The sequence below is a fragment of the Eschrichtius robustus genome, chromosome 3 (assembly GCF_028021215.1).
Source record: "Eschrichtius robustus isolate mEscRob2 chromosome 3, mEscRob2.pri, whole genome shotgun sequence".
Classification (NCBI taxonomy): Eukaryota; Metazoa; Chordata; class Mammalia; order Artiodactyla; family Eschrichtiidae; genus Eschrichtius; species Eschrichtius robustus.
Window position 1 is genome coordinate 134,456,063 of NC_090826.1, and position 72,089 is coordinate 134,528,151.

A 72,089-nucleotide genomic window follows, 5' to 3' on the forward strand; every position below is an offset into this window, starting at 1 on the left:
GCATGTGGGATCTTCCCAGACCAGGGCTTGAACCCGTGTCCCCTGCATTGGCAGGCAGACTCTCAACCACTGTGCCACCAGGGAAGCCCAAATGCAGACTCTTACTTATTCCCCTTGTTTTAGCAATCACCTCACCACCTCTGCTGTTCATGGGACTGGAGTGAAATCTGGGGGTCTGAGTGTCCTTCATAAGACTTCCAGGCCGTTCTCTCATTTTCAGCTCATCCTCTCAGTGCTGCTGTGGTAAATGGACCTAATTCTTCACCCCTCCCTTCATCCATGGCCTTTGCCACATGACCTGGCAGTTCCTCTCACTAAAGAGTCAAAGTTTCTTCCTCATCCCTTAAATTTAGGCTGGGTTATGTGACTTGCTTTGGCCAATACAGTGAGATATTCCAGTTCTGAACCCCGTCCTTAGGAGGTCTAGAACTGTTCCCTTGTACTCCAGTGCCTCTGCCCTCACCAGGGAAAGGCATGACTGCTAGCAAACTGACCTCAGGAAGAGGATGTGGAGTACAGCTGCCCCAGCTGAGGAGACCCAGCTGAGCCCATCCTTGAGAAACGCCCCCAGCTGACCCACAAACGCATGAGCAATCCGGCTAATCTTCAGACATGTGAACAATAGAAGGTTCCTGTATGCCACTGAGGTTATATGATTGTTATACATTTTTACTGTGACTATACTTAATCCATGCACTTTGCTTCTCCAATACTTAAAGTTATCAGCGGGGCTGGAGGTTGGTGGGACTTTCATCTGTTTTGTCTTTGTCCTCTTCTTTTCAAACATTTACCACTTCTCCATCTAACTCATCTGATCTTCATGTCCACATTTTGTTAATAATTCTCTTTCATTGTTTGTCACCCATTCTTTGTCCTTCTCAACTTTTACCTTTTTTTCTTTTCTTTTTTTTTTTTACTCTTTATTGTCCCTTTAGAGGCTTATTTGAGGGTTGAAGAAATAGAGATAAATACATGTGTTTAATCAGAAGATCCTCTTTCCTAAAACACTCCGCTCCCTTAGTATGACAGAGACAATGCTATTGTTCATCAAACAATTTTTATTTTTCTACTGGGTACAGACCTCCCAGCTGCTTGCATCTGGGTTCCAGCCTAGGTGACTAGTTCTGGCCAACAGTATGTGAGCAGAAATGATTTATGCCACTTTCATAGCTTTCTTTTTTCCCCACTATCTTTTTTTTTTCGGCTGTGCCATGCGGATCGCAGAATCCTAGTTCCCCGACCAGGTATTGAACCCCAGCCCCTGGCATTGAGAGCACCATGTCCTGACCACTGGACCGCCAGGGAATTCCCTCCCACTATCTTATATACAGTATATTGGTAGTAATTATTGTTTAGTCTTTAGAGTACAGAATATCAAAGAGAATTTTGGCTGTGCTGAGAAAGGAATGAACATCCTCCATACATGGAAACATGGGATTTTATATCTCCCTATTTTGGGGAGAGGAAGAGTAACTTTTTATTCCTGCCATATCTAAATGCATGCTATTAGGTGGGTGCGTGATGCTGATATTGCTGTTGTTTAGGAGTTAAATATGGATAGAAGGGTGTGTTTGGACACTGAAAATCCAAAGGAGTACCAGGTATTATTTATTAAACTTTGTACCTTTGCTGCCATTTTCAGCTCTTCTTTCTACTTAAGTTTGTAAAGCCTAAAATATCATTTTCCAGACTTACTTAGAAGATAGTTTCCAGGACTCCCCGGGTGGTGCAATGGTTAAGAATCCTCCTGCCAATGCAGGGAACACAGGTTTGAGCCCTGGTCCGGGAAGATCCCACATGTCGAGGAGCAACTAAGCCCGTGTACCACAACTACTGAGCCCGCCGCGTGCCACAACTACTGAAGCCCGCGTGCCTAGAGCCCGTGCTCCACAGCAAGAGAAGCCACCACAATGAGAAGCCCGTGCACTGCAACAAAGAGTAGCCCCCGCTCGCCACAACTAGAGAAAGCCCGCGTGCAGCAATGAAGACCCAATGCAGCCAAAAATAAATAAAATAAATGAATTTATATTAAAAAAAAAAAAGATAGTTTCCAGTTAGAGTCTTCAAATTAGAGGCACTACTACGACTACCCTGAGTCTCACAGGAGGTTGTGAAGTCCAAACTACACTCTGTGCTAAGGAGTGGGCGGACACCACAGAGAGGCACTGCTTTCTCTGGACTGGTTATTGCTAGTCCAGCCAACCAAGTGACCCAAGGGGACCCACTTTTTCCTTATCCATGTGATATTGAACTTCTGGACCTAGATACCTTGCCATATGCTTTCCACATACACTATGCCAGGTTTTTCATCTTGAGTGCAAATGTATGAATTCAACAATCACAGCACCATGGTGCAGGAGCAGTATGGAGGTGATGGGATGACTCAAAGGTCCCTGCCGAGATGACTGGCCCTGAGTATGGGACAGACAGTAAGAATACTTCTAAAGAAGCCACTCACCTATTCAAAAGGAAACATCTGAAATCATGAGACACATGGTACTTCTAGAAGAACTGTCACCTAAGCCACTCTGAGTCCTTTGGTGTGTTTCTCACAGGTGGTGACCTCCTCAACTAACATGTCATGATGCTGGACTTGCTATCTTGTACTGGTTGTGCTGGGGAACAGTGGGTAGCGATTTAAGTGTATGCCAATAATACCAACCCTTTTGCCTACTTCTGGTGCCTTCTGGCCAACTCTACTGAATCACAACACTTAGTACCCTGCCAATGAAACTAACAACAATGAATCATAGAACAAGAGGCTGAGAAAGCTAGGTAAGATGTCTCTTCTCTCTTCAGGAGTCATTGGAGGAGGCTTGAGAGTAATGCTGTGAATTTTGTTAGCATTTTCTCATGCACTGGGCTACAGGTGCAGATGCTATTGACCCAGCTATACTTTTCAGACTGAAGAATATGCCCCTCCTGGAGGTTCTTAAGAATGAACTCCTTTGTCTGCCCTTAGGTGGAAGGGATCTGCCTCCTGAGGGTAGTCAACTGACCATTACTAACCATCTTCCAGTGTCTCTTAAAGCAATGCCAGTGACTAGTCTCATAGCTCTCAGGATTGAAATGGTATGTTTCTGACAGTGGGATATGGTGCATAGACACAAACTTTCAGAATCAGAAGATAGGTTGAGAGCATCTCCTGCAGGGCCCCAGCAAAGATCCACGGAAACTGGCTATAGCCCAGGGCTTCAACCAGTCAACGTTAGTCAACCAAAAGGCTTGGACCCCAGGAACCTTGTCAGATCATGGGAGGGTTTGATGCTTCTCCAACCCAGAATGCTAACATAGGAAATCCTGCCAGTAACTCACCATGTCATACAGTTGCAACCAAGTCTTAGATACCAGTTCCCTGCTCACATCAGGAGTGGGGTTATTGCTTCATCAACCATAAACATGGAGTTGGCAGAACTGGGCTAGAGCAAAATTCTAGCACTTACATTCTATTGAATAAATGCCACTATGCCAAGTGAAGGGGTGATGCTTTCTCAGTCACATAGTCTAAAAGTCCCATAGCCCAAGGGCTGGAGTCCAGTATTTGACTCTGCTAAATTTCTGAGCCTTGACCAAGAATGTAGCAAGCCATGGGGAACCTGAATACCTGCCACAATGCCTATGTCCAAGAGAGTTTTTTTCCCAAGATATGTTGTTCTGACAAGCGTAGTATGGTTGCTGGTTGCTGTTTGTCCTGTTTTGCATGGTACTCAGTATTCAACTTTGGTCCTTTTCTCTCCCCATGCTCTCTCTCTTGATGACATCATCAATTACTGTAGTTTCAAATGTCATCTATATGATGATGGTTCTCAACTATATGCTGTAATTGTACCTTAAACTTCTCTGAACTCAAGAATTAAATCCCCAGCTACTCAGATGGATACCTCCATCTGAATGTCTCACAGACATCTTAGATTTGTTATGTCCCAAACTAGAATACTATATCTCTTTTTCTCCACTGCTACTACCCTTTTCTGTGCCATTCTTCTACCTATCACGTGGATGTCATCATCACTCAAATGGAACACAGATTCCATCTTTTCCCTCCTCTACCTCATTCTTATGGCAAAGTGATCTTTCAAAATGTAAACCATGTCATCCAATCTCACTGTTTACTTGTTTAATGACTAAACAAATGCCAAATTCATATGATGTAAAAGGCCACCAACTACTTCCATGATGACATATCTCATCCTTCAAGACTCAGCTTGAAAATCACCTTTTCTAACCACCCATTTTGTTATGTTATCTAAAGCAAGTCCACATCCTTATTCTTTAACTGAGTACCTTTCACAATTGGTAGTCATTTAGCTTGTTTGCTTAATTGTGAGAAGTGTTTTATTGTTCCATTAGCTCCTTAAGGGCAAATATGGGCAAATTTTATTCATCATTTCCCCAGATTTGGGACAATAACCAGTACATAGTCAGTGCTCAATAACTACTTATAGAATAAAATAAGTGACATATCTAGCATGACTTTTACTGAGTACATCCTCACAGCATTACTTGCCTTGTTTTTTTTTGTTTTTGGGTTATTTTTTTCACATCTTTATTGGAGTGTAATTGCTTTACAATGTTGTGTTAGTTTCTGCTGTATAACAAAGCGAAGAAGCTATATGGATACATGTATCTCCACATCCCCTCCCTCTTGCGTTCACTCCCTATCCCACCCCTCTAGGTGGTCACAAAGCACAGAGCTGATCTCCCTGTGCTATGCAGCTGCTTCCCACTAGCTATCAGTTTTACATTTGATAGTGTATATATGTCAATGCTACTCTCTCATTTTGTCCCAGCTTACCCTTCCCCCTCCCCGTGTCCTCAAGTCCATTCTCTATGTCTGTGTCTTTATTCCTGTCCTGCCCCTAGGTTCACCAAAACAATTTTTTTATTTTTAGATTCCATATATGTGTGTTAGCATACGGTATTTCTTTTTCACTTTCTGACTTAACTTCACTCTGTATGACAGACTCTAGGTCCATCCACCTCACTACAAATAATTCAGTTTTGTTTCTATTTATGGCTAATATTCCATTGTATATATGTGCCACATCTTCTTTACCCATTCATCTCTCAATGGACACTTAGGTTGCTTCCATGTCTTGGCTATTGTAAACAGTGCTGCAATGAACATTGTGGTACATGACTCTTTTTAAATTATGGTTTTCTCAGGCTGTATGCCCAGTAGTGGGATTGCTGGGTCATATGGTAGTTCTATCTTTAGTTTTTTAAGGAACCTCCATACAGTTCTCCATAGTGGCTGTATCAATTTACATTCCCACCAACAGTGCAAGAGTGTTCCCTTTTCTCCACACCCTCTCCAGCATTTATTGTTTCTAGATTTTTTGATGATGGTCATTCTGATCAGTGTGAGGTGATACATCATTGTGGTTTTAATTTGCATTTCTCTAATGATTAGTGATATTGAGCATCCTTTCATGTGTTTGTTGGCGATCTGTATATCTTCTTTGTAGAAATGTCTATTTAGGTCTTCTGCCCATTTTTGGATTGGGTTGTTTGTTTTTTTGATATTGAGGTGCATGAACTGCTTGTATATTTTGGAGATGAATCCTTTGTCAGTTGCTGCGTTTTCAAATATTTTCTCCCATTCTGAGGGCTGTTTTTTGTCTTGTTAATAGTTTCCTTTGCTGTGCGAAAGCTTTTAAGTTTCATTAGGTCTCATTTCGTTACTTTTGTTTTTATTTCCTTATTTCCATTTGTCTAGGAGGTGGGTCAAATAGGATCTTGCTGTGATTTATGTCATAGAGTGTTCTGCCTATGTTTTCCTCTAAGATTTTATAGTGTATGGCCTTACGTTTAGGGCTTTAATCCATTTTGAGTTTATTTTTGTGTATGGTGTTAGGAAGTGTGCTAATTTCATTCTTTTACATGTAGCTGTCTAGTTTTCCCAGCACCACTTATCGAAGAGGCTGTCTTTTCTCCATTGTATATTCTTGTGTCCTTTAACAAAGATAAGGTGACCATATGAGCGTGGGTTTCTCTCTGGGCTTTCTATCCTGTTCCACTGATCTATATTTCTGTTTTTGTGCCAGTAGCATACTGTCTTGATTACTGTAGCTTTATAGTATAGTCTGAAGTCAGGGAGCCTGATTCCTCCAGCTCCGTTTTTCTTTCTCAAGATTGCTTTGGCTATTCAGGGTCTTTTGTGTTTCCATACAAATTGTGAATTTTTTTGTTCTAGTTCTGTGAAAAAAACCATTGGTAGTTTGATAGGGATTGCATTGAATCTGTAGATTGCTTTGGGTAGTATAGTCATTGTCACAATGTTGATTCTTCCAATCCAGGAATATGGTATGTCTCTCCATGTGTTTTTTGCATCTTTAATTTCCTTCATCAGTGTCTCATAGTTTTCTGCATACAGGTATTTTGTCTCCTTAGGTAGGTTTATTCCTAGGTATTTTATTCTTTTTGTTGCAATGGTAAATGGGAGTGTTTTCTTAATTTCGCTTTCAGATTTTTCATCATTAGTGTATAGGAATGCAAGAGATTTCTGTGCATTAATTTTGTATCCTGCTACTTTACCAAATTCATTGATTAGCTCTAGCAGTTTTCTGGTAGCATCTTTAGGATTTTGTGTATATAGTATCATGTCTTCTGCAAACAGTGACAGTTTTACTTCTGTTCTGATTTGGATACCTTTTATTTCTTTTTCTTTTCTGACTGCTGTGGCTAATTTCCAAAAGTATGTTGAATAATAGTGGTGAGAGTGGGCAACGTTGTCTTGTTCCTGATCTTAGTGGAAATGGTTTCAGTTTACCACCATTGAGAACGATGTTGACTGTGGGTTTGTCATATATGGCCTTTATTAAGTTGAGGTAAGTTCCCTGTGTGCCTGCTTTCTGGAGGGTTTTTATAATAAATCAGTGTTGAATTTCGTCAAAAGCTTTTTCTGCATCTATTGAGATTATCATATGGTTTTTATTCTTCAGTTTGTTAATATGGTCTATCACATTCATCGATTGCATATATTGAAGGATCCTTGCATTCCTGGGATAAACCCCACTTGATCATGGTGTATGATCCTTTTAATGCGCTGTTGAATTCGGTTTGCTAGTAGTTTGTTGAGAATTTTTGCTTCTATGTTCATCCGTGATATTGGCCTGTAGTTTTCTTTCTTTGTGACATCTTTGTCTGGTTTTGGTATCAGGGTGATTGTGGCCTCGTAGAATGAGTTGGGGAGTGTTTCTCCCTCTGCTATTTTGGAATAGTTTGAGAAGGATAGGTTTTAGCTCTTCTCTAAATGTTTGATAGAATTCTCCTGTGAAGCCATCTGGTCCTGGGCTCTTGTTTGTTGGAAGATTTTTAATCACAGTTTCAATTTCATTACTTGTGATTGGTCTGTTCATATTTTCTATTTCTTCCTGGTTCAGTCTTGGAAGGTTGTGCATTTCTAAGAATTTGTCCATTTCTTCCAGGTTGTCCATTTTTTGGGTATATAGTTGCTTGTAGTAATCTCTCATGATCCTTTGCATTTCTGCAGTGTTAGTTGTGATTTCTCCTTTTTCATTTCTAATTCTGTTGATTTGAGTCTTCTCCCTTTTTTTCCTCATGAGTCTGGCCAGTGGTTTATCAATTTTGTTTGTCTTCTCAAATAACAAGCTTTTAGTCTTATTGATCTTTGCTATTGTTTCCTTCATTTCTTTTTTTTTTTTTAATTTATTATTATTATTTTTTTTATTTTTGGCTGTGTTGGGTCTTCGTTTCTGTGCGAGGGCTTTCTCTAGTTGTGGCGAGCGGGGGCCACTCTTCATTGCGGTGCGCAGGCCTCTCACTGTCGTGGCCTCTCTTGTTGCAGAGCACAGGCTCCAGACACGCAGGCTCAGTAATTGTGGCTCACGGGCCCAGTTGCTCCGCGGCATGTGGGATCTTCCCAGACCAGGGCTCGAACCCGTGTCCCCTGCATTGGCAGGCAGATTCTCAACCACTGTACCACCAGGGAAGCCCTCCTTCATTTCTTTTTCATTTATTTCTGATCTGATCTGTATGATTTCTTTCCTTCTGCTAACTTTGGGGTATTTTTGTTCTTCTTTCTCAAATTGCTTTAGGTGTAAGGTTAGGTTGTTTATTTGCAGTGTTTCTTGTGTCTTGAGGTAGGATTGTATTGCTATAAACTTCCGTCTTAGAACTGGTTTTGCTGCGTCCCATAGGTTTTGAGTCATCGTGTTTTCATTGTTATTTGTTTCTAGGTATTTTTAAATTTCCTCTTTGATTTCTTCAGTGATCTCGGTTATTTAGTAGCGTATTGTTTAGCCTCCATGTGTTTGTATTTTTTACAGTTTCTTTTCCTGTAATTGATATCTAGTCTCATAGCGTTGTGGTCAGAAAAGATACTTGATATGATTTCAATTTTCTTAAATTTACCGAGGCTTGATTTGTGACCCAAGATATGATCTGTCCTGAAGAATGTTCCATGAGCACTTGAGAAGAAAGTGTATTCTGTTGTTTTTGGATGGAATGTCCAATAAATGTTAAGTCCATCTTGTTTATTGTGTCATTTAAGGCTTGTGTTTCCTTATTTATTTTCATTTTGGATGGTCTGTCCATGGTGAAAGTGGGTGTTAAAGTCCCCTTCTATTATTGTGTTACTGTCAATTTCCCCTTTTATGGCTGTTAGCATTTGCCTTATGTATTGAGGTGCTTCTATGTTGGGTGCATAAATACTTACAATTGTTATATCTTCTTCTTGGATTCATCTCTTGATCATTAAGTAGTGTCCTTCTCTGTCTCTTGTAATAGTCTTAATGTTAATGTCTGTTTTATCTGATATGAGAATTGCTACTCCAGCTTTGTTTTTATTTCCATTTGCATGGAATATCATTTTCCATACCCTCACCTTTAGTCTGTATGTGTCCCTGCGTCTGAAGTGGGTCTCTTGCAGACAGCATATATACAGGTCGTGTTTTTGTATCCATTCTGCCAGTCTATATCTTTTGGTTGGAGCATTTAATGCATTTACATTTAAGGTAATTATCGATATGTATGTTCATATTTACATTTTCTTAATTGTTCTGGCTTTGTTATGTAGGTCTTTTCTTTCTCTTGTGTTTCCTGCCTAGAGAAATTCCTTTAGCATTTGTTGTAAAGCTGGTTTGGAGGTGCTGAACTCTCTTAACTTTTGCTTCCCTGTAAAGGTTTTAATTTTTCCGTCGAATCTGAATGAGATCCTTGCTGGGTAGAGCAATCTTGTTTATAGGTTTTTCCCTTTCATCACTTTAAATATGTCCTGCCACTCCCTTCTGGCTTGCACAGTTTCTGCTGGAAGATCAGCTGTTAACCTTATGAGGATTCCCTTTTATGTTATTTGTTGCTTTTCCCTTGCTGCTTTTAGTATTTTTTCTTTGTATTAATTTTTGATAGTTTGATTAATATGTGTCTTGGCATGTTTGTCTTTGGATTTATCCTGTATGGGACTCTCTGCACGTCCTGGACTTGATTAACTATTTCCTTTCCCATGTTAGGGAAGTTTTCGAATATAATCTCTTCAAATATTTCCTCAGACCGTTTCTTTTTCTCTTCTTCTGGGACCCCTATAATTCAGATGTTGGTGTGTTTAATGTTGTCCCAGAAGTCTCTGAGACTGTCTTCAATTCTTTTCATTCTTAATTCTTTATTTTGCTCTTTGGTAGTTATTTCCACTATTTTATCTTCCATTTCACTTTCCATTCTTCTGTCTCAGTTATTCTGCTATTTTTTTTTAAACATCTTTATTGGAGTATAATTGCTTTACAATGGTGTGTTAGTTTCTGCTTTATAACAAAGTGAATCAGTTATACATATACATATGTTCCCATATCGCTTCCCTCTTGCATCTCCCTCCCTCCCACCCTCCCTATCCCACCCCTCTAGGTCGTCACAAAGCACAGAGCTGATCTCCCTGTGCTATGCGGCTGCTTCCCACTAGCTATCTATTTTACGTTTGGTAGTGTATATATGTCCATGCCACTCTCTCACTTTGTCACAGCTTACCCTTCCCCCTCCCCATATCCTCAAGTCCATTCTCTACTAGGTCTGTGTCTTTATTCCTGTCTTGCCACTAGGTGCTTCATGACCTTTTTTTTTTTTTCCTTTGATTCCATATATATGTGTTAGCATACTGTATTTGTTTTTCTCTTTCTGACTTATTTCACTCTGTATGACAGACTCTAACTCCATCCACCTCACTACAAATAACTCAATTTCGTTTCTTTCTATGGCTGAGTAATATTCCATTGTATATATGTGCCACATCTTTATCCATTCATCCAATGATGGACACTTAGGTTGCTTCCATGTCCTGGCTATTGTAAATAGAATTGCAATGAACATTTTGGTACATGACTGTTTTTTTTTTTTTTTTTTTTTTTTTAGTTGTTTTGTTTGTTTTTTTATACTGCAGGTTCTTATTAGGCATCAATTTTATACACATCAGTGTATACATGTCAATCCCAATCGCCCAATTCAGCACACCATCATCCCCACCTCACCGCAGTTTTCCCCCCTTGGTGTCCATATGTCCATTCTCTACATCTGTGTCTCAACTTCTGCCCTGCAAACTGGCTCATCTGTACCATTTTTCTAGGTTCCAGATACATGCATTAATATACGATATTTGTTTTTCTCTTTCTGACTTACTACACTCTGTATGACAGTCTCTAGATCCATGCACGTCTCAACAAATGACTCAGTTTTGTTCCTTTTTATGGCTGAGTAATATTCCATTGTATATATGTACCACAACTTCTTTATCCATTCGTCTGCTGATGGGCATTTAGGTTGCTTCCATGACCTGGCTATTGTAAATAGTGCTGCAATGAACATTCGGGTGCATGTGTCTTTTTGAATTACGGTTTTCTCTGGGTATATGCCCAGTAGTGGGATTGCTGGGTCATATGGTAATTCTATTTTTAGTTTTTTAAGGAACCTCCATATTGTTCTCCATAGTGGCTGTATCAATTTACATTCCCACCAACAGTGCAAGAGGTTTCCCTTTTCTCCACACCCTCTCCAGCATTTGTTGTTTGTAGATTTTCTGATGATACCCATTCTAACAGGAGTGAGGTGATAGCTCATTGTAGTTTTGATTTGCATTTCTCTAATAATTAGTGATGTTGAGCATGTTTTCATGTGCTTCATGGCTGTCTGTATGTCTTCTTTGGAGAAATGTCTATTTAGGTCTTCTGCCCATTTTTGGATTGGGGTGTTTGTTTCTTTGATATTGAGCTGAATGAGCTGTTTATATATTTTGGAGATTAATCCTTTGTCCGTTGATTCATTTGCAAATATTTTCTCCCATTCTGAGGGTTGTCTTTTCGTCTTGTTTATGGTTTCCTTTGCTGTGCAAAAGCTTTGAAGTTTCATTAGGTCCCACTTGTTTATTTTTGTTTTTATTTCCATTACTCTAGGAGGTGGATCAAAAAAGATCTTGCTGTGATTTATGTCAAAGAGTGTTCTTCCTATGTTTTCCTCTAAGAGTTTTATAGTGTCCAGTCTTATATTTAGGTCTCTAATCCATTTTGAGTTTATTTTTGTGTATGGTGTTAGGGAGTATTCTAATTTCATTCTTTTACATGTAGCTGTCCAGTTTTCCCAGCACCACTTATTGAAGAGACTGTCTTTTCTCCATTGTATATCTTTGCCTCCTTTGTCATAGATTAGTTGACCATAGGTGTGTGGGTTAATCTCTGGGCTTTCTATCTTGTTCCATTGATCAATGTTTCTGTTTTTGTGCCAGTACCATATTGTCTTGATTACTGTAGCTTTGTAGTATAGTCTGAAGTCAGGGAGTCTGATTCCTCCAGCTCCATTTTTTTGCCTCAAGACTGCTTTGGCTATTCGGGGTCTTTTGTGTCTCCATACAAATTTTAAGATGATTTGTTCTAGCTCCGTAAAAAATGCCATTGGTAATTTGATAGGGATTGCATTGACTCTGTAGATTGCTTTGGGTAGTATAGTCATTTTCACAATGTTGATTCTTCCAATCCAAGAACATGGTATATCTCTCCATCTGTTGGTATCATCTTTAATTTCTTTCATCAGTGTCTTATAGTTTTCTGCATACAGGTCTTTTGTCTCCCTAGGTAGGTTTATTCCTAGGTATTTTATTCTTTTTGTTGCAATGGTAAATGGGAGTGTTTCCATAATTTCTCTTTCAGATTTTTCATCATTAGTGTATAGGAATGCAAGAGATTTCTGTGCATTAATTTTGTATCCTGCTACTTTACCATATTCATTAATTAGCTCTAGCAGTTTTCTGGTGGCAGTTTTAGGATTCTCTATGTATAGGATCATGTCATCCGCAAACAGTGACAGTTTTACTTCTTCTTTTCCAATTTGTATTCCTTTTATTTCTTTTTTTTCTCTGATTGCCGTGGCTAGGACTTCCAGAACTATGTTGAATAATAGTGGTGAGAGTGGACATCCTTGTCTCGTTCCTGATCTTAGAAATGCTTTCAGTTTTTCACCATTGAGAGTGATGTTGGCTGTGGGTTTGTCATATATGGCCTTTATTATGTTGAGGTAGGTTCCCTCTATGCCCACTTTCTGGAGAGTTTTTATCAGAAATGGGTGTTGAATTTTGTCAAAAGCTTTTTCTGCCTCTATTGAGATGATCATATGGTTTTTATTCTTCAATTTGTTAATATGGTGTATCACATTGATTGATTTGCGTATATTGAAGAATCCTTGCATCCCTGGGATAAATCCCACTTGATCGTGGTGTATGATCCTTTTAATGTGATGTTGGATTCTGTTTGCTAGTATTTTGTTGAGGATTTTTGCATCTATATTCATCAGTGATATTGGTCTGTAATTTTCTTTTTTTGTAGTGTCTTTGTCTGGTTTTGGTATCAGGGTGATGGTGGCCTCATAGAATGAGTTTGGGAGTGTTCCTTCCTCTGCAATTTTTTGGAAGACTTTGAGAAGGATGGGTGTTAGCTCTTCTCTAAATGTTTGATAGAATTCACCTGTGAAGCCATCTGGTCCTGGACTTTTGTTGGAAGATTTTAAATCACAGTTTCAATTTCATTACTTGTGATTGGTCTGTTCATATTTTCTATTTCTTCCTGATTCAGTCTTGGAAGGTTATACCTTTCTAAGAATTTGTCCATTTCTTCCAGGTTGTCCATTTTATTGGCATAAATTTGCTTGTAGTAGTCTCTTAGGATGCTTTGTATTTCTGCAGTGTCGTAACTTCTCCTTTTTCATTTCTGATTTTATTGATTTGAGTCCTCTCCCTCTTTTTCTTGATGAGTCTGGCTAATGGCTTATCAATTTTGTTTATCTTCTCAAAGAACCAACTTTTTGTTTTATTGATCTTTGCTATTGTTTCCTTTGTTTCTATTTCATTTATTTCTGCTCTGATCTTTATGATTTCTTTCCTTCTGCTAACTTTGGGTTTTGTTTGTTCTTCTTTCTCTAGTTTCTTTAGGTGTAAGGTTAGATTGTTTACTTGAGATTTTTCTTGTTTCTTGAGGTAGGCTTGTATAGCTATAAACTTCCCTCTTAGAACCGCTTTTGCTGCATCCCATAGGTTTTGGGTCGTCGTGTTTTCATTGTCATTTGTCTCTAGGTATTTTTTGATTTCCTCTTTGATTTCTTCAGTGATCTCTTGGTTATTTAGTAACGTATTGTTTAGCCTCCATGTGTTTGTCTTTTTTACGTTTTTTTCCGTGTAATTCATTTCTAATCTCATAGCGTTGTGGTCAGAAAAGATGCTTGATATGATTTCAATTTTCTTAAATTTACTGAGGCTTGATTTGTGACCCAAGATGTGATCTATCCTGGAGAATGTTCCGTGCGCACTTGAGAAGAACGTGTAATCTGCTGTTTTTGGATGGAATGTCCTATATATATCAATTAAATCTATCTGGTCTATTGTGTCATTTAAAGCTTCTGTTTCCTTATTTATTTTCATTTTGGATGATCTGTCCATTGGTGTAAGTGAGGTGTTAAAGTCCCCCACTATTATTGTGTTACTCTCGATTTTCTCTTTTATAGCTGTTAGCAGTTGCCTTATGTATTGAGGTGCTCCTATGTTGGGTGCATATATATTTATAATTGTTATATCTTCTTCTTGGATTGATCCCTGGATCATTATGTAGTGTCCTTCCTTGTCTCTTGTAACATTCTTTATTTTAAAGTCTATTTTATCTGATATGAGTATAGCTACTCCAGCTTTCTTTTGATTTCCATTTGCATGGAATATCTTTTTCCATCCCCTCACTTTCAGTCTGTATGTGTCCCTAGGTCTAAAGTGGGTCTCTTGTAGACAGCATATATATGGGTCTTGTTTTTGTATCCATTCAGCCAGTCTATGTCTTTTGGTTGGGGCATTTAATCCATTCATGTTTAAGGTAATTATCGATATGTATGTTCCTATGACCATTTTCTTAATTGTTTTGGGTTTGTTTTTGTAGGTCCTTTTCTTCTCTTGTGTTTCCCACTTAGAGAAGTTCCTTTAGCATTTGTTGTAGAGCTGGTTTGGTGGTGCTGAATTCTCTTAGCTTTTGCTTGTCTGTAAAGCTTTTGATTTCTCCATCAAATCTAAATGAGATCCTTGCCGGGTAGAGTAATCTTGGTTGTAGGTTCTTCCCTTTCATCACTTTAAGTATATCATGGCACTCCCTTCTGGCTTGCAGAGTTTCTGCTGAGAAATCAGCTGTTAACCTTATGGGAGTTCCCTTGTATGTTATTTGTCGTTTTTCCCTTGCTGCTTTCAATAATTTTTCTTTGTCTTTAATTTTTGCCACTTTGATTACTATGTGTCTCGGCGTGTTTCTCCTTGGGTTTATTCTGTATGGGACTCTCTGCGCTTCCTGGACTTGGGTGGCTATTTCCTTTCCCATGTTAGGGAAGTTTTCGACTATAATCTCTTCAAATATTTTCTCTGGTCCTTTCTCTCTCTCTTCTCCTTCTGGGACCCCTATAATGCGAATGTTGTTGCGTTTAATGTTGTCCCAGAGGTCTCCTGGGCTGTCTTCATTTCTTTTCATTCTTTTTTCTTTAGTCTGTTCCGCAGCAGTGAATGCCACCATTCTGTCTTCCAGGTCACTTATCCGTTCTTCTGCCTCAGTTATTCTGCTATTGATTCCTTCTAGTGTAGTTTTCATTTCAGTTATTGTATTGGTCATCTCTGTTTGTTTGTTCTTTAATTTTTCTAGGTCTTTGTTAATCATTTCTTGCATCTTCTCAATCTTTGCCTCCATTCTTATTCCGAGGTCCTGGATCATCTTCACTATCATTATTCTGAATTCTTTTTCTGGAAGGTTGCCTATCTCCACTTCATTTAGTTGTTTTTCTGGGGTTTTTTTCTTGTTCCTTCATCTGGTACATAGCCCTCTGCCTTTTCATCTTCTCTATCTTTCTGTAACTGTGGTTTTTGGTCCACAGGCTGCAGGACTGTAGTTTTTCTTGCTTCTGTTTTCTGCCCTCTGGTGGTTGAGGCTATCTAAGAGGCTTGATGGGAGCTACATGACTGTTTTTGAATTATGGTTTTCTCAGGGTATATGCCCAGTAGTGGTATTGCTGGGTCGTATGGTAGTTCTATTTGTAGTTTTTTAAGGAACTGCCATACTGTTCTCCATAGTGGCTGTATCAATTTACATTCCCACCAACAGTGCAAGAGTGTTCCCTTTTCTCCACACCCTCTCCAGCATTTATTGTTTGTAGATTTTTTGATGATGGCCATTCTGACCAGTGTGAGATGATATCTCATTGTAGTTTTGATTTGCATTTCTCTGATGATTAATGATGTTGTGCATTCTTTCATGTGTTTGTTGGCAATCTGTATATCTTCTTTGTAGAAATGTCTATTTAGGCCTTCTGCCCATTTTTGGATTGGGTTGTTTGTTTTTTTGTTATTGAGCTGCATGAGCTGCTTGTAAATTTTGGAGGTTAATCCTTTGTCAGTTGCTTCATTTGCAAATATTTTCTCCCATTCTGAGGGTTGTCTTTTCATCTTGTTTATGGTTTCCTTTGCTTTGCAAAAGCTTTTAAGTTTCAGTTGGTCCCATTTGTTTATTTTTGTTTTTATTTCCATTTCTCTAGGAGCTGGGTCAAAAAGGATCTTGCTGTGATTTATGTCATAGAGTGTTCTGTCTATGTTTTTCTCTAAGAATTTGATAGTGTCTGGCCGTATATTTAGGTCTTTAATGCATTTTGAGTCTATTTTTGTGTATGGTGTTAGGGAGTGTTCTAATTTCATCTTTTACATGTAGCTGTCTAGTTTTCCCAGCACCACTTATCGAAGAGGCTGTCCTTTCTCCATTGTATATTCTTGCATCCTTTTACAAAGATAAGGTGACCATATGTGCGTGGGTTTATCTCTGGGTTTTCTATCTTGTTCCATTGATCTATATTTCTGTTTCTGTGCCAGTACCATACTGTCTTGATTACTGTAGCTTTGTAGTATAGTCTGAAGTCAGGGTGCTTGATTCCTCCAGCTGCATTTTTCCTTCTCAAGATTGCTTTGGCTATTCGGGGTCTTTTGTGTTTCCATACAAATTGTGAAATTTTTTGTTCTAGTTCTGTGAAAAATGCCAGTGGTAGTTTGATAGGGATTGCATTGGATCTGTAGATTGATTTGGGTAGTAGAGTCATTTTCACAATGTTGATTCTTCCCATCCAAGAACATGGTATATCTCTCCATCTATTTGTATCATCTTTAAGTTCTTTCATCAGTGGCTTATAATTTTCTGCATACAGGTCTTTTGTCTCCTTAGATAGGTTTATTCCTTAGATATTTTATTCTTTTTGTTGCAATGGTAAATGAGGAGTGTTTTCTTAATTTCACTTTCAGATTTTTCATAGTTAGTATATAGGAATGCAAGAGATTTCTGTGCATTAATTTTGTATCCTGCTACTTTACCAAATTCATTGATTAGCTCTAGTAGTTTTCTGGTAGCATCTTTAGGATTCTCTATGTATAGTATCATGTCATCTGCAAACAGTGACGGCTTTACTTGTTCTTTTCCAATTTGGATTCCTTTTATTTCTTTTTCTTCGCTGATTGCTGTGGTTAAAGCTTCCAAAACTATGTTGAATAATAGTGGTGAGAGTGGGCAACCTTGTCTTGTTCCTGATGTTAGTAGAAATGGTTACAGTTTTTCACCATTGAGGACGATGTTGGCTGTGGGTTTGTCATATATGGCCTTTATTATGTTGAGGTAAGTTCCCTGTATGCCTACTTTCTGGAGGGTTTTTATCATAAATGGGTGTTGAATTTTGTCGAAAGCTTTCTCTGCATCTATTGAGATGATCATATGGTTTTGATCCTTCAATTTGTTAATATGGTGTATCACGTTGATTGACTTGCGTATATTGAAGAATCCTTGCATTCCTGGGATAAACCCCACTTGATCATGGTGTATGATCCTTTTAATGTGCTGTTGGATTCTGTTTGCTAGTATTTTGTTGAGGATTTTTGCATCTATGTTCATCAGTGATATTGGCCTCTAGTTTTCTTTCTTTGTGAGATCTTTGTCTGGTTTTGGTATCAGGGTGATGGTGGCCTCGTAGAATGAGTTGGGGAGTGTCCTTCCTCTGCAATATTTTGGAAGAATTTGAGAACGATAGGTGTTAGCTCTTCTCTAAATGTTTGATAGAATTCTCCTGTGAAGCCATCTGGTCCTGGGCTTTTGTTTGTTGGAAGATTTTAAATCACAGTTTCAATTTCAGTGCTTGTGATTGGTCTGTTCATATTTTCTATTTCTTCCTGGTTCAGTCTCAGCAGGTTGTGCATTTCCAAGAATTTGTCCATTTGTTCCAGGTTGTCCATTTTATTGGCGTAGAGTTGCTTGTAGTAATCTCTCACGATCATTTGTATTTCTGCAGTGTCAGTTGTTACTTCTCCTTTTTCATTTCTTATTCTATTGATTTGAGTCTTCTCCCTTATTTTCTTGATGAGTCTGTCTAATGGTTTATCAATTTTGTTTATCTTCTCAAAGAACCAGCTTTTAGTTTTATTGATCTTCGCTATTGTTTCGTCATTTCTTTTTCATTTATTTCTGATCTGATCATTATGATTTCTTTTCCTCTGCTAACTTTGGGGTTTTTTTTGTTTTTCTTTCTCTAATTGCTTTAGGTGCAAGGTTAGGTTGTTTATTTGAGATGTTTCCTGTTTCTTAAGGTAGGATTGTATTGCTATAAACTTCCCTCTTAGAACTGCTTTTGCTGCATCCCGTAGGTTTCGGGTCGTTGTGTCTCCATTGTAATTTGTTTCTAGGTATTTTTTGATTTCCCCATCCAAGAAGAAGATATAACAATTGTAAATATTTATGCACCCAACATAGGAGCATCTCAGTACATAAGGCAAATGCTAACAGCCATAAAAGGGGAAATCGACAGTAACACAATCATCGTAGGAAACTTTAACACCCCACTTTCACCAATGGACATGTCATCCAAAATGAAAATAAATAAGGAAACACAAGCTTTTAAGGATACATTAAACAAGATGGACTTAATTGATATTTATAGGACATTCCACCCAAAAACAATAGAATACACATTTTTCTCAAGTGCTCAGGGAACATTCTCCAGGATAGATCATATCTTGGGTCACAAATCAAGCCTTGGTAAATTTAAGAAAATTGAAATCGTATCAAGTATCTTTTCCGACCACAATGCTATGAGACTAGATATCAATTACAGGAAAAGATCTGTAAAAAATACAAACACATGGAGGCTAAACAATACACTACTTAATAGCGAAGTTATCACTGAAGAAATCAAAGTTATTCTGCTATTGATTCCTTGTAGACAATTTTCAATTTCGTTTATTGTGCTGTTCATCATTATTTGTTTGCTCTTTAGTTCTTCTAGGTGCTTGTTAAACGTTTCTTTTATTTTCTCCGTTCTGTTTCCAAGATTTTGGGTCATCTTTACTATCATTACCCTGAATTCTTTTTCAGGTAAACTGCCTATATCCTCTTCATTTGTTTGGTGTGGTGGATTTTTACCTTGCTCCTTCATCTGCTGCATATTTCTTGTCTTCTCATTTTGCTTATCTTACCGTGTTTGGGCTCTTCTTTTCTCAGGCTGCAGGATTGTAGTTCCCGTTGTTTTTGGTGTTTTCCCCCACTGGCTAAGGTTGGTTCAGTGGGTTGTGTAGGCTTCCTAGTGCAGGGGACTGGTGACTGTTCTGGTGGATGTGGCTTGATCATGTCATTTTGGTGGGCAGGCCACATCCGGTGGTTTGTTTTGGGTTGTCTTTGATTACTATGATTGTAGGCATCCTCTACTAATGTGTGTGGTTGTGTTTCTGTCTTGCTCGTTGTTTGGCATGGGCCATCCAGAACTGGAGCTTGCTGGCCATTGCTTGGAGCTGGGTCTTTGCATTGAGATGGGGGTCTTCGCATTGAGATGGGGGTCTTCGCATTGAGACGGAGGTCTCTGGCAGAGCTTTTGACGCTTGATATTACGTGGGGCTGGGGGGTCTCTTGTGGTCCAATGTCCTGAACTCGGCTCTCCCACCTCAGAGGCTCAGGCCAACACCAGGGCAGAGCACCAAGACCCTGTCAGCCACATGGCTCATAAGGGGGAAAACAAGAAAGAAAAAAATAATAAATAAAAAAATTAAAATAAGATAAAATTATTAAAATAAAAAGAAATAATAATCATAAAAAAAGAGAGCAATGAAACCAATAAACCAATCCACCAATGATAACAAGCACTAAAAACTATACTAAGATAAACATAAAAATCAGAAACATGTGAGGCGCACACAGCAAACCAAAGTCTATAGTTGCTCCCAAAGTCCGCTGCCTCTATTTTGGGATGATTCACTGTCTATTCAGGTATTCCACAGATGCAGCGTACATCAGGTTGATTGTGGGGATTTAATCCACTGCTCCTGAGGCTGCACAGAGAAATTTCCCTTTCTCTGTTCGCACAGCTCTTGGTGTTCCACTTTGATTTTGGCCCCACCTCTGTGTGTAGGTCACCCTCAGGCATCTGTTCCCCACCCAGACAGGACAGGGTTAAAACAGTGGCTGATTAGGGGGCTCTGGCTCACTCAGGCCGGGGGGAGAGGGGGTCAGCAATGCAGGTCGAGCCTGTGGTGGCAGAGGCCGGCATGACTTTGCAACAGCCAAGGCACACTGTGTGTTCTCTCGGGGAACTTGTCCCTGCATCACGGGACCCTGGCAGTGGCGTGCTTCACTGGTTCCTGGGGGTGTGTGGATAGTGACCTGTGCTTGCACACAGGGTTCTTAGTGGCTGCAGCAGCAGCATTAGCATTTCATACTCGTCTCTGTGGTCCCAGCTGATAGCTGCGGCTTGGGCCCATCTCTGGAGCTCGTTTAGGCAGTGCTCTGCCTCCTGTGGGCAGATAGGGAAGGAATCCCCTCTCCTCGTGCACCCCGAAACAATGGACTCTTGTATCTTAGGCAGTTCCAGACCTTTTCCTGACTGCCTCCTGACTAGCTGTGGTGCACTAGTCCCATTCAGTCTGTGTTCATGCAGCCAACCCCAGTCCTCTCCCTGGGATCTGACCTTTGAAGCCAGAGCCTCAGCTCCCAGCCCCCACCTGCCCAGGCGGGTGAGCAGACAAGCCTCTCAGGCTGGTGAGTGCTGGTTGGCACCGATCCTCTGTGTGGGAATCTCTCTGCTTTGCCCTCTGCACCCCTGTTGCTGTGCTCTCCTCCGTGGCTCTGTACCTCCCCCCCCCGCCCATCCCCCCACTGTCTCTGCCAGTGAAGGGGCTTCCTAGTGTGTGGAAACTTTTCCTCCTTCACAGCTCCCTCCTAGAGGTGCTGGTCCCGTCCCTATTCTTTTATCTCTGTTTTTCTTCTTTCTTTTGCCCTACCCAGGTACGTGGGGTTTTTCTTGCCTTTTGGGAAGTCTGAGGTCTTCTGCCAGCATTCAGTAGGTGTTCTGTAGGAGTTGTTCCACCCATAGATGTATTTTTGATATATTTGTGGGGAGGATGGTGATCTCCACGTTTTACTCCTCCGCCATCTTGAAGGTCCCCCCTTACTTGCCTTATTGACTTTTGCTATTGTTTTTCTCTCAGTTGATGGCCATTTTTAAAACAAAGAAATAACATATTTTAATCTAGGAGAGTTTAATATTTACTCAGTTAAGGAAAACACTGCACATATGAAGATACTGATGCTGCATTACTGATGAGATTAGCTCCCTAGCTCTGCGATTCACTCTTCATCTTTCAACTTCACACAATTAAAAACTGCTACATATCATAGGCCTTTGGGATTGCTTGAAAACAGTTAAAACCATAAATATGAACCCTACCAATGCCAAAGGGTTCTATTTGCAGTTTTGTATTAAGATTTGTATTTTAATAATGACTTCTCATGTAATTATTACAAATTCATTCGCCAGTTGGAGAATGTCTTCAAGTAACTTTTTCAAAAAATTATTAGTTACAGCAGAAACTAACGTAACATTGTAAAGCAATTATGGTCCAATAAAGAAGTATTAAAAAAAAAGATTAGTGGGAAGTATCTTTACTAGTCCTATAGGAAAATGTTTTGAATAACTGTTTGATTGGGTATAAAATTTGGGCTAACAATCTTTATTCTCATAGTACCAAAATTCTAAATGTTGCTCCATTGTGTTCTAGTATTTATTGTTGAAGGAAATTAGTTGTCACCAGTCTAATATTAATGCCTCTGTGGATAAGCTTTGCATTTGTTTTCTTCCTCTTGTCAGAGGTACTCATAGGATATTTTCCCCTCTTTATAGTTCATAAATTTTGCCTGACTATATCTAGGTGTAGAGATCATTTTATTAATTTTACCTATATAAGTAAGAATTTTTGGTCATTGGAATGTGAGATCTTTTCTTAAATCCAGAAACATTTTCAATAATATTTTCAATAATATTTTTTCTAATTTAATCTGGCTCCCATAGTTTGGGTTCCCTTTTCAGAAGCACTTCTAAGTATCTTGTAAAGCTGCTGCCTTCTATTATGTACATTCATAGTCTTCTTTCTCATTTTCCCCTATTTCCTCTGCATATCTGAAGAGCTTCTCATGTTACACTTGCAAACTGTGATTCACTTTTTTTTCCCCTCAGCATCAATTCTTTTCCTAGGTGCCTCTGATGCAAACTCAAATTCTTCTTCAGGAGATCTTGATTTATAGTTGCTAGACTTGTACTTCCCGGTTACCACAATTTTTATGATATTGCTTTTAATGATCACAGTAATGATCTAAACTAGTATTAAAGATCATCTAATGACTGTGAATGACACCATCACTGATGCTGTTGCCATGCCAACTCAATTATCACACTTGGTTAGCTAGTGAGGTATATCCTGCAAACACACTTGAGCTGTGAGAATCTCATTCACATAAGCTCTATAGTGAGACTCTTATTGAAATAAAAGAGCAAAGAATGAGCAGAGGAGAGGTAGAATATGGGCATCTCCTCTGAGGGAATCAATTAGAGGAATGCACTGCCTCTGAGAAGACCTAGCCCTGAAGATGAGCAGAAGGTACCTTTGGTTGGACATAAACTCATGCCAAAGAGCATAGCTTGGGGAATGGAGCAAGGGCTGGATACCAGCTCCTACTTGACCCTTTGGCTGGGTACCTGTGCTGTGTACATAATGCACAAATGCACATAACAGCTCTGGTTCCAGTTTCTCCTAAGGCCAGCGCTATCATTTCATGATATGGTTGTATGAGTAAATAGATCCATTGTTTGTTTGCTTAAAAGAATTCTATCACTTGCAACTAAATAAAATTGATTTGTCTGTACATATGATATATTTATTCCTTCAAAGGCTAACAAATAAGGTGCAAAAAGTTTTGGAGTCAGCGATTGGATGAGGCAGAATAGGAAGTGTGAGAATAGCCATTGTTGGTGCAGCCTTAGGTAGTTTACTAATGGGCACAGAAGATGTTGAGGTGTAACCTGTGAGCTGAGGTTACACACATCAGTCAAGGGACCTGCTGTCAAGACAGTGAGTCCCTGAGATACCATCTCACAGTATCTTAAGTTTGAGAATGAGGGCTACTTCCTTGATTATAGGGGCCAAGTTGATAACACAGAGTACAGTGTATTTATACCACCTTGAACATTAAGAAGGGAAAGGACTTAAAAACAGATCTTCCAGTTCACAATGAAGACCTTCCTGGTGACTACCTAGACCCAGTGAATCAGTCTAGTCACTGGGCCCCCCTGCCTTTCCCCAGTGTGTGTGGGGGGTGGGCATCCTGAAACAATCCAATCTGACCCTTTCTGTCAAAAATTGAAAGGAAGGAAAGGAGGAAGGAAGGAACTGAAACACAATAAGGTTTAATTATTGATAGCAGATTAAAGTGCAACTTCTCTCAGAGATAACTATGTATTAAATAAGGTGGGGAGGAATGCTAAGCTACTGGAATTAAGCTAAAAAGACAAACTCCTTGAAGGAACCGAGTATGTCATGCCTAGCAAAGCGCATAGCATAGAGTACGTTTCCTGAGTAGGAAAATCCATGTTGAATGCACCAGCATGAGCTCAGGAATAACTGTGGCAGTGCCTATTCGATACTCCTGAGTCCACACCTCTTCAGTGAAGCTACCCATGCCTATGTCTCAGAGGTTTGTGATTTACCCTTTGTGTTCTCAACAGAGGCACACATCTCTATTAGCACTTATATCTACTGTAATATTTTCCTCTATGTATGTCCTCAAGAGTTTGAGTTTTTCTCTTTGCTCAGTACCTGTCCACTAAAAGTGAGTTATTTTAATTTTTTTTAATAAAACAATTTAAATTTTAATTTAAATTTAATTAGTGTATATATGTCAAGCCCAATCTCCCGATTTCATAACACCACCACCACCACCCCTGCTGCTTTCCCCCCTTGGTGTCCATACGTTTGTTCTCTACATCTGTGTCTCTATTTCTGCCCTGCAAACCGGTTCATCTGTACCATTTTTCTGGGTTCCACATTTATGCATTAATATACTATATTTTTCTCTTTCTGACTTACTTCACTCTGTATGACAGTTTCTAGATCCATCCACGTCTCTACAAATGACCCAATTTTGTTCCTCTTTATGGCTGGGTAATATTCCATTGTACACGTGTACCACATCTTCTTTATCTACTCATCTGTCGATGAGCATTTAGGTTGCTTCCATGACCTGGCTTCTGTAAATAGTGCTGCAATGAACATTGGGGTGCATGTGTCTCTTTGAATTATGATTTTCTCTGGGTATATACCCAGTAGTGGGATTGCTGGGTCATATGGTAATTCTATTTTTAGTTTTTTAAGGAACCTGCATACTGTTCTCCATAGTGGCTGTATCAATTTACATTCCCACCAACAGTGCAAGAGGGTTCCCTTTTCTCCACACCCTCTCCAGCATTTGTTGTTTGTAGATTTTCTGATGATGCCCATTCTAACTGGTGTGAGATGATACCTCATTGTAGTTTTGATTTGCATTTCTCTAATAATTAGTGATGTTGAACAGCTTTTCATGTGCTTCTTGGCCATCTGTATGTCTTCTTTGTAGAAATGTCTATTTAGGTCTTCTGCCCATTTTTTAATTGGGTAGTTTGTTTTTTTAATATTGAGCTGCATGAGCTGTTTATATATTTTGGAGATTAATCCTTTGTCCGTTGATTCGTTTGCAAATATTTTCTCCCATTCTGAGGGTTGTCTTTTTGTCTTGTTTGTAGTTTCCTTTGCTTTGCAAAAGCTTTTAAGTTTCATTAGATCCCATTTGTTTATTTTTGTTTTTATTTCCATTACTCTAGGAGGTGGATCAAAAAAGATCCTGCTGTGATTTGTGTCAAAGAGTGTTCTTCCTGTGTTCTCCTCGAAGAGTTTTGTAGTGTCCAGTCTTACATTTAGGTCTCTAATCCATTTTGAGTTTATTTTTGTGTATGGTGTTAGAGAATGTTCTAATTTCATTCTTTTACATGTAGCTGTCCAGTTTTCCCAGCACCACTTATTGAAGAGACTGTCTTTTCTCCATTGTATATCCTTGTTTCCTTTGCCATAGATTAGTTGACCATAGGTGCGTGGGTTTATCTCTGGGCTTTCTGAGTTTGTTAATCTTTAATAAATTAACCGACAAAGAAGGTAGGGAAGGAAGGAAGGAAGGAAACCTCCTAGTCTGTCCATATAAAACATATAAACAGTAGAGTTCATGTAGCTCTGAGAGTTGAGGTGTGCAGTTTGGAGCTCCAGCAGCTAACTCTGAACACCCTTCTCCCAAGTCTGTGAAAATAAAAAAATAAAAGAATCTATTCAATTGGGAAGCTGTGACAATTAGTTTTTTTTTTGTGTGTAATAAACTGCCACCAAAATTAATGACTTAAGACAACAAAACAGCCATTTACTTAGCTGTCAAGTTTGATTGATCTAGATGGGCCTTAGCAGAGATGTTTGGCCTAGTCTTGGCTTGTACCTTCACATGCCTTTGGCTAGCTAGGGGTCAGCTGGCCTAGGCTATCTAAGGCTGGGACAGTGTCTACTCCATGTGCCTCTAATTATCATTCTAGAATTAACAGGCTTGCTCATCTCATGGTAATGGCAGAGTACAAGGGGAAGCCTAATCATGCAAGCATTTTTAAGGCTCTGCTTGAGTTACACCTGCTAATATATCACCGACCAAAGGGTTGAAGAACTGTGGCCATTAATGCAATCCACCTAATTGCATTAATCTAGTTGACCAATGAAGAGGCTCCTCATTGTTGTGAGAGCAAATAATTATTTTAAAAGCACATTGTAGACATACCATTGTTTGGCACAGACATAAATACTTGCTTCTGGGGGGAAAAAAACAACTTCTAAAACTTTCCTAGAAAGTCAAATTACCAATCACGAAGTTAAATCTCCTTTCATAAATCCAGAAGTGGTAATATATTGGTTAATAGCTTGACAGGTCTAAGATTTTACTCTACTTGCATGCTAACAAGTAACAAGTTAGCCTGCCATAGTTTCATGGATACTGGCAGAAGACGTGAGACTGCTGGCTCAGAAACAAAGGATGTTTTATTACTCACAGCAACAGCAGCGACCAGAGTATCAACTTTTTTTGCATCAGTTCCCTGAGCCCAATTCCCATAAGGCAATGCTGAGAGGGCCAAGTGACATCTGTGTACTCAGTATTTTGCATTTCTGGAGAGGAAAACTGAGCTTACGAAATCCAAAATTTGTATGATAGATAATAAGCATGCCTTCCCCTGCTAGGAGGGAAAGCAACACTATATCCATTCTCCAAGGCTTTGACTATACAACATCACTAAAAAGATAGGTAGGAATAAAGGCAGTCGATGCTTCTTCTCACAATGCTTATGGGAATGCAAGAGGTCCATGGAGAATTGCATCCTGACCAACTAAAATAATCCTGGCTCTTCTGTATGGACGTCGGCCACAGCCAGGATTCCATGCATTCCATTCCATGCTTTAATTTCTGTTTTTGGTTCATACCCTAGCTGTGGACCCAGGAACACATGTATAGACAGAATAGTAGAGGCAAATACCAGTCAACCTCTATCCTATGATCTATGTTCATTAACTCCATTTAAGTCTGTGCTCTGCCACTGACTGGTGGGATAGCTGAAAGCAGAAGCTTCACTTTGAGTCTCAAGTTTCCCCTTCTGAAAATAGAGGGTAGGGTCAACACCTCTATTTACCTGCTAGATCCTCTATCCTGGGTTATAATACTCTTTCCCGGCAGCTGTGAGTGTTGACTGGTGATCTTCTCTGGGTAATTGTCCACAGCCAGACCGAAGCTGCTTCACCCAAGATGTTAAGCCTTGCCCACCCCTGCCCTAAGGGAAGTCAAAGACTGTTTGAAGGGAGAGCAATGTACAAAAAAGCAACCCCTTCACTTCAAGGTAGAACAACTCCATGGTGTAATTTATGTTCCAGAGCTCCCATGGGATCAAATTGAGACCAAATGCTTGCTTCTTTTCCCTGCTCTATCTGACTTCCCTCACTCGCTTTCTCCTAAGAACATCCCCTCTATAAATCATGTGCACTCAGATCCCTGATTTGGGCTCTGATTTTAGGAGACCTAACCTAAGACAGAGAATAATAGCTGCCCCAGAGCACCATGATGAAGTATAACTTGGTATAGTTCAGAGGTAAAAGAGTTGTAGTAATTTTCCTACCATTTCTGATCCTAGCCCACAAAATTATTTTGTACCCTAACTGTCCTGGTTTATGCAGCTGATCTTGCCATTTAAGTTGACTTTTCTTGGTCCACCAGGCTCAAAAGTGTCTCAGACCCCTGCCTCCTATTTAGATGGTCATGATCTATTCTAAAATAGACCATATCGTGTTCTGTGGTGTCCTGTATCAGCAAAATTCTGGGTCATCAGATAAGTTTTATAGCCTCCAAACAAAGCCATGTGACCTGCAGGGGTCTGTATGTGTGTACGACAGAGAGAGAGAGAGAGAGAGAGAGAGAACCTGAAACCTGTTCTGCCACAGCAGTGCATATAACCGCAGTAAATAAACTAAAGTAAAATATAATTTACCAGGTTGAACCTGGGAATAATGTCAGGAAAGAGTAGTTCATTGAGACTGCTCCTAGCTTTCCGGTCACTGCCCTTATCTGCTGCTACTACAGCTTATACAAAAATCTATGCAGATACGTACTAACAATGCCCCTGGCAATGGCAATTCCCAGAAAGCTCCGTTTATCTTCATTGGCACCAGTGCCACCATTAATGCTAGGCTGCTGCTTCTGGATGAATCAGCTTCTGCTTCGGTTGCGGAGTCAGTCATTTCTTAACCTATGTAGTTAAATGCTTGGATGTAAGTACCAAACCAGATACATTCTACCCAACTTTGAGTCATTTTTAATGGTTTTTAAATTTCTATTTCCAGCACCATTCTGAACTCCAAAATAAGTTCATATGACCTTCTTTTTGCCATGATAAATGGCTGGTCCATCCCCAGAACTCATCTTGACTGCCACATTTCTGCCTAAAACCTGCTCTTTGCCCTGTCTCTACCTGCTTCCAGTTAGCTACCTCTCTCTTGAGTTCAGTCAGCCCATCAGACTCATTAGAATTTTTTTCTGACACTTTTGCCATCTAAATAAAGACTATTCTGGGCACAATGTACTGAAACTTTCAATGTGACACTCCAACTGGCAGCATTTTTTATTAGTACAGAAGCCGTGTCCCCAAAGCCAAACTAGCCAGTGGTGAGCCATGAGAATCCAGCTCACATCAGCAACTTCCTCCCACCCCCACATCCCCCACATCTGCAAGGACTGTGTTCAGTCTTCACTAGTCAAAGAAGGCAGAGAACTGGCATAATCATCTAGATATTTGGGGCAAGGCGCATCTCTCATATACAGCCATATATTTCCAATAGGGTCTCAACTCAAGCACAAGTAAAATAGAAAAATGGGCATGGAGTCACACCCCTTCCATCCTAATAGATTCAGGAAGCATATCTGACTCTTCAGTAGAGTCCAATTTTAGAAGTGCAGAAGCTAGTCACGAAAATGCAAATGCTTCTACTTAGAATGTTCTTTGACTCAACAAGGCAGCATGTGCATATTAGGAGACTTGCTAGCACAAATTTATTTCAGAAGAGAAGAAGAAATTTGTGAGCAATTGGTGCTCAGAGTCATCTTACTTCCCAGGGCCTCAAATGGAATCAGAGCTGTGGCAAGGAGACAAGTACAGATGCCGCTCTAGTGCTTCCTCATTTAGAACGTTCAGATCATCAGAACACTGAGATGCATTTAGTTGCTGCTCTGAATTGTTGGCTTTTTTTTTTTTAATCTAAAAATATTTACTCTTTTGTCAGGCCTCAGAGAATCAAGTTTTGAAAGCCCCTTCTTTCCCCCACCCCCATTTCTATAAACATTCACAACAATTCACAAACAGTCAGGGGAAGAGACATATGGACTATTCTGTGGAAAACAACGCAGTGACAAAGGTTTCAGATTCTAGTTCTTGTAGTCAAGGAACAGAATTAAATGTAAAACAACCGCCTGCACATCTAGTAACAAGGCAAGGAATTGTCACCAGGGAAGCTGCCTCAGAGGCATCAACATAAAGCAGAAGGGCTTTTCTTTAATCTCATTTTACTTTGGTGTATGAGCATGGCTAATACCCAAATTAAGACATCATTTTATGCCTTCGAGAAGAAGACATTTGTCCATATCATCCTGAAAACTAGAATGGATCATGAAATATTGATGAGATTGTAATATTAGAAGGTGAGAGTCTGTAGAGTTCAGAAAGCAGAAACAGTTGAAGAGTTTGTCCACCACTGTCCAAGAAAAAAATGATACTGTAAATGTTGAACACCATACTCAGTTCCTGGAGAGCTGTGATCTAGAGGAAAGCAAGAGCAGTGTACAATCCTTGCACATTTCCTTTGTAATTTCACCCACTCTTGTGACTTCATTTCAGATATATGCTGATGACTCTCAAAGCAAGCTCCAGACCTGCTGGACATTGCCACTTGGATAGCCCATAGACGTTATACAATTCATAAATCTAAAACTAAATTCAGTGCCTTCTCTTCCATGACCAAAATTTGGAGTTTCTTCTCCCTCAACACCACAGTCAATCAATCAAATTCTATTAGTTCTTCCTCTGTTATTAATATAGTTCAAACTCCATCTCCAATATAAATCTTTCCATCATAAATGCTACTACCTTCAAGTCTATCTCATGAATTATTTCAACAATTTTCTAAATGGTTTCCCTGCCTCCAACTTTGTTTCCATCAGTTTATTCTTCTTCAAACCTCTCTCTTCCCACCCACCCAAATGATGATGCCTTTGCCGGCAATGATTCATTATTTCCTTCAGGCTAACTCCCAGATGCTTTATAAACTGTCTCCCCATCATGCCTGTCCAAACTGACATCTTATCGTTCCCCTCCTTGTAGTATATATTCCACCATGCTGGACAATTTGTGGTTCCCTGGAGAAACTACTCATTCTTTTTCTCACCACCTGCTCTGGCCCCTCCTCTTCTCTTTTACCTAACTGGATCTCACTCATCTTTTAAGACTCAACTCAGGCACACCTGATTTGCAACATCTAGCATTATTTAATATTAAATAACACATATTGTAAAGGTCCTCTCTGACTAGGCTAAGCTCTTGAAAATAGGTATCATGTCTTGGGTGGTGCATAACAATTGCTCAATAGCAATATGCAAAAATTCTGTCTTTTGTAGAGTACGTGACTTCTCTTCTAAAATTTTTCCACTCCTTTTTAGTCTGTGCTCTCTGAGAAACTTCAAATTACTATTCCTGTACCCCATTACCTTGATATTGGGAAGAAATCTACAGGGCAAAAACATCCCTAATACTATTAATGCATATTTTCAGTATGAAAAATAATCTGAGTTATCAACAAAAATCTATGCTTAATCTCTCACCCTATATCAATTCTAGAATTGCTTCCCTGAGAAGAACGGATGAAGGTGAGAGGCTGAAACATCAAAGGAAAAGTCACACTCTATACCATGGTATACATCCCCAGGATGTAGGCCATGTGACCCTGCCAGACTGTTTTACTGGTTTGACCTGTGTCCTATGGCTAACTAGCTTTAGGTGGCTGGTTTCACAAAAGGTGAGACAACAGAGCAAGCTCTGCTTAAAGTCAAGCAGTGAGGGAAATGGTGGCTGGAAGGGGGAATGAGGCAACAGACTTGCAAAGCCTTCTACCTTTACCTCTGGAAACCATTCAAAGGTTTACATTTGATTTCCTACTGCTACAAATGGGATCTCAAAGTAAACAACTTCCATTCCTCTCACAGATGTTCAGTCAGTGGGAATCTGTCAGATACAAAGGAAGCCATCTGTCTTTTCCACACATGCCTATTGTTAGGAAATCTTGAGGGTCCTCTTAGCATTTGGCCCACTATGCCCGCAACAACATGACAGGGGTAGCTTTTCTGGATCTGACCCTGAGCTCTTGGAGAAAGCATTGAAGAAAACCACCCAAATAATAAAGACACAAGCTTACATGTGTCAAAAAAGATAATGTCTTCAAAAGTAGCAAATTACCTCACCTACCAATGCCAAGTCTCAGCCAGGGAGTGTAGGTATATACAGACAAGAAACCAAGAGTTTCCAAATCTACCTCTTAGAGAGGCTAAAAGAGAAACATCTTATATTGAGGATTATTAAATTTTAGAATGATTCATCCAGTATAAGAAATACACTCTCTTATTCTGAAAAGCTATAAAAAGAGAAGAGAGCCAGTCTACTTGGGATGCCAATTTTTGACCTGCCTGAGTCATGGGAATGGACTTTATGAGCTCTTAGGTTCCCTCCTGGCCCCATGAGTCTCTAAAACCTTCTAATAGAAGATTTTCAGATATACCAAATGATTTGTTTTTACATTATCCTCTAAGGAAAAAAATGCTAAAAATCACTGGCAGGTGGTTCATCTGAGAGCCAAGCTTTCAGGAGAAAGGAGGCTTTTCCTTATCTATATAATATCCAATGACCATCCTGAAGACTTGACTGACACCTGCAAATGAGAGCCTAGAATAGAATTATAAATCAGGAGAACATATATGGAGCAGCCATTCTTCCTAACAGTGACTAGGAACACACTCATGCCATCAGGCAACCTGGGTTGGTGCATGATAATAACAATAATGTATTTGTTGCTAAAAATTTAACACTAAGACTTCGGAAGTTGAACAGAACCAAATATGAAAGACAATGGGAAAATCAGTAAAAATGCCCAGACTCATAGAAGGAGAAAGGATTATGCCAGATTCTTCTACTCTTAGGGGAAAACAAAAAAGAGATATTTCCAAGAGAAATCCATTGTGTGAAAGTGTGACTTTCTCATTCTAAAGCTTCACGAGGTAGGCTGTAAAAGGCCAATAAAACATAAAATTCCTAGGGAGAGAGTTCATGATGACAGTGTAGGAAGATCCTGAATTTACCTCCTCCCACAGACACAACAAATCTACAACTACATATGGAATAGTTCCCTCAGAAAGGGAATGAAAACTGGATGAACAGAGCCTCCGCAGCAAAGGGTAAAAAGATAGCATCAAGATGGGTAGGAGAGGCAGAGATATGGGCTTCCCAAGGAAAAGCCCACACCCCAGCTGCAGGGATCCACAAAGGTACAGATCTTTTCCCTGAAGAGTAAGAGGTGCGTCCCACATCAAACATCGCAACCTTTTGATCCTTTATTGGATAGACGAGCCCCTAGAACATCTGACTCCGAAAACCAACAGAGAATATGCCCAGGAAAACTGCAGAACTTCAGGGAAGAGAAAACCTGCTCTTAAAGGGTTCACATGCAGACTGAACCCCAAAACCAGTGCAAAACACCAGATTAAAAAGCACACAGACCATAGATGAAGGGGACACACTTATAATTTTGAAGTGTGTGCCAAAGAGGCAGGAGCCATGTGGGTCACTCCCCAGGGAATGAGTCATTGGTGGGAGCCACTTACGCACTCTCAGGCTACTTGTTAATACTGGCACTAACAGGAGCCATTTTGGAATTCTCCATCTAAACTACTGTGCCAGTGGAGGCACCCAGCTGAGAGCGCTGCCCACCAGCACTCTGTGGCAGCTGCTGCTGGACCCCACAGCTGGTCTGGGCCAGCCCCATCCACCAGTGCTCCATGACAGCTGCAGCTCCAGCTCCCCTATGTGGCACATGAAGCCCACTTAGGGGACAGACCTTGAGTGCCTGGCTGTGGTGGATAAGCAGCATTGAGCTTCTGAGCCCCACAGGTCATCTCCTAAATAAGGCTACTCTTTCAAGATTGGAAGATAGTTGATATACCTAACAGAAAAAAAAAACCTTGAGAATTAAGCAAAATGAGGAGACAGAGGAATATGTTCCAATCAAAAGAACAAGGCAAAACTTGTCTCCAAAATGGAGACAAGCAGTCCCTCTGATACAGAGTTCAAAGTAATGGTCATAAAGATGCTCACTGAACTCAGGAGAAGAATGGATGAATACAGTGAGCACTTCAACAAAGAGAAAATATGAGAAAGTACCAAACATAAGTTGTGACAAAACTGAAAAACACACTAGAGGGGTTCAACAGCAGACTGGATGAGGTAGAAGAATAAGTCAGTGAGCCGGAAGACAAAACAATGGAACCCATCCATGCAGAGCAGCAAATTTTTTTTCAATTTTTAAAAAGTGAAGAAAGGGCTTCCCTGGTGGCACAGTGGTTAAGAATCTGCCTGCTAATGCAGGGGACACGGTTTTGAGCCCTGGTCTGGGAAGATCCCACATGCCGTGGAGCAACTAGGCCCATGAGCCACAACTACTGAGCCTGCGCGTCTGGAGCCTGTGCTCCGCAACAAGAGAGGCCATGATAGTGAGAGGCCCGTGCACTACGATGAAGAGTGGCCCCCGCTTGCCGCAATTAGAGGAAGCCCTCACACAGAAACGAAGACCCAACACAGCCAAAATAAGTAAGTAAGTAAATAAATAAATAAACTTATTTAAAAAAAAGGTGAGGAAAACTTAAGGGACCTTTGGGACAACATCAGGTAGAATAACATTCACATTATAGGAGTCCCAGAAGGAGAAGAAGGGAATGGCCATAAAAATTATTTGAAATGATAATGGCTGAAAACTTACCTAATCTGGGGAAAGAAACAAACATTCAGGTCCAGGAAGCCAAGAGAGTTCCAATAAAAAGAACCCAAAGAAACAGACACCAAGACATATTATAATTAAAATGGTAAAAGTTAAGGATAAAGAGAGAATCCTAAAAGAAGCAAGAGAAAAACAACTTGTTATGTACAAAGGAAATGTCATAAGGCTACCAGCAGATTTTCAGTGACATGACGTATTCAAAGTGCCAAAAGAAAAAAAAAAACTTCCAACCAAGACTTCTCTACCAAGCAAGGTTATCATTCAGAATTGAAGGAGAGAGCAAGAGTTTCCCAAATAGCAAAAGCTAGAGGAGTTCATCAGCACTAAACCAGCCCTACATGAAATATTACAGACTTTTTTAAGCTGAAAAGAAATGTCACTAATTAATAGGAAGAAAACACAAAAGCAAAAATCTTACTGGAAAAGGTAAATATATAATAATGGTAGTTGATCAGTCATTTATAAGTCAAGCAGGATGGTTAAAAGACAAAAGTAATAAAGATAACAACATTTACAATAATCAGTTAAGAGATGTATAAAATAAAAAGATGTAAAATGTGTCATCAAAAGCATAAAACATGGTGGTAAGTATAGAGCTTTAGAATGTGTTCATATTTAAGTTGCAAGAAACTTAAAACAGGCTACTACTTACATAGGATATCATATGTGAACCTCACAGTAACCACAAGGAAAAAATTTATAGTAAATACACAAAAGAAAATAAGAAAGGAATCTAAACATAACACTAAAGAAAACCACCAAAACACAAGGAAAGTGAGAAAAAGAAGAAGAAAGAAACAGAGAGGAACTACAAAAATATTTAACAAAATGTCAATAAGTACATACCTACTAATAATTACTTTAAGAGTGAATGGACTAAATTCACCAATTAAAAGACATAGAGTGGCCAAATAGAGTTAAAAAAATTAAGATCCATCTATATGCTGCTTATAAGAGACTTCAGAAAAAAAAAACACAGACTGAAAGTGAAGGGATGGAAAAAGATATTCCATAAGCAAATGGAATGAAAAGAAAGTTGGAGTAGCAATACTTACATCAGACTTAATAGACTTTAAAAAGAAGACTGTAATAAAAGACAAAGGAGAGCTTTACATAATGAGAAAGGGGTCAATCCAGCAAAAGATACAACATTTATATATATATATGTGTATGCACCCAAGAGATGATCATCAGGATATATAAAGCAAATATTAATAGACTTAAAATAGAAAGCAATACAATAACAGTAGGGGACTTTAACATCCCACACATCAATGGACAGTTCATTCTAGATAGAAAATCAATAAGGAAACATTGGCTGTAAATGACACATTAGATCAGATAGACTTAGTAGATCTATACAGAACATTTCATCCAAAAGCAGCATAACATGTTCTTCTCCAGTGCACATGGAACATTCTCCAGGATAGATCATGTTAGGTTGAAAAGTCTCAATAAATCCAAGAAAACTGAAATCATATCAAGAATTTTCTCCCACCACAATGGTATGAAATCAGAAATCAATCACAAGGAAAAAAAAAAACCAGGAAAACCCACAAAAAACATAGAGATTAAACAACATGCTACTGAACAACAATGGATCATCTAAAAAATCACAGGAGAAATCAGAAAATGCCTACAGGAACTTCCCTGGTGGCACAGTGGTTAAGAATCCACCTGCCAGTGCAGGGGACATGGGTTCGATCGCTGGCCCGGGAAGATTCCACATGCCGTGGAGCAGCTAAGCCAATGTGCCACAGCTACTGAGCCTGCACTCTAGAGCCCATGAGCCACAACTCCTGAAGCCTGTGTGCCCTAGAGCCTACACGCCACAACTACTGAGCCCACGTGGTGCAACTACCAAAGCCTGCGTGCTCCAGGGCCCGAGTGCTGCAGCTACTGAGCCCGTGGGCTTTGCTTGCATGCCTAGAGCCTGAGCTCCACAACAAGAGAAGCCACTGAAATGAGAAGCCTGTGCACCGCACTGCAACGAAGAGTAGCCCCTACTTGCTGCAACTGGAGAAAGCCTGCACACAGCAATGAAGACCCAACACAGCCAAAAACAAACAAAAAAACCCCCAAAATACCTACAGACAAATGAAAACAGAAATACTACATACCAAAATCTAAGTAGGAAGTTTATAGCAATACAGGCCTACCTCAAGAAATAAAAATTCTAAATAAACAATCTAACTTTACATCTAAAGAACCTAGAAATAAAAGCTAAAAATTAGTAGAAGAAAATAACAAAGATCAGAGCATAAATAAATGAAAGACTTACAAAAGATCAGTGAAACTAAGAATTGTTTTTCTTTGAAAAGAAAAACAAAATTGATAAATCTTTAGCCAGACTCATCAAGAAAAAAAGAAGACTCAAATAAATAAAATCAGAGATGAAAGAGAAGTTCAGCTGATACCACAAAAAATACAAATGATCTTGAGACTACTACAAATTATATGCCAATATATTGGACACTAAAGAAATGGATAAATTCCTGGAAACATATAATCTTCTAAGACTGAATCATGAAGAAATAGAAAATCTGAATAGACTTGTTACTAGTAAGGACATTGAAACAGTAATAAAAATCCCCCCAAAAAGAAAAGCCCAGGACCAGATGGCTTCATTGGTGAATTCTACAAAACACTCAAAAGAAGATTTACTTCCTATCCTTCAAAAACTCTTTTTAAAAACTGAAGAGAAGAGAGACGTACCAAACTTTTATGAAGCCAGTATTACCCTGATACCAAAACCAGATGAGGATACCACAAAAAAGAAAATGGCAGGCCAATATTCTTGATTAACGTAGATGCAAAAATCCTCAATAAAATATTAGCAAACCAAATCCAATAATACATTAAAAGGATCATATACCACAACAAAGTAGGATTTATTCCCAGGATGCAAGTATGGTTCAACATCCACAAATCAATCAACATAATACATCACATTAACAAAATGAAGGAAAAAATCATATGATCATCTTAATAGAAGCAGAAAAAGCATTTGACAAAATTCAACCTCCATTTATGATAAAAACTCTCAACAAAGTGGGTATAGATGAAACCTACCTCAACATAATAAAGGCCATGTATAAAAACCCCACAGAGATTTACTACAAAAATTAACTCAAAATGTATTAAAGACTCGAATGTAAGACCTGAAACAATAAAATTTCTATGAGAAAACATAAATGATGACTTCTTTGACTTTGGTCTTAGTGATGCTTTTGTGGAACTGACTCCAACCTACTAAATGGGAGAAGATATTTACAAATTGTATATCCAATAAGGGGTTAATATCTAAAATATATAAAGAACTCCTACAACTCAACAACAACAAAAAGACAAAAAATGATTAAAAATGGGCAGAGGATCTAAAAAGACATGCCAAGTGATATAAGTCAGATAAAAAAACAGATTATTTCACTCATATGTGGAATCTAAAAAAACAAGACAAAACAAACAAAATAAAACAGAAATAAACTCAGAGAACAGATTAGTGGTTACTAATCTGTTAGTTGGAAGGGGGTTAGAGGACGGGTGAAATGAATGAAGGGGGTCAACTGTATGGTGATGGATGGCAACTAGACTTGTGGTGTATACAGATGCCAATTTATAATGCTGTACCACCTGGAATCTATATTTAAAAATTCTTAGAATTAGGAGGAGGAGCTCACCAAATTTTAAGATATATTTATAGATGTTTGACCATGATGACTGAAGTCCTACAAAATGTGAAATCATTAATGTATTCTGTACTAAGCATTTTTAATATGTATTTTTAATATTGCATGTAGTTATTTGGATACCCTTACATCTATTCAGTAATTACTGGCAATGAGGCAAAGCATCACCAGAAAAATATTCTGCTGTTATGAAGATGTATTACTTTAAAAACATAAATTAGAGGTTAAAATATATTTATCTGACAAATGTACATAAAATATTATATCTAACTGGTAAGGGAATTTGTTTTAATAAATCCTTGAGGGACTTCCCTGGTGGCGCAGTGGTTAAGAATCCACCTGCCAATGCAGGGGACACAGGTTCGAGCCCTGGTCCGGGAAGATCCCACATGCTGTGGAGCAACTAAGCCCGTGCACCACAACTACTGACCCTGCGCTCTAGAGCCCGCGAGCCACAACTGCTGAGCTCATGTGCCACAACTACGGAAGCCTGTGTGCCTAGAGCCCGTGCTCCGCAACAAGAGAAGCCACTGCAATGAGAAGCCCGCGCACAGCAATGAAGAGAAGCCCCTGCTTGCCGCAACTAGAGAAAGCCTGCACAGCAACGAAGACCCAACGCAGCCAAAAATAAGTAAATTTAAAATAAATCCTTGAGTTTGTAGTAAATCTCCATTTCAAGATTTTTAAAGTACTTTTCTAACATTACTGGTTAATTGCCACAAAACCAAAATTTGGAAGAAGGAAAGAATTCACTTCAGTTTTTAGGTGAGAAAACAGTGTTGATCTGAATTCACTGACTTTGTTCTACCTCAGTAAAATGGGGCTTTGAAGAAAAATAACTGGAGGTTGAAGAAGACAACGCTCCCCCTAGGGGACCTGTTCTGCCACTCTCCCCAGTCTCCGTGTACTTACAACCCAGTCTTGGAGTGCACCAGGGGTTCAGAAATTCTGGATAAGTTCTTAATTGGTCCAGAAGGCATAACCCTATTTTAGAGAACTGTGCCAAACCTTGCCATCTCTCACAGTCTAACTGAGCCCAATCATCATGCTATTCCATGGCCGCTGAAAACCCGTCAGCCACAGAATGGCTAAACAAATTCTAGGAACGTTGGAATGTGGAAGTCTATGCAGCAGTTATAAATAAACAACAAATCCAAGTGGTTTGACATACAAAGATCTCTTGAGACATTGCAGGGTGAGAAAAAGCAAGTTACAGTATGATGTATATATTATGACATTATTAATTTTAAAAACACAACACAAGATCCTTCTGCACATACCTGGTTTATTGAAAAATCCAATTCATTAGGATACAAATATGGGATTGCTTTATTTTTTTCAATAACTATCTTTAATGATGTTGAATCTCTGTGTTCAAACCTTTAATGATATGCAGGATAGAACCCATAGCTTTCTGATCGTTTTCACATATTAATACTCCAGTTTAGTCCTATACCTGTATCCCAGTTTATTGTTTTTACTTTTTATTTTTTTTAAGATTCAAACAATTTAATTAGCAATTTTGAACCCCCCAAATAGAGATTATTTCTTGTACTAGTTTGTAAACCTTTGAAGTTGAGTGTATCTTATTAAGATTTATATTCCTGAGTGTACCTAGCATGTTTATTTTAATGGGTGGGAGACCTAAATAAACATTTCTCCAAAGAAGACATACAGATGGACAAGAGACACATGAAAAGATGTTCAACATTGCTAATTATTAGAGAAATGCAAATCAAAATTACAGTGAGATATCACCTCACACCAGTCAGAATGGCTATCATCAAAAAATCCACAAACAATAAATGCTGGAGAGGGTGTGGAGAGAAGGGAACCCTCCTACACTGTTAGTGGGAGTGTAAATTGGTGCAGCCACTATGGAGAACAGTATGGAGGTTCCTTAAGAAATTAAAAATAGAGCTACCATATGATCCTGCAATCCCACTCCTGGACATATACCCAGAGAAAAACATGGTCCAAAAGGATACATGCACCCCAGTGTTCAACGCAGTACTGTTTACAATAGCCATCCTGTCCATTGACAGATGAATGTATAAAGAAAATGTGGTACTAATATACAGTGGAATATTACTCAGCCACTAAACAGAATGAAATAATGCCATTTGCAACAACATGGATGGTCCTAGAGATTGTCATACTGAGTGAAATGAGAAAGAGAAGTATCGTACGATATTGCTTATATGCGGAATCTAAAAAAAAGATACAAATGAACTTATTTACAAAACAGAAACAGACTTACTGAGTTAGAGAATGAACTTATGTATCCCAGTTTAAATCATCAATCTCACACCTTTCCTTCTACCTCATTTAGCTTGACCCTGGCTGGGGAACTTAGAGTGGGGAGGATGCCTGGTCTGTTATTTTGCTTCTTCCCCTCCTCCTCCCTCTTCTAGGTCTCTATTTCAGCTCCAGTATACAGGAGTAGAGAGGTGGAATTAGAGTTTCTGTGCCTTTGAAATCTTCTCTTGGTTGACACAGTCTGGCCTCTGAGGCCATTGAGCTGACAGGCATCTTTCTTGAGAAACATGAATGACTTTTTCCTGAAAGAGATGAAAGGCTCTGATTTGACCCCTACTGACCCACCTTCCAAGTGGTCCAGACCACCTTCTCTTGTTGACAGGGTCTCCTCTTGTGGAAGTCAGCACCTCGGTCAGAGTAACAACAAGAGTGTTCCAGTCGCCTTCCTCCATGTCCACTTGAGGCATAGAAAACTCCTTTATCCTTGCCAAACCAAACAACACGAACTGCTTCATTTTGCCCTCTCTAGCCAATTTTCTTTTCACCTGGCCCAAATAAGTGCTGAGTGAATATCAAGTCCATTCCCTGAGATGTCCAGTCAGGGAATTAGAAGTTAGACTCCTCTGCTTGTAGATGCCCTCAAGATATAAAAGTGGTTTTCTTGGAGCCTTCCTCCTTTGACTTGAGGATTAGGCTAAAACACCTCCTCTGATTCCCCATAGAGATGAAAGGGAAAACCCACAGTACTCTCTCTAAACCAGCAAATCACAACTCCACTTCCATTCTTAAACATCTTGAGGAGGGACTTACAGGGTGACGGTAGCAGGGTCAGTTCTGCTTCTTAAAAAAGCCTGCAGGGAGGTTCGCAGTAACACCTCAGCTGCACGCCCGTTTATCATCCTGTAACATAGCAGCTATATGTTTGTAAAAACTAATTGATTGACAGTGTTCTCCTCTGGGTAGGAACATGGGATGATAAGCTGTGGTAAATTGGCTTTAGTTTGTCCATATTATTTGGGTTTTTGCGAAGAAGAATGTTTTTATGCATTTCATTCAATCATTCAAAAGAAAATTGGCTTGCCTCTAACCATGCCATGGATGGTTTAACCAAGGAAGCTGAGGCTGGAGTCTCAAACCTGACTACCATATTATGCCAAGTACTATTGACTCTGCACTGATAAGATTTTCTCAAAGTTTGATGGAGGAGTTGCACTTTCCCCAAGAGTATAAACTGGCAAGTAGAGCCATGGAACACAGCACAGACTCTCTTCACCCACGTTGCTAAAGGGACACAGACTACAAGTCAATGTTCCCCTCCATGTTCCACCTGCTACAATTCTGTGTGATCATCTGCTAGACTCTGACTAACGAGAGCAGCAGAAACCCTGCAGGATGGAAAGGGCAGTCTGGCAAGAGCATACAGAGGGAGAAGACAGTCTTGTTCTGCCATGCTGAGTGCCACATGGAGTTACCACTTGTTAGGGCTTCCTGACAAGCATTTAGAGGAGGGCTGGGGGGGGGATTTAGTTAGCATGCAAGAGGCCTGGGATGCTCTCCTGTGTGGTATTCTGCACATCCAAAGTGAGAGAAGGTCCCCAAGGCACCTCTATTGGCAAGGAGAGGAAGTAATACAGCCAGCTTCTACCAGGGTGGCAATGGTCACATGAAAACATAGTTTTTACATCTTTGCCAAGACTTAAGAATCTCAGTCGGTGTCTGGAATGGAGAGGAGTCTAATATCACTAGCAAGCTTCATTGACATTGGACAGAAGATTCAAAAGAGATAAAAAGAGAAATCTGAGAGTTTCAGATAATAGCACAAGTAATGTGATTTTAGTTCAAGACAAGTTTACCCTAGAGAGTACAGATCTCTAAAAACTGTTCCAAAATTTCTCCCATGAACTTGTCCTTTAACATCAAATTACAAGAGAGCTGTGGATGTTTTTGCTTTAGAAATTACAACATGTGCTCTTTCATCCCTATCTTACTATCTGGGTTTCCATTATGATACCTCTTTGATCTAAGACATACAAAATTTGGTGCTGGAAAGAATTTTAGAGATAATCCAGTACAGCCATCTCATTCTGCAGATATGAAAAGGGGAGATGTTAAGTTAGCTGCCCGAGGGCTCACTGTGTTATAGCAGGAGAGGCGGTACTCAAATCCAGCTCCTCAGATTCCCAGGTCCATCATCTTTCACCTCAAAAGTCTGCCTCTAGTGGCACAAAGGAGTAGTTCTGAAAGGTATAATTTACCTTCAGAATTACTGTTCAAAATCAATGCAGATGGTAGAGAAATAGTAAGAGTATCTTAAATGTTTATAGATCATCACAATACAATACTTTCACATACAAAACCTCATTTGATTGCAACTCTGAGAGGCAAGCAGCACCCCCATGATTAGGCCCATTTTACAAATATGGCAACTGAGTTCAAGAGATTATATGGTTTGCCTAAAATGATGCAGAAACTGTCAGTTCTAACTCTTAGTTTAACTTCACTTCCAGATAATCAATCACAAGTCTTTGTATTTTCCACAAATTTTTAACATCATGATTGACTACTTCACACCTGAACTTGATGTTTTATTCATCTCCACGTGGATAAGCATAAGATCAACCATGTGTTTATTTTCCAATGTGTCTGCTAGGATTTTATTATGAGAATATGGTGTATTGAAATTAACACTCAGAAGCCACACTGACTCAAAGAAGTTCAATATTTTGTACTACTTTTCATTTTCTTAACTTGAGCTGGACATCTTTGGGGAAACGTTTCAATCTATGCAGACTCAGAGATATGATAGGAAGAGCATGGTCAATGACCCACAGAGGGTACTCCCAGCCCCTCTCCTCCTGCTTCACCCCAAAGGCTTCTGCCTATCTTCCACTCATTGCCCCCAACAAACATCCACAAAAGCACCCTCAATTGGCCCTATGAACAGTAAAACAGGTTAGCTACACCAGGCAGGACTTGACACATGGCTTGCTCAGCCTCTGGTGCCTCTTGCTTCTTCCCTTCAATATATACCACTTGGCCATATTAATTTCTGTCACGGGGTTGGGGGAGATTGGTCAGTGAAATCTAAATGGGCTTTTTCTATTTACTGATAGAATTTTGTAGCAAGAGCAATTTTCAGAGCTTATTTTCCACTCCATTGAATCCCATGTTACTGCAAATGAGTATATTCCTCGGTCAGTGCAATGGCAAAACAGTTGTAAGTGCTTTATGCTTCATTTGGATAAAGAGTTCAGGATATTACCAAATATAAAAGGAAGTTCAGGGCCATATTTCATTAGAAAGCTGTATCCGCTGTTAATAAAACCTGATGTTGGTGGTAGATGTGTAAAAAACCAGAGCAGAAACTTGTGGCTCTGACTGGTATTTAATAAGGCAGTACAGTGGTTGCAAACAGCACATGAGGAGCACGCCACATCTCCAGTCAAACCAATATCAATACTCCAGCCCAGGAATCAGGAAGAAATTGGATTGTAAATTGGATGTTTCATAGAAAATTGAAAATCCCACCCCAAGGGCAAGTTATGTTCTTCTTCAGGTGATAGCTTTTATTTATTTTTTTTAATATTCAAGAGAATTTAATCATAATAAGAAATGCCACATGAAAACAAAAGAAAACAAAAGACAAACTGATTTCAACCAAAAGCTCTAAATCCATTGTCATTGAATATTCCAGTCATTCTTTTTTTTTACATCTTTATTGGAGTATAATTGCTTTACAATGGTGTGTTAGTTTCTGCTTTATAACAAAGTGAATCAGCTATACATATACATATATCCCCATATCTCCTCCCTCTCTTGTCTCCCTCCCACCCTCCCTATCCCACCGAGCTAGGTGGTCACAAAGCACCGAGCTGATCTCCCTGTGCTATGCAGCTGCTTCCCACTAGCTATCTATTTTACATTTGGTAATATATATAAGTCCATGCCACTCTCTCACTTCGTCCCAGCTTACCCTTCCCCCTCCCCGTGTCCTCAAGTCCATTCTCTACAACTGTGTCTTTATTCCTGTCCTGCCCCTAGGTTCTTCAGAACCACTTTTTTTTTTTTTTTAGATTCCATGTATATGTGTTAGCATACGGTATTTGTTTTTCTCTTTCTGACGTACTTCACTCTGTGTGACAGACTCTAGGCCCCTCCACCTCACTACAAATAACTCAGTTTCATTTTTTTTTATGGCTGAGTAATATTCCATTGTATATATGTGCCACATCTTCTTTATCCATTCATCGACTGATGGACACTTAGGTTGCTTCCATGTCCTGGTTATTGTAAACAGAGCTGTAATGAACATTGTGGTACATGACTCTTTTTGAATTATGGTTTTCTCAGGGTATATGCCCAGCAGTGGGATTGCTGGGTCATATAGTAGTTCTATTTTTTAGTTTTTTAAGGAACCTCCATACTATTCTCCATAGTGGCTGTATCAGTTTACATTCCCACCAACAGTGCAGGAGGGTTCCCTTTTCTCCACGCCCTCTCCAGCATTTATTGTTTGTAGATTTTTTGATGATGGCCATTCTGACTGGTGTGAGGTGATACCTCATTGTAGTTTTGATTTGCACTTCTCTAATGATTACTGATGTTGAGCATCCTTTCATGTGCCTCTTGGCCATCTGTATATCTTCTTTGGAGAAATGTCTATTTAGGTCTTCTGCCCATTTTTGGATTGGGTTGTTTGTTTTTTTGATATTGAGCTGCATGAGCTGCTTGTAAATTTTGGAAATTAATCCTTTGTCAGTTGCTTCATTTGCAAATATTTTCTCCCATTCTGAGTGTTGTCTTTTCGTCTTGTTTAGGTTTTCCTTTGCTGTGCAAAACCTTTTAAGTTTCATTAGGTCCCATTTATTTATTTTTGTTTTTATTTCCATTTCTCTAGGAGGTGGGTCAAAAAGGATCTTGCTGTGATTTATGTCATAGAATGTTCTGCCTATATTTTCCTTTAAGGGTTTTATAGTGTCTGGTCTTCCATTTAGGTCTTTAATCCATGTTGAGTTTATTTTTGTGTATGGTGTTAGGGAGTATTCTAATTTCATTCTTTTACATGTAGCTGTCCCGTTTTCCCAGCACCACGTATTGAAGAGTCTGTTTTTTCTCCATTGTATATTATTGCCTCCTTTATCAAAAATAAGGTGACCATGTATGCATGGGTTTCTCTCTGGGCTTTCTCTCCTGTTCCATTGATGTATATTTTGGTTTTTGTGCCAGTACCATACTGTCTTGATTACTATAGCTTGTATAGTCTGAAGTCCAGGAGCCTGATTCCTCCAGCTCCATTTTTCTTTCTCAAGATTGCTTTCGCTATTCAGTGTCTTTTGTGTTTCCATGCAAAGTGTGAAATTTTTTGTTCCAGTTCTGTGAAAAATGCCATTGGTAGTTTGATAGGGATTGCAATGAATCTGTAGATTGCTTTGGGTAGTATAGTCATTGTCACAATGTTGATTCTTCCAATCCAAGAACATGGTATGTCTCTCCATCTGTTTGTATCATCTTTAATTTCTTTCATCAGTGTCTTATAGTTTTCTGCGTACAGGTCTTTTGTCTCCTTAGGTAGGTTTTTCCTAGGTACTTTATTCTTTTTGTTGCAGTGGTAAATGGGAGTGTTTCCTTAATTTCTCTTTCAGATTTTTCATCATTATTGTATAGGAATGCAAGAGATTTCTGTGCGTTAATTTTGTATCCTGCTACTTTACCAAATTCATTGATTAGCTCTAGCAGTTTTCTGGTAGCATCTTTAGGATTCTCTATGTATAGTATCATGTCATCTGAAAACAGTGACAGCTTTACTTCTTTTCTGATTTGGACTTCTTTTACTAAAACTCAAGGGACAATATCACGACAAACTATCTTACCTATGGAAGGATACAAATTTTCCCAAACATTGGTGTTAAATCTAAATCTGGATGAGATCTAGCTACAAGCTGGTTTTGATGTGAATGCTTCCAAACTACTGCACTTTGAATCAAATTCACTAAATCCTGAAGTCCAGAAGATTCATTTCTGGCTGGTTTTTCTCTGGTGAATTGTGACTCTGGGAGGAAATGGTATCAGAGAGTTAGCATGAGCAACTATGCTTGAACACTAAGCAAAGACCAGGTAGAATATTCAGGGGAAAGGTAAGGAAATAATGTTTATCTGGTCCCTATTAAGAACTGGGCGTCTTAAGTCATCTCCTTCTTAAACAGCTGTATACGATAGGTATTATTATACCCATTTTACACATGGGGAAAATGAGGGTCAGAGAGTTGAGAAAACTTGCTCAGAGCTAGGTTTTGCACCTGAGGTCACCGTGTGGAGGGTTTGGACATGCTGAGAGTCATGGCAAGGGCTGAGATCCTAAATTGGAAGGGCTTGCTTGATGTTCAGACAGCCCAGTTGGACAGTCCTTAACTTGAAGACTCTTTATCTCTGTGGGGGAAACCAAGATATAAGAGAGAACTTTCATGCCATTCATTAAATGTGACAGGACAGTAAAATGACTCTTTGATGTAGGCATCTGGAGAGTTGTCTGATTTTCAAGTGGAGCCCAGAGTCACAACTTAGGGGCTGATAGTTTATACTCCCAATCATCAACTATCTTATGTAATGAATCCAGTATTTTCCGGAAGAACTGCAATATGTTGAAAAGCCTAATGAGAAAAGGGCATTCATGTGAGTGTCATGAAGGAGACTTGTCATGAAAGAAGGATGGGGCTTGGACCATGATGGGAGTATGAGCATCAGCAGATGAGCAGTGGGTACAGTGGCGGATGAATTCCTCCTCAACAATGGTGAGCAAGATCAGGGAAGAGCCATAGACAAAAAAATACCAGGAACCATTTGAGTGCTTGACATTTAGACCTCCTTTCAATTAAGGGAGAGGAAAAAATCCTAAACTGACTGAATGTTTATCCAAAAAACTTGAGGGAAAAAAAAATGGTGGAAGTGACTTTGTTATCTTAAGTAGGTAAAATTAAAATTTCTCCCATTGGTAGAATTTGAGATTTATGAACTGAGGTAAATTCAGATACAAGGAAATAAAGTTCCATTTACTCGGTAGAGTCTGTAACCATGAAATTCACGCCATCTACATAATCATAGTGGGTTTTTTTGTTTGTTTGTTTGTTTTTTACTGTACTAGACTGTGAGCTCCTTGGAAGAAAGACTCAGATTTGTTCATCTTTTGAAGAGTGGGCGGAGTATGGATTTTAGGAATAAGTCAGGCATTTGAGTTTTAGCTCTGTCCTATATTTTCTGTATAAACTTTTGGAGTCTCTGTTTCCTCATCTGCAAACTGCAGGGCATGTAAGTTACCATGTATTAAAGAAGTTGTGAAGATTTAATTAAATAATGTGCAGAAGGTGCCTGGCACTCAGATGCTCAATTAATATTTTTTTCCCTGTATCTGCTCTTTCCTCGGCACACAACAAAGAACATAATACATACCAGACACTCAAGAAACATGTGGCTTTCCCCTGCCTGTAGCACCCTCCCCACTTGCATTGCCCAGCATGATCCTGGAACAGCATCTCTTTTTATTCTCCCCAAGTACGTTTCAAGTGGATCTAAATTAGATTCACTGTGTCCTCCCAGCAACTAAATGAAGTTGTTAATGTTAATATCCCCATGTTTCAGTTCCAGAAATTGAGGCACAGGATGGTTCAGAAACATCTAAGGCACACAGCTATTAAGATAACAGAAACAAGGCATTCCCAACTCCAGAGCCTATACCTCTAATTACTTTCGTCTCCTGATTCCAGGCCCATCCAATTCCAAGCTCATACTCTTCCACACTACCACAGTCCTCCCTTTCACAGATCAGTTTTTCTTCTTATAAATTTCTTATTTGGTTTAAGACAGCTTTGTTGAAGTTAAACTTTAAACTCCATGGGAAAGAATTTTGTGATTCTGAGCTCCACAGAGCACTTTGGCATGCAGCCACCCTTTGAAATTTCTGCTAAATCAGCCAGTAAGCTCTTAGTGAAACCCAATATTTGGTCTTAAGTTCTGAAGGCTTCTGGAACTCCAACTGAGGATCTTGAGCCATGAAGACAGATGGGACAATGAAATTAGCCTAATCAATGACATGCAGTTCTTTTAGATTTCTGTTTTCTCCATGGAGAGTGAAGCACCAGCTCAGGTGCTGTGCTGTGATAGTGCTTGGCAGTCCAATTCAAGGAGAGAGAAGCATCCAAAGACAATTCCCTTCTCAAACAAAAACTTCCTTGGATCTTCTCTCTTAGGAGATGACAATCAGCAATGTTTCCTTGTGTACCTTGAATGTCAAAGTGAGGATCCCTCGTCCACTAAGGCAGCCATTACCAGCACATTGCAAACTCTAAGAGAGCAGGGCCCATTCTCAAGTACCTCAAGTGCCTAGCATAGGGCTTAGCACACTGTAGTTCTCAATATATATTTATTGGATTAATAGATGAATTAAAATGGCAGCATCTAGTGACTGAGCAGAGTGGTCATCAGTGAAGTGATAAAACTTGGTGTGATTAACAACTGTTAAGTCTTTCTTTAAAAATTAAGAAAACTAGCCTATCATCTGAAACATTCCAAACAATGATTACACTGAGAAGATAAAAAGCACGGCCATATCACCAATTAGTCTGTATATATGAAAGGGTCAGAACTTACCCAATTCAAACCAGTCCAGAATTTGCCAGACTTACTTTGCTGGTGATGAATGTCTAGGATGTGATGAGTTGGTTCAGAGGTATCCTTCACTGTGGTGGTGAGGACTGGCTGGTCTTTGGAAGCCCTTGGGCTGATCCTAGTAGACATCCAATATAGGTGGGTTTTGGAGAGAAGGTGTAGCAAAGTGTTTAAGAGCTTTGGAGCTGGAATGAGACTGCCTAGATATGAAATGTAGACCCACTGCCTATTAGATATATGACTTTAAATAAGTTGTTTGTGCTTGAATTTCCCATTCATTGTCCATAAGATGGGAACAATAATATCACTAACCTCAGAAGGATGTTGAAATAATTAAATATATTAATATATATAAAGCATTAGAACAATGCCTGGCACATAGTAAGTGCTAAAAAATGTTACACCTACTATTAATGATAATTAGATTAAACTATCTAATAACACAGTTGAAGAAGGAGCAAACCATGAAAATTAATTTATTAGTCTTCATGAGAACTGTTCCTTAAGTACAATGGAAAAATCATTGACTTAGAAATTACTTCCAGCTGTGCTATCTTGGACTCACTACCTTACCTCTGTAAATCCGGTTTCTTATCTGTAAAACAGAGTAGTAATATCTACCTCACAGAGTTGCTAAGAGGACTAAATAACATCCTGTATAGGAAACACTGTGCTTGATACACAATGACCAGTGGATGTGACTTCCCTTCCCCTGTCCAGCCCAATTGAGTCACTCTGCTCAAAGTCACTAGATGCTGCCATTTTAAGAAACTTCAGAGAGTCAGTGACACAGCTCAACCCACTGACACAATGTACTATAAAATGGCTCAAGATGTGAATCAGACAGAATAGTTAAAATTTCAGATGCATAAAATATGGGAGCAAAATCCTCTGGGTAAATAAGAGAAGACCAGAGTTAGGTGGAGATGAATCAAAGTGCAGAAGAATCTCCGTTCAATTTCTTCATCTGTGCACCTCCATAAAAACTCTACTCTTGCCCTGTCCTCAAAGCTAAAAATGAGAGTAATTCTTAAGTAGGAGACTGAAATTTAATTTTCTGGTGACCTATTATGTGAATACAATAAATAAATTTTTAAATTTTTATTGTAACCATCTGATAAACATGACGAATAGTATTTTTCATTAGATTCTCGAGTGACCTGAAGATTTAACTAAATTATGCTGGGAATGGGTCTAAAAACATTTTTCCCCCATAGAGAGCAGCTGCTTTTTGAAATTAAGGGCACTGACAAGCAGATGAAGTCTCTGCAATTAGCCTGAAATTGAAGAAGATTATCTAGCACATAACAGGCAAGCTTTTCCTTTTAAGCCATTCCTATTCCTGGGTCAGGCCAAACAGGAGCTATAATGAAGGGATTCTTCTTCATGTCTGTTCTTGTAATACAGCTGGAACAAGGAGTAGGCATTCTCTGCCACTAAGGGTTAATTCTCCCTGGTCCACAAAGACCTTGCTCTCTTTTCATTTTCCTTTTGCTCCCTCCCTCCCCTCAGCTATCACCACTCCCCCCCTCCACCAACCCAAGGCAATGCACTCAGATAACCGCATTCTAGAATGACAACAAAGACCCTCTAGGGTTCTCAAAGACTGTCTTAATTCCAGGCAGCTTTGAGGTTGGAGACAGTGAACCACAGTCTCACAAATACTCAGAAAGAAACTTTAGAAATATTGTTCCCAGTGAATAGAACAAGCCAAAACCTGACACGTTTAAAAAACCAGCCATATCCTCTCTTCTAGCATCCACAAATCAGGTTGAATTGGACATAAAGAAGCACCATTCCTGTGTTTAAGTAACCAGATGACCTCAGACAAGCCACTTCACTTCTCTGGGTCTCCACTTCCTGATCCGTAATGAGAGGACATTGGACTATTAGATTAGATGGATGATCATGGATTTATCTTCCTCAAACATACTATGATTCTAAAGATAGGCACATTGCTTCATATTTGTAGATTCAAAAATTCATATTTATTCACATAACTGGAGGACCCTAAGCCATTTTATTTTTTAGCAAAAACATGTCTATACACTCCAGTGTATCTAAGCATTAAGGATCACGTTCTTGGGGGCAGATACGGTTAAATTTAGATTTTGTGTTTTTATACTGGGTGATGAGTAAGATTCTTTAAAAACAATGTGATACATTTGGAAACAGGGGTGGTTTGGAAGGATGGATGAAGGAGATATTCTTGGTGCAAATGTCCAGGAAGGAAGCTTATAGCTGACAGTGGCAGGTGACCTATATTTACAATTTATTATTTACTACTGATGTTCATCCAACCTGTTGGAAGCAGGTGCATGCAGTTCCTATCCTAAGGAGCAGATCAAGGACAGTGATAAATAACATTGACTAATGTCAGTGTCATCAGTTCTAACTAAAACATAAGCACTGGGTCAATTTAACAAGCACATCGACCAACACAGCACAATGTCTGCACAGAGGGACTTGGTGTGATTATGAAAGGATAGAAATTTTTCCTGAAGCTTTGCTGAGCTTTACAAGAGATGGTTTATGGGCAGAGGAGAGAGCTAGCTTTGCTGAATATACAAGATACATGTTACATTGAATACAGGTTTCTTCTTACCACATTACCAATGTTGCTTACATAAGTTTGGGAAGATTGGAAGGTTCATTGAGTTAATATCAAGAATTATGAAAGTAGTTGAACCCAACAAGTAGACCATAAATATGGCCACAGCTGTTCTGAAGTCTAGACTATATTGCTGCAGTGGTCCCTAGTGTGCTATTTGGCATTCCTTTTAATTTCCCTCCAGGTGTAATGAGATAACCTAGGTTTATAATTCAGTAAATGTATAATTAAATGCAGATGATACAGTATTCCTGGCAGTACAGTTCAAGATGCTGGGTTTATATTACAAAATATCATGATCACTTTGAGCACAGATTTGTTGTTCAAAGAAATAAAATCTCTAGTAAATGGGTCACTTAGAACAGCCCATGCTATTAACCTTGGTGTTGATTGGGAAATTTAGCCATTTTCAAGCATCTTTTATTGATTAATTCACTTACTAAATATTCACTGGACACCTACTGTGTGTCAGTCACTGTGCTGGGCCCTGAGCATGGAACAATATATACCCACATGCACCTTACATTCTATCAGGGAGACAGACAGTAAACAAATATATTATACACAGAAAAGTTATATATCCAGATAAGTTCTATACAGAAGATAAGCAAGGAGATACGATAGGAATAATGGAGAAAGGCAGCGTTTCCAACCTGTGCTACCAAAACAAATCGGATGACTAAGGAAATTATCTAAGGAAACTGGTACAAGCCTTTTGGCTCCCTTATCTGAATCACTGAGAACACAGTACTGGTAGATGCCACAATGGCTGCCATGAGGGCTGAGGTAAGGCCTGAAATATAGTCAGCTTTCACAGAGAAGCAGCATGACACCCAGGATTATGAATCAAAATACCTGAACTCAATTTTGTTTTTGGCCACACCATGCAGCATGCGGGATCTTCGTTCCCCTACCAGGGATTGAACCCGTACCCCCTGAAGTGGAAGGGTGGAGGCTTAACCACTGGATTGCCAGGGAAGTCCCCCTGGACTCAATTCTTGGTTCTGCCATTTGTTAACTGTGATTTAGGGCAAGTCGACTGCTTCAATTATTGCTTTTCTCATACAAGGTGGTTAACACCTGTTTTGCTTATTTCTATCATGGTAGAAGAGAGGAGCAAATTAACATGAAACTATAAAGTGGTATACAGATGTTAGTTTGCTATTATTAATCAACCCTAGGAATTTCACATCCTTTCTCATACCTTCCAGATGCCAGCCATGAAGACATTATCCTGTTCTTTTCCTTCTCTCTTTCTACATAAAATGCCAGGAATGTAACTTTGCCTTCTGGTAAAATGCACCCTCTGACATACAGTGTGTGCAAACTTCAATCTGCAAGTAAGAGAGGCATCTTAAGTGCTCTGCACCTCAGGAGTTGGGAACATGTTTGCGAGTCAGTTGTTTTAGATCTTGGCGGTGACTTCTTTTTAGTGATCAAGTTATATAAGGAAATAATCAGTAAATAGAAAGATTGCCTCATTATGCAAAGTGAAATACAATCTGCCTTAGAAAGGAGAATCATGCGGAGAAGCTTGCCGAACAGACTCTGGCTCCAATTAAGCTTCTATTACAGAGCTGTACTTTACTTGAAAATTCATTCTCCAGAATGGCTTAGATTTCTAAGGGACATGGTCAACATGATAATAATAACACTATCATGCCATTTTCTATAATTCCTTTTCCCAAGGAACTCAGAGTAGCATCCTGACATTGTCTTAGCTTTTATCTTCAAACCCAGTTGGGAGAATGAGGGGCAGAGATTCTTTTCTCTATGCTTCCAGACAGAACCAATGGGGGGAAACTCCTGTGGGGTTTGCCTGGGGAGCCAGGTTAGGAATTGAGGCCAGGTATTAGGTGCTTCCTCACCAGTCTTATTGGTTAGTATCTTTGAAATACTGATGGGTATGTGGTGTTATACCAAAAGTTATAAACAACAGAAAAGCTGGTTTGGTCTTTGAGACAACAAAGATGTTAGTGGGAAAAAAAGCACCTGAATTAACATTTAACAAATACACAAACGAATCCTGGCACATACAAGAGGCATCTCATAAACATTATTGCTGTGTCCTACCAACCATGGTCCAAAAGACCAACAATATATCAATACCATGTTTCATGAAACTGAAGGTGACAGTCAAGACACACAATTATCTTTCCTTACCACCAAGGAAAAAAAATTCTGCAACTGGAACTTTGACACATTGCTTTCTTAACATTAATTGTAGGACATATATTGATTTTAGAGATGTTAAAATGTGGGGGAAATGTGTCTTAGATTAATTGATAAATTTGTTGTTTTCAGCATACCCCTAGAAAGACACACAAGAGCTTGGGAAAGATCTCAGGAAATTGTGTAGCTAATTTGGTAACAAAATTTGAGGGTCTTCTCTGTAAGGAAAAACAAGGACTCTTCAGAAAGAATAGGAACTTGAGGGTGGATATGAAAGACGCCTGCAAAATCCTGCAGGGTACATGTAAGGCACACAACGCAAGGACCTACTCACCAAGTCCTAGAAACCCAGAATTAGTGGGAATTCCTATAAGCTTAAAGAAAGAAATTTCAGAAGCAAAAGGATGTGTTATTCCACATATCAGGCAGCCCACATAAGGAACTCATTACTCCAAGAGATAGTGCAAACTAAAAGAAGATAATTTGGTTCAAAATGGTTTTAGATAAATTCATGGATGATAGATCCATAATGGAGTCCATCCTCTATACAGTTAAATACTTTTATTAAGTCATCACTTCAGCTTTTTCTTTCTGTGCTAAATAATAGTGCTTCCTGTAGCTCTCCCAAATAGTTCCCATTTTCCAATCCTTCAGTTTTACCTGTCCTCCTTTAAATCAGTGGTCCCTTTGAGTGAGTTTTCCCCCTTTTAATGAGTCCTTGCAAACATAATGGGAAGTTCAGGTATCCCAAATCACTATGAGAGTTTAAAGCTCATTGAAGGCAGAGGCATATCATCTTTGTCTTCGAAACTTCACAGCACCCAGCACAGTGCCTGGGATAAATTCCCCTTCAATGGATAAGCAAATGAATGAGTGGTTGTGTGTAACTTCAGTTCTCTGGAACCCTTATTGAGACCTAGGTTGCCTAGGTGTCCCCATGCTCTGTGTGGATTGTTTATGTGTGTGACGGCAGATGTCTGGGGTGGGTGTTGTGGGGAGGGGAGGGAACATAGGTTTAAATGAAGAGGGATTTGAGTCTGCTGCCATATGCCCTGGATTCCCAAGTTTGGTTATAACTTCTACTACAGCCATCTTAAGGGGAGCTTAGGGAATATGGGAGCTCAACCTAAGCCTCATAGTCAGGTGTCTTGTTCTTGCCATAGGACTCAAGTTAAAAGAACAGAGTAGATAGACAAGAGGTAGATTAGGTGTGAGAAAGGGTTAAAAAACACTAGGAGATAATAGACTTAGAAGATTGGCTTCACTTCCTCTTCAAGTAGAGGGTGTCCCTTTTGTTCATGGGCATGGAGTGTTAATGGAAGTTCTCTTAATTAGAAAGACCATCAATAACCCAAAGGTGACTTGGTGACCTGGACAAGAGTCTTCCAACAAGCCTGAACTGTATTCCAGTAGTACCCAGGTGTGGCCTGCTATAAAGCACATCAGTGACATCATTTAGGACACACATAAAGGAAAAAATAGCTAACGCTTCTGTGAACTCAAGGATCATGTCCCTTTGGCCTCCTTATTCAGCAGTCTAGATTCCTGCTGATGGGGAAAAACTGAAGGAAAAATAATTATTCATGTATATACATGCATATGTGTATATTTATTTCTTCAAAGCAGTTTTGTAATATCCTTTTGAGACAAGTTCTAAAACCTCACCTTGACAACAAAATCTCCTTTATGAACACAATTTGTCTTTTCCCCAGTGACCTGAGTTAGTACTCATCATTGTTGTCTTTATATACCATATTTATGGAAATGACATCATGTGAGAATGAAGTGCTTTATGGCTGGTAATCTCTGTCTTGTTACATAGGATTTATGAGACCAGAGAGGCAGCCCTCCTCACTGGCCTTGGAGCCTGAAGTCAACGTTTTATGCATTTTCCTTTCTTCCTTGTTAAGGAATTGATTTATTTTATCTCATGTTATCTATTGATTTTCCTTTCCTTCTGCCATATTTGCTAAATATTTTTTATAATAGATGAATACTGCTTATGCACATCTTTTGTGATGTGTACATGGGTCTGTGTGCATGTCTGTCCCTATGCACCTGTGTTGTGTGTGTGCACACACTTGCCTGAGCACTTGCATGTCTGTGTATCTAAGTGGTTCGGACTACTTGGGGCCACACAAGGGACAAATACTAGTGCCAGATTTTTTAAAAAAAATCATTTCCTCTAAGCACCCATCCCATTCATCCACTGTACACCTGAAGCAGGTTTACATTCTTCAGGAAGCACAGAGAGAGTGGCTACCTCCTTCTGTATACACTGGCCACATTTGTGAGTTTCCTAAACCTTCCCTCTCACTGAGTACCATTTATCTTCACAGACATTTTGCCTCCACTATCGCTCTTTGAACATCCTTGTTGCTGTCAGTTTCTGCATCTTTTATAGGGCAATGCCAGATCATTGGGTGTTCCTGAGCTTCTAGACATAAGGTTTGTTTTCTGTTAGGGCCAAAGATGGCTAGGGTTCAGTCTAGTAGACCAGAACAAGGAACTGTTCAAGACATTCATATTTATGGAACATCCTTCAAATATAGTGTGAAGAAAGAGGGAAGAGACAGAAAAAATATGGAGACCTGTTGAGTTCTAACCTCTAACTGCTTGTCTTGACAATCTTCATAGGGACAAAACCAAACTTCCTACAGTGTGCAAGGAACTGTTTTACATTCTCAGAGAGCTTCCATATTTACTACTATACTAGTATAAAATGGCATTTTTAGTCTTCAATTTCTGCATCTGTATTTTCTTACCTACATGTTATAGATGAAGAAACTGAAGTGCAGAAAAGTTGAATGGCTGGCCCAAGAGCAATAATGGAGAATAATGGCAGAGTGTGGATTCAATCCCAGTCAAATCCCAGTCAAAACGATAGCTAGGAGCATGGCATCCAGAATCCTATGTGCTCAGATGCCACAAGTGCTTTCTACTAACTTCCTCCCTAATGGGAGGTCTCTGAGTCTCAGTTACCTGGTAAGTGGAATCACTAACGAGAATAGTTTCCACCTCATAAGAGCTAAAGAAATGACTGAATGAGACAGTGAATGTAGCATCTTAAGCAGAGTGTCCAACCCATATTAAATTTACAGTAACAGTTATTGATATTTTATTCTTATGTTTTATATTGTTATTCTCAAAGAGAACCTTTGAAAGTTTCACATTATCCCAAGATATCAAATGTTCATTTTGATAAAGTGCATAGAATTTGCAGATTACTCAGAAGAAGTGGAAAGGTAATTTTTCTGTGATAAATAAGCTTAGCATAAGGTGCTTATGAGCTGAAAATGTTTAATAAAGAGGCAATAGGCAAAAATCACCAAATCTATTGTTACCTGGGGAAATAAAAAATTAAAGGAATATCTTTAATTACATCTGTAAGCTTCTAAATTCTAAAGGTTACTGGGGTCTAGCCTTCTTTGCATCCCTTAAAAATTAATCCTGGTTGTGTTCTACATTCCAAACAGTGATGGTTCGATCATTTTCCTCTGCTTTCATGAAATTTTCTACTCTGCTCTAATGCATGGAACATTTTTACTTTAAAATTTGGCATCACCCAGCTTCAGGGGAGGCCTAAGGAGGTTTCTAGAAAAATAAAGACCAAACTACTTATCCTTCAGATTTAGATCATGCTTCAGTTAGCTTTCACTGCACAATCAACCACCCCAAAAATCAGAGGCTTAGAAACATCAACATTTATCTAACTCATGATCCTCCTAGGTGGTTCTTTTAGCCTGGGCTGGGGTAGGTTCAGTGAATCTGAGCTATGATTGCCACATTATACTCGAATGAATGATCTATTACCCTGCCTTACCTCTCACAATGCCTGAGGGATATAAACTGAAAGCTGGTAGATGTTTTTTGAGTTAATAAATTAATGAGTTAATGAATTAATGGATGAATAAGTGAAGTTATCTGCACTTGGCTCTTCTTGGACACTGTGTGGTATAGGGCTCTCTCTTGGAGAATTGCAAATAATTTATTTTCCCCAGCAACTTCCCAATGCTCTTTATCTCCCAGGTTGATCCACTACATTCTGTCTCCCACTTAGACACACGCTTAGACCTGCCCTCCCTGAGCGCTGTGCCAAGTAAATCACAAACTTCTCCCAATCATGACTTCTCCCAAGTATTCCCTTCCTTCTTTCCCTTTAAAATTCCTATTCTTTCAATGCCGTGAGAAAAAGTCTTCCCTGCTTGATGGGAGGCACCACCAGGTCACATTGCAAGGAAATGGATACTAAGAGGACACTGTGGCCATTTCTGTAATCCACCACAGGTCACAATTATTGGATTCCAAAGTGCACCATGCCATCCCAGATCACCAGGTAGCATAGAAATGTTGCTGTGTAAAAGATAACAGGCATCTCTTTCTGATACTCTTCTTTCTATTAAAAAAAATAAGGCTCTCCTGGATGTCAGCAATTCTCAACCTAAAATAGATGCCTCAGCCCCAGTCAAACAGCCTTTAAGCTCTTTAAAATGCATTCATCACAGACTGGAGAAGTGACAGACACACTCCGGAAAGGAAATCCCAAGACCAAAAGAGTCATCTGTCACTTGTGACAGAGCATGGCATGATGCTGGGAGGGAGAGCATAAGCTGAAGAGGATGACCCTATGGAGAAGTCTGTTCCAGGTCACCGCTCTCTGCTCTATGGGGGAAGCAGGGCAGCGAACCTGTGGACTTGCAGAGAATGTGAGATATTGGAGTCCCTGTTCTGTGAAAGTCTGCTTTAAATGAGCTCAGTTTCTTAGAGTAAATAATGGACTGGGCATGATTGATGGTGAGATTGGTCCTTTATTTAACTGACTGGAACTGGAGATAATGCTTGGTCACCCTCCCAGAACCTGAAAGTAGGTAGACCATCAACAGCTACCTATACTAGGAAGGTTTTAATAGAAGGAGTCAAGTGACCAAGCTCAAATGATCTGTAATTTGCAGCTTCTGAGAGGCATTCTCAGAAGTATGTCACACATACACTTCTATATTCAGTCATAAAGGTCCATACTATCAACTTCTGCAGACTCTGTTAGCTCTGCTCCCTTCTCTGCATCCCCATTACTAGCTCACTGCCTTACTTCATGCCCTCATAGCTGCCGTTCACACTTCTGAGCTTCCTGCCTCCAGACCTCTTTCCTATCAATTCAGCACTCTTTCTAAATTGTAGTTCTGACCATGTCACTGTCACCCTGTTTTCAGGTCCCACATAGCTCTCAGGATCAAGTTCAGATATTTTGGCTATGCCTTCCCCAATTTCTCTCTACCCCGCCTCCACACACACCTCTCTTCCTTCCACCCACCCTTCACCACACATTTTCAAAACAATCATTTGAAACTACTTGTGATTCCTTAAAATACAACAGGCTGCTTCAGGCGTCCAAGTCTTTGCACATATTGTTCCCTCTTCCAGGAAAACACTCTCTCTGCCCCCACGTCATCTAAGACTAACTCATTCTTCTAAATTCAGCTCAGGCATCACTTCTTCCAAGAAATCTTTCTCAAGATTCCTAATCCGATGTAGATACTCCTCCTCTGTGCTCCTTTCATAGCCTTGCTACCTCTGTCACGGCTTTAACACATTATACTGAAATGGATGCTCTGTTGGCCTGTCTCTGCCACCATTCTGGGTGATTTTGCCTTATTCAAGTTTCCTGGGGTGGAGCACAAAGTGAAAGCTGGCTAAATGTTTTTTGAATGAATGAATGAATGAGTGAAGTCACTAGCACTTGGATCTTTTTAGACACTATATGTATGGTCTACAGATCTCTGTTGGAGAACTGCAAGGTAATTAATTTACTGTTTCCAGATTCTCCACCACCAATGCACTATCTCTCGAATTTATCCAGTATAATCCCCCTCCCAGTTAGGCAAATGTTCAGACTCACCCTAGACGCTAAATCATGTAATTACTCCCAAATTATCCTTTCCTTTCTTTGCTTTAAGACTTTCATTCTTTCAGTATCCTGAAATAAAGAAAGAAAATTGGCAGGTAATATCATTAACAATATTTACAATGAGGTGGGAAAAGCTGAAAATAATAACCCTTACAATTATATAGCATTTTATAGTTTATGAAAATTTCACATTCATTGCCTTTATCTTTATTATTTTTATTTAACATCTTCATTGGAGTATAATTGCTTTACAATGTTGCATTAGTTTCTGCTGTATAACAAAGTGAAACAGCTATATGAATACATATATCCCCATATACCCTCCCTCTTGCGTCTCCCTCCCACCCTCCCTATCCCACCCCTCTAGGTGGTCACAAAGCACTGAACTGATCTCCCTGTGCTATGCAGCTGCTTCCCACTAACTGTCTGTTTTACATTTGGTAGTGCATATATGTCAATGTTACTCTCTCACTTCGTCCCAACTTACGCTTCCCCCTCCCCATGTCCTCAAGTCCATTCTCTACGTCTGCGACTTTGTTCCTGTCCTGCCCCTAGGTTCATCAGAACATTTTTTTTTGATTCCATACATATGTGTTAGCATACAGTATTTGTTTTCCTCTTTCTGACTTACTTCACTCTGTATGACAGACTCTAACTCCATCCACCTCACTACAAATAACTCAATTTTGTTTCTTTTTATGGCTGAGTAATATTCCATTGTATATATGTGCCACATCTTCTTTATCCATTCATCTGTCGATGGACACATAGGTTGCTTCCATGTCCTGGCTATTGTAAATAGTGCTGCAATGAACATTGTGGTACATGACTCTTTTTGAATTATGGTTTTCTCAGGGTATATACCCAGTAGTGGGATTGCTGGGGGATACAGAAGTTCTGTTTTTAGTTTTTAAAGGAACCTCCATAGAGTTCTCCAAAGTGGCCGTATCAGTTTACATTCCCACCAACAGTGCAAGAGGGTTCCCTTTTCTCCACACCCTCTCCAGCATTTATTGTTTGTAGATTTTTTGGTGATGGCCATTCTGACCTGTGTGAGGTGGTACCTCACTGTAGTTTTGATTTGCATTTCTCTAATGATTAGTGATGTTGAGCATCCTTTCATGTGTTTGTTGGCAATCTGTATATCTTCTTTGGAGAAATATGTATTCCTATCTTCTGCCCATTTTTGGATTGGGTTGGTTGTTTTTTTTTCATATTGAGCTGCATGAGCTACTTGTAAATTTTGGAGATTAATCCTTTGTCAGTTGCTTTGTTTGAAAATATTTTCTCCCATTCTGAGGGTTGTCTTTTCATCTTGTTTATGGTTTCCTTTGCTGTACAAAAGCTTTTAAGTTTCATTAGGTCTCATTTGTTTATTTTTGTGTTTTTATTTCCATTTCTCTAGGAGGTGGGTCAAAAAGGATCTTGCTGTGATGTATGTCATAGAGTGTTCTGCCTATGTTTTTCTCTAAGAGTTTTATAGTGTCCAGCCTTACATTAAGGTCTCTAATACATGTTGAGTTTATTTTTGTGTATGCTGTTAACAAGTGTTCTAATTTCATTCTTTTACATGTAGCTGCCCAGTTTTCGAAGCACCACTTATTGAGGAGGCTGCCTTTTCTCCATTGTATATTCTTGACTCCTTTATCAAAAACAAGGTGACCATATGTGAGTGGGTTTATTTCTGGGCTTTCTATCCTGTTCCACTGATGTATATTTCTGTTTTTGTGTCAGTAACATACTGTCTTGATTACTGTAGCTTTGTAGTATAGTCTGAAGTCATGGGGCCTGATTCCTCCAGCTCTGTTTTTCTTTCTCAAGATTGCTTTGGCTATTCGGGGTCTTTTCTGTTTCCATACAAATTGTGCAATTTTTTGTTCCAGTTCTGTGAAAAATGCCATTGGTAGTTTGATAGGGGTTGCATTGAATCTGTAGATTGCTTTGGGTAGTATAGTCATTTTCACAATGTTGATTCTTCCAATCCAAGAACATGGTATATCTCTCCATCTGTTTCTATCATCTTTAAGTTCTTTCAGCAGTGTCTTATAGTTTTCTGCATACAGGTCTTTTGTCTCCTTAGGTAGGTTTATTTCTAGGTATTTTATTCTTTTTGTTGCAGTGGTAAATGGGAGTGTTTCCTTAATTTCTCTTTCAGATTTTTCATCATTATTGTATAGGAATGCAAGAGATTTCTGTACATTAATTTTGTATCCTGCTACTCTACCAAATTCATTGATAAGCTCTAGTACTTTTCTGGTAGCATCTTTAGGATTCTCTATGTATAGTATCATGTCATCTGCAAACAATGACAGTTTTATTTCTTCTTTTCAGATTTGGAATTCTTTTATTATTTTTTCCTCTCTGAGTGCTATGGCTAAAACTCCAAAACTATGTTGAATAATAGTCATAAGAGTGGACAACCTTGTCTTGTTCCTGATCTTAGGGGAAATGGTTTCAGTTTTTCACCATTGAGAACAATGTTGGCTCTGGGTTTGTCATATATAGCCTTTATTATGTTGAGGTAAGTTTCCACTGTGCCTACTTTCTGGAGGGTTTTTATCATAAATGGGTATTGAATTTTGTCAAAAGCTTTTTCTGCATCTATTGAGACGATCATATGGTTTTCATCCTTCAATTTGTTAATATGGTGTATCACATTGATTGATTTGCGTATATTGAAGAATCCTTGCATTACTGGGATAAACCCCACTTGATGCTGGTTTATGATCCTTTTAATATGCTGTTGGATTCTGTTTGCTAGTGTTTTGTTGAGGATTTTTACATCTATGTTCATCAGCGATATTGGCCTGTAGTTTTCTGGGGTTTTGGACATCTTTGTTTGGTTTTGGTATCAGGGTGGTGGTGGCCCCTTAGAATGAGTTTGGGAGTGTTCCTCCCTCTCCTATATTTTGGAAGAGTTTGAGGATAGGTGTTGGCTCTTCGCTAACTGTTTGATAGAACTTGCCTGTGAAGCCATCTGGTCCTGGGCTTTTGTTTGTTGGAAGATTTTTAATCAAAGTTTCAATTTCAGTGCTTTTGATTGGTTTGTTTATATTTTCTATTTCTTCCTTGTTCAGTCTTGGAAGGTTGTGCATTTTTAAGAATTTGTCCATTTCTTCCAGGTTGTCCATTTTGTTGGCATATAGTTGCTTGTAGTAATCTCATGATACTTTGTATTTCTGCAGTGTCAGTGGTTACTTCTTTTTCATTTTTAATTCCGTTGATTTGAGTTTTGTCCCTTTTTTTCCTGGTGAGTCTGGCTAATGGTTTATCAATTTTGTTTATCTTCTCAAAGAACCAGCTTTTAGTTTTATTTATCATTGCTACTGTTTACCTCATTTCTTTTTCATTTATTTATGATCTGATTTTTATGATTCCTTTCCTTCTGCTAACTTTGGGGTTTTTTGGTTCTTCTTTCTCTAATTGTTTAAGGTGTAAGGTTAGGTTGTTTGTTTGAGATTTTTCTTGTTTCTTGAGGTAGGATTGTATTGGCTATAAACTTCCCTCTTAGAACTGCTTTTGCTGCATCCCATAGGTTTTGGGTTGTGTTTTCACTGTCATTTGTTTCTAGGTATTTTTTGATTTCCTCTTTGATTTCTTCAGTGGTCTCTTGATTATTTAGTAGTGTATTGTTTAGCCTCCATGTGTTTGTATTTTTTACAGTTTTTTTTCCTGTAATTCATATCTAGTCTCATATCGCTGTGGTTGGAAAAGATATGTGATATGATTTCAATTTTCTTAAATTTACCAAGGCTTGATTTGTGACCCAAGATATGATCTATCCTGGAGAATGTTCCATGAGCACTTGAGAAGAAAGTGTATTCTTTTGTTTTTGAATGGAATGTCCTATAAATATCAAGTCCATCTTGTTTAATGTATCCTTTAAAGCTTGTGTTTCCTTATTTATTTTCATTTTGGATGATCTGTCCATTGGTGAAAGTGGGGTGTTAAAGTCCCCTACTATGATTGTATTCCTGTCGATTTCCCCTTTATGGCTGTTAGTATTTGCCTTATGTATTGAGGTGCTCCTATGTTGGGTACATAAATAATTACAATTGTTATATCTTCTTCTTGGATTGACCTCTTGATCATTATGTAGTGTCCTTTGTCTCTTGTAATAGTCTTTGTTTTAAAGTCTATTTTGTCTGATATGACAATTGCTATTCCAGCTTTTTTTTGATTCCATTTGCCAGGAATATCTTTTTCTATCCCCTCACTTTTAGTTTGTATGTGTCCCTAGGTATGAAGTGGGTCTCTTGTAGACACCATATATACAGGTCTTGTTTTTGTATCCATTCAAACAGCTTGTGTCTTTTGCTTGGAGCAGTTAATCCATTCACATTGAAGGTAATTATTGATAAGTATTTTCCTATTACCATTTTCTTAATTGTTTTTGGTTTGTTTTTGTAGGTCTTTTCCTTCTCTTGTGTTTCTTGCCTAGAGAAGATCCTTTAGCATTTGCTGTAAAGCTGGTTTGGTGGTGCTGAATTCTCTTATCTTTTGCTTTTCTGTAAAGATCTTAATTTCTCCCTTGAATCTGAATGAGATCCTTGCTGAGTAGAGTAATCTTGCTTGTAGGTTTTTCCCTTTTATCACTTTAAATATGTCCTGCCACTCCCTTCTGGCTTGCAGAGTTTCTGCTGAAAGATCAGCTGTTAACCTATGGGGATTCCCTTATATATTATTTGTTGTTTTTCCCTTGCTGCTTTAATATTTTTTCTTTATATATAATTTTTGATAGTTTGATTAATATGTGCCTTGGCATGTTTCTCCTTGGATTTATCCTGTATGGGACTCTGTGTGCTTCCTGGACTTGACTGACTATTTCCTTTCCCATGTTAGAGAAGTTTTCAACTATTCTCTCTTCAAATATTTTCTCAGACCCTTTCTTTTTCTCCTCTTCTTTTGGGACCCCTGTAATTCGAATGGTGGTGTTTTTAATGTTGTCCCAGAGGTCTTTGAGACTGTCCTCAATTCTTTTCTTTTTCTTTATTCTGCTCTGTGGTAGTTATTTCCGCTATTTTGTTTTCCAGGTCACTTATCCGTTCTTCTGCCTCAGTTATTCTGCTATTGATTCCTTCCAGAAAATTTTTAATTTCATTTATTGTGCTGTTCATCATTGTTTGTTTGCTCTTTAGTTCTTCTAGTTCATTTTTAGACATTTCTTGTATTTTCTCCATTCTATTTCCAAGATTTTGGATCATCTTTACTATCATTATTCTGAATTCTTTTTCAGGTAGACTGCCTATTTCCTCTTCATTTGTTTGGCCTGGTGGGTTTTTACCTTGCTCTCCTTCATATGCTGCATATTTCTCTGTCTTCTCATTTTGCTTAACTTACTGTGCTTGGTGTCTCCTTTTTGCAGGCTGCAGGTTCATAGTTCCCGTTGTTTTTGGTGTCTGCCCCCAGTGGGTAAGGTTGGTTCAGTGGGTTGTGTAGGCTTCCTGGTTGAGGGGACTGGTGCCTGTGTTCTGGTGGGTGGGGCTGGATCTTGTCTTTCTGGTGGGCAGGTCTGTATCTGGCAGTGTGTTTTGAGGTGTCTGTGAACTTGGTATGATTTTAGGCAGCCTCTCTACTAATGGGTGAGGTTGTGTTCCTGCGTTGCCAGTTATTTGGCATGGAACATCCAGCACTGGAGCTTGCTGGCCATTGGGTGTAGCTGGATCTTAGCCCTGAGATGGATCTCTGGGTGAGCTCTTGCTGATTGATATTATATGGGGCTGGGAGGTGTCTGGTGGTCCAATGTCCTGTAGTTGGCTCTCCCACCTCAGAGGCTCCAGCCTGACACAAGGCCAGAGCACCAAGACACTGTCAGCCACACGGACAGATGAAAAGGGAGAAAAAAAGAAAGAAAAATAAATTAAAAAAAATTTTTAATTAAATTATTAAAATAAAAAAATAGAAAAAACATTATTAAAATAAAAAAGTAATAATAATTTAAAAAAGAAGAGAGCAACCAAACTGTTAGGCAAATCCACTAATGATAACAAGCACTAAAAACTATACTAAGATAAACATAAAAATCAGAAACAAATTAGTTGCAGACAGCACACCCCAAGTCTACAGTTGTTCCCAAGTCTACCACCTTAATTTTGGTATGATTCATTGTCTATTCAGGTATTCCACAGATGCAGGGTACATCAAGTAGATTGTGGGGATTTAATCCGCTGCTCCTGAGACTGTATGGAGAAACTTCCCTTTCTCTTCTTTGTTTGCACAGCTCCTGGGGTTCAGCTTTGGTTTTGGCCCCGCCTCTGCACGTATGTCACCCTCAGGCATCTGTTTCCTGCCCAGACAGGATAGGGTTAATGCAGCGACTGATTAGGGAGCTCTTACTCACTCAGGCCTGGTGGAGGGAGGGGTACAGTAGTTATAATTGGAATGCAGGGCAAGCCTGTGGCGGCAGAAGCCGTTGTGACCTTGCAACAATCTGAGGCACTCCATGTGTTCTCTTGGGGAAGTTGTCTCTGTATTATGGGACCCTGGCAGTGGTGGGCTGCACAGGCTCCTGGGGTGGGGTGGTGTGGATAGTGACCTGTGCTTGCACACAGGATTCTTGGTGGCTGCAGCAGCAGTGTTAGCATTTCATGCCCATCTCTGTGGTCTGAGCTGATTGATAGCCATGGCTCGCACCCATCACTGGAGCTCATTTAGGCAGTGCTCTGCCTTCTGTGGGCAGACAGGGAAGGAATCCCCTCTCCTCGCACACGTGAAATAATGGTCTTTTGCCTCTTAGGCAGGTCCAGACTTTTTCCCGGACTCCCTCCTGGCTAGCTGTGATGTATTAGCCCCCTTCAGGCTGTGTTCAAGCAGCCAACCCCAGTCCTCTCCCTGGGATCTGACCTCCAAAGCCCGAGCCTCAGCTCCCAGCCCCAACTCACCTGGCGGGTGAGCAGACAAGCCTCTCAGGCTGGTGAGTGTTGGTCAGCACCAATCCTCTGTGCGGGAATCTCTCCACTTTGCCCTCTGCACCCCTGTTGCTGTTCTCTCCTTTGTGGCTCTGAAGCTTACCACACACCCACCCCGTCTCCACCAGTGAAGGGGCTTCCTAGTGTGTGGAAACTTTTCCTCCTTCACAGTTTCCTCCCAGATGTGCAGGACCCATCCATATCTTTTGTCTCTGTTTTTTTCTTTTTCCTTCTGCCATACCCAGGTACGTGGGGAGTTTCTTGCCTTTTGGGAAGTCTGAGGTCTTCTGCCAGCGTTCAGTAGGTGTTCTGTAGGAGTTGTTCCACATGTAGGTGTCTTTTTGATGTATTTTTGGGGAGGCAGGTGATCATGTCTTACTCCTCCACCATCTTGAAGGTACCCCCTCCATTGCCTTTATCTTTACAACAATCTTTCTTTGTGAGGTGGGCCACTCAGGTACTCTCATTTCATTTTATACCTAAGAAAACTTCAGCTCACAGTTGTTTTGTAACTTTGCCAGAACCATATAGGTAATAAGCAGTAGAACTTCAATTCATACTCTCTTTATTTTTCTATTTCATTTTTCAAAAAATGTAGTATATAGTGAGAGTTAGTCTTTAAGCAGTGTTCATGGAATAAGAGATGTTGGAAATGCTTTACAAAACCACATTAATATGTTGATTAAGTGTCTTGGCTGATGTTCTGAGGTCCATGGCCTGCTCATCAAAAACCCACAACTTCTCATTATGCATAGATTTCTCCCAGAGCCTGCATCCAAGTCCATGACACAGTGGTCTGCCCTACAGATATGCTGGGAGGTCACCCTAACCCTCAGGCCAAGTGTATGTGCAGTAAGAACCAGGGGGTCTAGAGTAAGTCAGTGAGTGGAAGAGGATGGAAGGAGCGAAGAAACAGGAATGGGTGGCTGAAAAACTCTAAGAAAAGGAATTCCAAACTCTAATCATTAACCCTACACCAAAGGTATATGATTATAGAGATTATCACCCACATCTATCAAAAGACTGTAAGCCAAGGGGGTGTATCCTTTCTCAGCCACCTACACCACGTCCCTCCCACCATGCTTCACCACCCCTGTCAGCATCTGAGGCTGCACTCAACACCTATAATCATTTACTTATTGAGTCTCTCTTTCTCCCATTTCATTCTGAAAAGGAATTTAGGTCATTTCTGTGAATGATTGATTGTTGAAAACCTGAGCTGAGATGATTCTCTAACTCTGGGGTGTCGTACCTTTATAAGTGGGTATCACTATTCTTAAAGAGAAAGATACTGGTTAACTGTAATGGATTCTGTGTGTTTGTTGTTCATCTGTTTGTTTGTTTGCTTATAACTTCTGTAGACCCCGTCAAAGATTAGGTAGTCAGGAAAGCAAACTTTGAGATGGAGTTTAGCAGGCAGAATGTTTATTAGGAGGTGCCTTTGGGATAACAACAGTGGAAAGAAGAGAAGCAAGTTGGATGGGGAGAGGGGGAAATTGGGCTCTAATGGTGGCCTGCACAACCACCTCAGCCTACTCTACAGGGTGGCTGTGCAGCTAAAGTGACCCATTAGATTTATCCCACATTGGGCTAAAATGGCTGAGCCTTTATATCATTTCTGCTATCAGTCATTGAGTGTGGAATGCCTCAGAAAGAGCATTACCTTGAGCAAAGTGGATTTCTGCAGCTCAGGCTGTCTCTGAAGAGGCTGGCAGCTGAAGACTGCTCACAGCACTTCCTGCTACTAGTGCAACAAGAAACTCTTTACAAGAAATCTGGAGGGTACACGTCCATGTCCACTATAGCCCACCCCATGTATCCCTTGAACCAACTTTTACATATCCTTTTGTGGAACAGCTTCTGTAGCATTTCAGTGGGCCTTTCTTCCTGTGGGAAATTTAGAATGTAAATTTAGTAGCAGATACAAGAATAGGGTGAGGTAAGACAGATAACTAGGGCACAAAATTTAAGGGGGTTAAAAAAAAAGTGCCTCCTTCAGTTCTTCACCCTAGGTGCCTCACTCTTTTATGTTTGGACAGTTTTATTTATTTATAGTTCACACACCACAAAATTCAACCTTTTGAAGAGTACACCTCAGTGGTTTTTAGTTTTGGTGTTTAGTTTTTAGTTTTTGTGTGGATATATGTTTTAGTTTTTCTTGGATGCATGAGTAGAATTTCTAGACCATGTGGTAACTCTAAATTTAGCTTTTTGAGGAACTATAAAACTATATTTTAAAGTGGTTGCACCATTTTACATCCCCAAGGGTAATGTACAAGGATTCCAATTTTTCTGCATTCTCACCAAAACTTGTTAATGTCCATCTTTTTTAATTATAGCTATCTTAGCGTGTGTGTGTAGTGACCTCTCACTATGGTTTTGATTTGCATTTCCTTAATGACTAATGATGTTGAGCATCATTTCATGTACTTATTGGCCATTTGTTCATCTTTGTTGGTGAAATATTTACCCAAATCCTTTGCCCATTTTAAAATTGCATTGTCTTTTTATTGTTGAATTGTAAAAGTCCTTTGTATATTCTGGAGACTAGATCCGTATCAGATACATAATTTGCAAATATTTTTTCCCATTATATGGATTGTCTTTTCACTTTATTGATGATGTCCTTTAAAGCACAAAAGGGTTTTGTTGTTGTTGTTGTTGTGTTATCATTTTAATGATATCCAATTTATCTATTTTTTCTTTTGTAGATTTTGTTTTGGTATCATGTCTTAGAAACCTTGCCTAATCCAAGGTCATGATTATTTACCTTATGTTTTCTTCTAAGAGTTTGTATTTTTAGCTTTTACATTTAGGCATCACCTCAATCTTCAGACAATTCATGTATTGAGTTAATGCTGGCCTCAATGCTGGCTTGAGATTGATACCCTCCACTTCTAACTTTTGGAAAGATTTTGTGAAGGTTTGGTGTTAATTCTTCTTTAAACATTTTTCAGAGTTCACCAGTGAAGACACCAGGTCCTGGGGCTTTTTTAAAACTACTTTAATCTCACTACTTGTTTTACATATATTCGTATTTTTATTTCTTCTTGAGTTAGTTTCAGTAATTTTTATAGGAATTTACCCATTTAATCTAGGGTATTTAATTTAATTTGTTGGCATATAATTATTTGTACTATTTTCTTATAATCCTTTTCACTTCTGTGAGATTGTAGTGATGTCACCTATGTCATTATTGATTTTAGTAAATGAGTCTTCTCCTTTTTTCACTTGGTCAGTCTGGCTAAAGATTTGTCAATTGTCCCTACAAGGGCTTAATTTCCAAAATATACAAACAGCTCATACAACTCAACAACAACAACAACAACAAAACCAGAACAACCCACTCAAAAAATGGGCAGAAAACCTAAATAGGCATTTCTCTAGAGAAGACATACAGATGGCCAATAGGCATGTGAAAAGATGCTCAACTTTGCTAATTATTAGAGAAATGCAAATCAAAACTACAATGCGGTATCACCTCACACTGGTCAGAATGGTCATCATTAAAAAATCTACAAATAAGAAATGCTGGAGAGGATGTGGAGAAAAGGGAGCCCTTCTGCACTGTTGGTAGAAATGTAAATTAGTGCAGCCACTGTGGAGTATAGTATGGAGGTTTCTTTTTTTTTTTAAAGTATGCATTCAGATGTAATGTACAACATGGTAACTATAGTTAATAATGTATTGCATATTTAAAAGTTGCTTAGAGAATAGATCTTTTTTTTTAACATCTTTATTGGAGTATAATTGCTTTACAATGCTGTTAGTTTCTGCTGTATAACAAAGTGAATCAGCTATACGTACACATATATCCCCATATCCCCTCCCTTTTGCGTCTCCCTCCCACCCTCCCTATCCCACCCCTCTAGGTGGTCACAAAGCACCGAGCTGATCTCCCTTGTGCTATGTGGCTGCTTCCCACTACCTACCTATCCATTTTACATTTGATAGTGTATATATGTCAGTGCCACTCTCACTTCATCCCAACTTACCCTTCTCCCTCCCCATGTCCTCAAGTCCATTCTAAGAGAATAGATCTTTTTTATTCATTTATTTTTAATTTTTTGGTTGCACTGCACAGCATGTGGGATCTTAGTTCCTTGACCAGGGATCAAACCCACACCCCCTGCAATGGAAGCATAGAGTCTTAACCACTGGATCACCAGGGAAATCCCAGTATGGAGGCTTCTTAAAAAATAAAAATAGAGCTACCATATCATCCAGCAATGCCACTCCTGGGTGTATATCCAGACAAAACTATAATTTGAGAAGATACATGCACCCATGCACCCTGTACATAGCAGCACTATTTACAATAGCCAAGATACAGAAGCAACCTAAGTATCAATCAACAGATGAATAGATAAAGAAGAGCTGGTATATATATACAGTGGAATACTACTCAGCCATAAAAAAGAATGAAATAATGCCATTTGCAGCAACATGGATGAACCTAGAGATTATCATACTAAGTGAAGTACATCAGACAGAAAAAGACAAATATCATATGATATCACTTATAGGTAGAATCTCAAAAAATGATACAAATGAACTTATTTACAAAACAGAAAGAGACTCACAGACATAGAAAACAAACTAATGGTTACCAAAGGGGAAAGGAGGAGGAGGGATAACTTAGGAGTTTGGAATTAGAATATCCACACTGCTACATATACAATAGATAACCAACAAGAACCTACTGTATAGCACAGGAAACTATACTCAATGTCTTGTAATAGCCTATAACTGAATCTAAAAAAGAATATATATGTACAACTGAGTCACTTTGCTGTACACCTGAAACTAACACAACATTGTAAATCAACTATAGTTCAATAAAATTTTTAAAAAATAAAGAGAAAAAACTAAAAATAGGTTGCCATATGATCCAGCAATGCCACTCCTGGGCATATATCCAGAGAAAACTCTAATTTGAAAATATACATGAATCCCAGTGTTCATAGCAGCACTATTTACAATAGCCAAGACATGGAAGCAACCTAAGTGTCCATCACCAAATGAATGGATAAAGAAGATGTGGTATATAAACACAATGGAATATTACCCAGCCATAAAAAAGAATGAAATAATGCCGTTTGCAGCAAAGTGGATGAACCCAGAGACTATCATACTGAGTGAAGCAAGTCAGGCAGAGAAAAACAAATATTATATGATATCACTTATATGTGGAATCTAAAATATGATACAAACGAACTTATTTACAAAACAGACTTAAAGACATAGAAAAATTTATGGGGAAGTGGTGGGGAGGGAAAAATTAGGAGTTTGGAATTAGCAGATACAGACTACTGTATATAAAATAGATAAACAACAAGGTCCTACTGTATAGCACAGAGAACTGTGTTCAATATCCTGTAATAAACCATACTGGAAAAGAATACATGTATATATAACTGAATCACTTTGCTCTACACCAGAAACTAACACTACATTGTAAATCAACTATACTTCAATTAACAATAATTTTTTAAAAGAACATAGAATGGTACCTGCACATAGTGAGCATTGTAATAATGTTAACTATTTTTATTATTGTAAAAGTAATGAGATGATCAGTCACGATGGTGGAAGAGTAAGATGCAGAGATCACTTTCCTCCCCACAAATACATCAGAAATACATATACATGTGGAACAACTCCTACAGAACACCTACTGAACGCTGACAGAAGACCTCAGACCTCCCAAAAGGCAAGAAACTCCCCACAAACCTGGGTAGGGCACAGAAGAAAGAAAAAACAGAGACAAAAGAATACGGATGGGACCTGCACCAATGGGAGGGAGCTGTGAAGGAGGAAAGGTTTCCATACACTAGGCAGCCCCTTCACAGGCGGAGACTGTGGGTGGTGGAGGGAGGAAGCTTCGGAGCCACAGAGCAGAGCGCAGCAACAGGGGTGCGGAGGGCAAAACAGAGAGATTCCTGCACGGAGGATGGGTGCTGACCAGCACTTACCAGCCCGAGAGGCTTGTCTGCTCACCTGCCGGGGTGGGCGGGGCCTGGGAGCTGAGGCTTGGGCTTTGGAGGTCGGATCCCAGGGAGAGGACTGGGGTTGGCTGCATGAACACAGCCTGAAGGGGGCTAGTGCGCCACAGCTATCCAGGAGGGAGTCCGGGAAAATGTCTGGAGCTGCCGAAGAGGCAAGAGACATTTTCTTGCCTCTTTGTTTCCTGGTGCGCGAGGAGAGGGGATTAAGAGCGCCGCTTAAAGGAGCTCCAGAGACGGGCGCAAGCCGTGGCTATCAGCGCGGACCCCAGAGACGGGCATGAGACGCTAAGGCTGCTGCTACAGCCACCAAGAAGCCTGTGTGCAAGCCCAGGTCACTCTCC